Here is a 72,089-nt window from a genome sequence, read left to right as displayed (position 1 = left end):
ATTTGGATAATGCTAACAACAAAATATTAGGTATAGAGGAAATTAAGCGGACAAAAGTTCATGTGATCAGGATTAAGAAAAATGAGAGAAATTGCTCAAAAATCTGAATATTTCAAGATTATTCTCAAGCAGAATTTAGAAAAAGATTCTGCAAGATTTGTCTACAGGTCTTTTAGAGCCTGGGTAAACATACTTCTTTCTTATCCAACTTTATAGATTGAAAACCATATCTATTCACAGAGTCGAGAAGTCGTTGTATATCCTCTCTTGATGGAAATCACCTGAGCTGAAATAAGTTTACTTATCATCTCCAAACTCCAGAATACAAGCCATGAGTATAATATTGTTCTCCCTAAATTCTCTGATGTTTTTGTGGCTTTTGACTGACTCCTTGAGCTATTTTCTTCTCCCTTCCTTCCATCCTTCCTTCTCTTTATGGACTTCTGGGATGCTGATGTCTGTCTGATTAGAATGTCTGATTCCCCTCATCTAAATTCTTTTTTACAACCCTAGAGCTCTCCTGCAGTGCTGTGTCCTCTAGGATGACTAGTTTATTTCTGTTCTCTAAAATGCTATGTTCAGCCTCTCAGATGTGCCTTTTTTCTTGTTCCTTTGAAATACTAAATACTTAAATTGAAAACTGACTTTGTGAACGTTCTTAATATATGTAAATTATCCAATCAAATTCTTATAGCAGAAAACAGGATATTGTCATGCCCACATATAGAAGGGTAATTTAAAATTTAAAAAATATATATTTTCAAGCCTCACATATTTAGAAGATAGCAGGGTAGGATAGGCTTCACAAATGTGTGCCTCCAAGGAGGTCTGACATACCTCTGTTGCTTCTCCTTTCCTTTTGGCTTAAAGCCTGCATCTTATCAGGACCTGCAAAGGTTGATGTTATTAAGATTACCATGTGGGCAGGTAAGGCCATCAAGCACATAGTTCTAATATTTACAGATTAAAATTTCCTCTATACCCTGAATTCCAGAGAGTTGCATTTTTTTTTTTTTGGCAATTAAAAAAATAAATCATAGTATGAGTTCCATGGTGCCTCAGTGGGCTAAGGATCTGGCATTGTCACTGCTGTGGCTCAGGTTGTGGTTGTGTGGTGGGTTCAATCCCTGGCCCAGGAACTTCTTTGTGCCTTGGGCATGGCCAAACCAAAAAAAAAAAAAAATCGGAGTTTGTGTCAGATGTTAGAGATTTATTCCATGTGAATGTATGCGTTGTCAGTATTTCCTTAAAAACTAATACTATAAAATAATATTTTAAGAAGTATATTTGGTGGGTCTTGTTCTGTAAATGAAAATTTTGCCACTCTGTATTCATATAAATTTATAAAATCAAGAAGTAAATAAAGTCAAAATTGGCTATATAGCATATAGTACAATGGCAATGACAGACTTCTAATTCCTTCACAACAGAAGTTGGAATTATTGTCAGCATTAATATATCCTTTCTGGCAATGTGTAGTATTTCTGATATCAACATAAAATGATAAACACAAGAAAAACAATAGAATACATACCAAAAAACCCCCACAATACTATAAAACTCTCTCATATGTATTTATGGAGTAACAGCACAATCATCTGTTTGTAGGTTTCTAGTTCAACATTTTCTTTTATTCTATACCTAAAAATTATTTAAAATATTTAAAAATCATCAAGACAACCAAACAGTTCAGTAATTCAAAACATGTTTTCCATTTCTGCGATTGACCTTAGTTGCCACTTTTGGACCGTTTTGACTGTGAAAATATGGGTTTAAAGCTGCTAACTAAAGATCCAAGGCTCAGCTGTGTTGAGCACCACAAACTGAGCACTCATTACACCTGAAGATGAAAGCAGTTGGTCCAGATACTTGGTTGACATATGCAGGACGAATAACTGGTTGGATTTTCCCTCCACCAGTTGACTTTGTATCACATTAACATAATGTTAGATCTCTGTTGTTTCAGCTGTAGGGATTTGAACTGTGATTCCTCAGTTGCTTTTCTATTTTGGTTACTTTACCTAGTATGTATTTTACATATGTTGGGCAAGTTGCATGTATTGTTTATTCTTGTTTCTAATAGAGATGAGAACTCACAATTTTCACCTAACAAAAACACAAGGAAAAGTACAAAAACAGTTGTCTTAATTATGTATTTGAATACATACTTTGTTTTCATTGTGTTTGGTAGGTATAGAAGGAGTGTGTTTTAACCACGAATAATGTTTTACTATCAGATTTACATTGCAAACACAAAGGCCTTATAATCAAGAGAAATACACTCTGTTTTCTATAAATTATTGTATCTTATAAAATATTATTTAAATTTGATAGCCCATAGTAGAAAAGTCTATTTAAGTAAAATATAGCCATTACATTTGTTGAGGCTTTTATTCAAGTATTTTAAAAACATTTGTAATTTTGAAAATTTTTAAACATTTAGGAAGTTGAAAGAGTAATACAGTAGTATAACTTTCACCTAGATTCACAAATTGTTAGCATCTTACTACATTTCCTTTATCATCTTATCTCTCTCTCCATATTTATGTAGGTATCTACTATCCATATATTTCCCTATCTATCATGTATTCTTCTGAATCATTGAAAGTAAGTTGTGACACCATGACACTTCATTCCTGAATACTTAAGCTTTCATCTCCTATAAATAAGGATATTTCTCCTACATAATCCTAATCCATTGACACACCTGAGATGATTAACAATAATTCAGTAGTATCTAACATTGTATTTGCGGGGGTTTTTTGTTTGTTTGCTTTTTACGGCCGCACCAGTGGCATATGGAAGTTCCCAGGCTAGGGGTCGAATCAGAGCTACAGCTGCCAGCCTACACCACAACAACAGTAACGCGGGATCCTCAACCCACTAAGCAAGGCCAGGGATCAAACCCACATCCTCATGGATACTAGTCAGATTTGTTTCCACTAAGCTGTGATGGGAACTCCTGGATTTGTGTTTTAACAGATGAGAATTGAAGCCTTTCGAAACAAAGTAATGCTTCCTTGTCCTCTGAGATAGTATTTCAGCTCTAAAGAACTGTGTTAGTGTAATTCTTTTTGTGTTATCTTGTCCATGCTACTAGGGCAAATGTGCTGCTGTAGGGTACCATGGATGTAAATTGATATGCTTTGTCATTTATTGCTCATCCTTGTGAGCTGGAACTGGAAACTCCATAAGGTAATCTTAGTTACTGTATAACGTATACAGCTAGTCCTCACTCATGTGGAGTACTGTTAAAATTTTTGTCAATTGCTTGCACAGTGGGAATCATGATTTGTATGTAAATCCTAGGTAATTTTTATTGCAGTCTAATTTGTATAATAATACTATGGATTTCCAGGTTTGTTTGGCAAAGCTTTGCAAAACAAAACCTAACAAAATACCTCCCTTAACCCACCACAGAGAATATGAGATGTCTAACTAAGCAAGGTGCAGACATAAAGCAAATTCGGGACACATTTTTAAATAGACGGTGGTTATCTTTGGCACCTCTCATTTTATGCTTTCCCTTAGTGCCAAGTGCCCCTCATAAAGTGAGAGATTTTAAGCTCATACAGACCATTTAGAAGACTGTGTCTTGGTTTGGCTTGTCTTCCAAAAGCTGTGTCTTTCGTTCATTCACTCATTCATTCATTCATGTTTTTCATTATCACATTCTGAGCAGCACAGGGATTATTATGCTTGATACCCTTTGATTCTAAAATTAACACTTCTCTGTAGGCAGGAGCCAGGAGCCAATTAATATCATCCACATAATGGTGTTAATATTTAGAAAAAGACATACTATGTTCACAAGCTTTTTATTTTAAATTTTAAAATAGAGATTGAAGAAATGAATCAATAATGGTGATATTTCTGCCACAGTAAAAATGGAAGTTTTAAAACAATTTTAAAAGCACTTTATGAGATGTAATTAACAAAGAAAAAGCTATGCATATTTAATGTATATGACAATGTGTTTGGAGATAAGTGGGCCTATGTGAAACCATCATAACAATTTATGCCATAAACATATCTATAACCACCAAAAGTTTGCTCCTACCCTCTATATTATTATTGTGATTTTTTTTGTTTGTTTGTGATAATAATACTTAAGATCTATGCTCGTAACCAATTTTTTTTTGTCTTTTTAAGTCTGCACCTGTGAGCCTCATCTGCGACCTACACCACACATTTCACTGCAATGCCACATCCTTAATCCACTGGGCGAGGCCAGGGGTTGAACATGCGTCCTCATGGATACTATTTGGGTTTGTTACCACTCTGCTATGAGGGAACTCCCTTAACCAAATTTTAAGTATACAATACAGCATTACTAACTGTAGTCATTATGCTGCATAGTAGCTCTCTAGGACTTACTAATGTTGCATAACTAACTTTTTACCATTTGACTAATCCCTCCATGTTTCCCCTTCTTCCCAGACCCTGGCAACCCCATTTTAATCTCTGGTTCTATTATTTTAGATATTTTAGACTCCTCATATAAGTAGTATCATGTAGTATTTTTCCTTCTCTGCTTGGCTTATTTCACTTAACATACAGTTAGTCCTCTAGGTTCATCCATGTTGTTGCAGATGGTAGGATTTCCTTTTCTTAAAGCTAAATCATATTCTACTAGATTTATTTATTGAATTTTTCTTTATCTATTAATCTGTTGGTGGACCCTTAGATTGCTACCATGTCTTGGCTACTTGGGAATAATATTGCAATGAATATGGGAATGCAGATATGTCTTCAAGATCTAGATTTCATGGGTTCCCTGGCAGCTCAGTGGGTTAAGGATCCTGCTGTGGCTCTGGTTACTGCCGTGGTGCAGGTTCAATCCCAGGCCTGGAAACTTCCAAAACAAAACAAAACAAAACACCCCAAAGATCTAGATTTCAGTTCCTTTGAAAATATACCCAAATGATTGCGGATTATATGGTTGCTCTATTTTTAATTTTGTGAGCAACTTCATAGTATTTTCCTAAGTGACTACCAATTTATATTCCTACCAGCAGCATGCCAGGGTTCCCCTTTTTCCATGGCTTTGTCAACAATTATTTATTGTTTTTCTCATAGTAGCCATCCTAACTGGTGTGAGGTGATACCTCTTTTCTTGTACCTATTGGCCAATTGTACGTCTTCTTTGAAAAAATGTCTATGCAGATTCTTTGCCCATTTTGTTAAAAATCAGATGTTGATGATGGTGATTTGCTCATGAGTAATTATATTCCTTATATATGTTGGATATTAACCCTTTAACAGATCTATGGTTTGCTTATATTTTCTCCCATTCCTTAGATTGTCTTTTCAGCTTGTTGATTTTTTTTTCCTTTGCTGTACAGAGCTTTTTAGTTTTGATAGTCTTACTTGTCTATTTCTGTTATTTCCTGTGTCGTATTTGGGAAAACTCTGCCAAGACCAAAAACAAGATTTCCTGCTGTTTTCTTTGAGTAGTATTACAGTTTCAGGTCTTATATTTAAACTTTTAATCCACTTTGAGTAATTTTTGTGTATGGTATAAAATAAGAATCCAGTTTCATTATTTTTTATGTGGATATCTAATTGTATTGATGCCATTTATTGAAGAGACTATCCTTTGCCCATTGTGTACTCTTGGCACTCTTGTTGGAGGTAACTGACTTTGATGCATGAGTTTATCTTTGGGCTCTCAGTTCTCTCCCATTGGTCTATTTTTTTTTCTGCCAGAACTGTACTGTTTTTAATATTGCAGCTTTGTAATATATTTTGAAATGAGGAAGTGTGATGCAAATAGCTTTGTTTTTGCTTAAAACTGCTTTAGCTATTTAGGGTATTTTGTGGTCCCATATGGATTTTAGGATTGTTGTGTTTCTGTGAAAAATGCCACTTGTATTTTGAAAGGGATTGCATTGAACCTGCAGATAATTTTGGTTAACAGGAACATTTAAAAAATATTAATTCTTCCAACCCACTTAAATAGAATATCTTTCTGTTTAACTGTGTCCTCAGTTTCTTTCATCAAACTCTTGTTTTCAACATAAAGATCTTTCATCTCCTTGGTTAAATTTATTACTAGGTGTTCTGTTCTATTTGGTGCTATTATAAATGGGATTATTCTCCTAATTTCTTTTTCAAATAGTTTGTTGTTTGTGTATAGAAGTGCAATGTTTTTCTATATTTATTTTCTATCCTGCAACCTTACTGAATTCATTTATTAGTTCTAACAGTTTTTTGGTGTTCTTAGGGCTTTCTGTATATAAAATTGTATTATTGGAGTTTCCATTGTGGCTCAGTGGGTTAAGGACCCAGTGTTTTCTCTGTGAAGATGAGGGTTCAATACCTGGCCTTTGTTATTGGGTTAAGGATCCAGCATTGCCACAAGCTGTGGCATGGGTCACATATGTGGCTTGAATCTGCTGTTGCTATGGCTGTGGTGTAGGCTGGCAGCTGCAGCTCCATTTCGGCCCCTGGCCCAGGAATTTACATATGTCACAGGTGCAGCCATAAAAAGAATTTTAAAAAAAGATTGTATTATCTAGCAATAGAGACAATTTAAATTATTTCTTTCCATTTTTGATGCCTTTTCTTTTTCTTATCTAACTGCTCTGTCTAGGGCTTCTCATACTATGTTGAGTAAGGGTGGCAAGAGAGGGTGTCAAGTGTTCCTGATCTTAGAGGGTTAGCTTTCAGTTTTTCACCATTAAGTTTGATGTTAGCTATGGGTTTTTCATATATAGCCTTTATTACTTTGAGGTATGTTCCCTTCAAACTTGGTTGAGAATTTTATCATAAAAGAATGCTGAATTTTATCAAATGCTCTTTCTGCATCTATTTAGATTATCATGTGGTTTTTATCCTTTATCTTGTTAATGTGGTTGATTTGTATATATTGAACCATCCATGCACCCCAGGAATAAATCCTACTTGATCCTGGTATATAATCCTTTGAGTGTTGTTAAATTCAGTTGCTAATATTTTGTTGAAGATATTTATATCCATGCTCATCAGGGACATTGGCCTATAGTTTTCTTTTCTTGTGTTAACTTTGTTTGGCTTTGGAATCAGGGTAATTCTGGACTTATAAACTGAATTTTTAAGTATCCTCTCTTCTATTATTTGGAAGAGTTTAAGAAAGATTGGTACTAATTCTTCTTTAAATGTTTGGTAGAATTTGCCAGTGAAGCTATCCTACCCTGGACTTTTCTCTGTTGGGAGGTTTTAGATTGCTGTTGCAATCTCCATATTTGTTATTGGCCTGTTCATACTTTTTATTTCTTCTTGATTCTTGGTAGGTTATATGTTTCTGGGAAATTATACATCTCTTCTATGTTGTATACTTCATTGGCACATAATTATTGGTAATAGTTTCTTATTTTTCTGGTATCAGTTATAATGTCCTTTCTTTCATTTATGGTTCTATTATCTCTTTTCTTTCTCACTTAGTCTAGCTAACAGCTGACTTTTATATTTTTCAAGGAAACAGCTCTTATTTTGTTGATTTATATCTTTCTATTCTGTATTTAATTTATTTCCATCTACTCTTTAGTATATCCTTCATCTGTTGATTTTAGACGTAGTTTTTCTTATTTTTAATTCCTTTAAGTGTAAAATTAGGTTGTTGGTGATCTTTCATTTTTTAAAAAGATGTAGGCAATTATCACTATAAACTTCCCTCTGAATACTGCTTTTGTTATATTCCTTAAGTTTTGGTGTGTTATGTCTTTGTTTTTGTTTATATTGATATATTTTCTAGTTTCCCTTTTAATTTCTTCTTTAATTCATTGATTGTCAAGAGCGTGTTGTTTAATTTCCAGGTATTTTTGAGTTTTGCTACTTCCCTTTTGTTATTGATATCTACTTTCATACCATTGTGAATGAAAAAATACTTGATACGATTTCAATCCTCTTATATTTGTTAAGATGTTTTAACATATGATCATATGTTCTAACATATGATCTATCCTGGGTAATGTTTTATATGTGCTTGAGAAGGATGCCTAGTCTATTGCTTTTGGATGGGATATTATTTATATATCTGTTAGGTTCAGTTCTATTTCCTCATTTTCTGTATGGATGATGTATCCATTATTGAAAATAGATTATCAAAGCCTCATACTATTATTCTTTTGCTATCTGTTACTTCCTTCAGGTCTGTCAATTTTTGCTTTATAAATCTATATTATCTGATGTTGTATTTATAATTATTATATCTCTCTATGCATTGTCTCCATTCTTATTATGTAATCACCTCTTGTCCCTTCTGACAGTTTTTTACTAAAAACTATTTTTTTTGATACAAGTATAGCTATCCCTGCTCTCTTTTGATTGCCATTTGTTTGGAATATCTTTTCCCATCACTTCATTTTCGTCCTGTAAGTGCCCTTTAAGCTAAAGTGTGTCTCATGTAAACAGCATATAGTTTAATTTTTTTGTTTTTGTTAATCCATTCAGCCACTCCATATCTTCCTACTGGAATGTTTAATCCATTTAAATTTAAAATAATTACTAACAGGTAAGGACTGTTGCAATTTTATTCATTGTTTTCTGTCTGTTGTGAAATTCTTTTGTTCCTTTCTTCTCTTTTGTCTTTGTTTTTGATTTGATGGGTTTTTGATATGCTTTGATTCTTTTCTCTTTATTTTTTTGGCATCTACTGTAAGTTTTTTCTTTGTGGGTAACATGAGGCTTATAGAAAATCTCTTCTACTTATAATGATCTATTTAAAGCTGATAACAACCTAATTTTGATAATGTACAGAAACTTCACTTTTAATTCTTTTACTTCAAACTTTTTACTGATGTCAGAATTTACTTTTTGCATTGTGTGTTTATTAACAAATTTTTGTGGTCATCATTATTTTTAACTTTGAGGAATAATTTAAAATATATATATATATTTAAAGTGTACAGCATGATAATTTGATACATATACATTGGATCAAGATAATTAATTCCATTACCTAATATAGTAAGCATAGATAACTGTGTGTGTGTGTCTACACAGCAGGAATGCGTAAGATCTACTCTCAACAGCTTTCAGTTATACAATACCATGTTCATTATTCTTAGTACTTTTATCTTTTAACTGTTATGCTGCAGTCAAAAGTGATTTATGTACCACCATTATAGAATCACATTGTTCTGTGATTGTTTATATATTCATTTTATCTATGAAATTAATAATTTCATATGCTCTCATGTTGCTGTTTAGCATTCCTTTGTTTCAACTCAATGAAATTCCTTTAGTACTTCTTGTAAGGCAGTTTTAGTAGTGATGAATTTCCCCATTTTTGTTTGTCTGGGAAAGTCTTTATCTCTCATTTTTAAAGGATATTTTTGCCACTTAAAATGTTCTTGATAGGCAGATTTTTTCTTAAGTACTTTGAAATATCCTCCTCCTCTTTTCCATTTTGCAAAGACACTGCCAAGAAGTCTGCTGACAGTTTTTATGGGGATTCCCTTTTATGTGATGAGTTGATTTTCTCTCACTGCATTCAAAATTCTCTTTGATTTTGACATTTGATTATAATATGTCTCAGTGTAGACCTCTTTGGATTTAACCTTTTTGAAATTCATTGTGCATCATAAATCTGAATGTCCATTTCTTTCCTCAGATTTGGGCATTTTCAACTTTATTTCTTTAAATAATATTTATGCCCTATTTTTTTCTCTTCTAGTGGGACACACTTAAAATGCTTTGATGTGCATGATTGAGTCTCATATGTCCCTTAGACTTTCTTTACTATTTTTCATTATTCTTTCTTTTTATTCCTCTTATTGGATAATTTAGTTTGATCTGTTTTCAAGTTCACAGTTTCTTTTTTCTACTTGGTTGAGTCTACTGTTAAAGCTCTTTATTTTTCAGTTAGTAATTGTATTCTTCAGTTTCAAAAAATTCTGTTTGATTCTTTTTTATAGTTTCTGTCTCTTTTAATATCAAACTTCTCATTTTGTTCATCTATAATTTTCCTGATTTTGTTCTCTATGTTCTCTTGAGGTTTGCTGAATTATTTTGAATTTGCTGTCATTTCATACATTTCTTTTTTTAAATTGTTATTTCCCCAATACAATTTTTTTCTACTGTACAGTATGGTGACCCAGTTATACATACATGTATACATTCTATTTTCTCACATTATCATCCTGCATTGTAAGAGACTAGACATAGTTCCCAGTGCTACACAGCAGGATCTCATTGATAATCCATTCCAAAGGCAATAGTTTGCAACTATTAACCCCAAGCTCTCAATCCATCCTACTCCCTCCCCCTCCCCTTGACAATGACAAGTCTTCTCAAAGTCCGTGATTTTCTCATCTGTGGAAAGGTTCATTTGTGCTGTATATTAGATTCCAGATATAAGTGATATCATATGGTATTTGATATGGTATTTGTCTTTCTCTTTTTGACTTACTTCACTCAGTATGAGAGTCTGTAGTTCTGCCCATGTTGCTGCAAATGGCATTATTTTGTTCTTTTTTATGGCTGAGTAGCATTCCATTGTGTATATATACTACATCTTCCTAATCCAATTGAGGACATTTAGGTTGTTTCCATGTCTTGGCTATTGTGAATAGTGCTGAATGAACATGCAGGTGCATTTGTCTTTTTCAAGGAGAGTTTTAAGCCATTTTGAGTTTTAAGCCATTTTGAGTTTATTTTTGTGCATGGTTTGAGGATATGTTCTAGTTTCATTGATCTGGATACAGCTGTCCAGGGTTCCTAGCAATATTTGCTGAAAAGATTGTTTTTTCCCATTTTATGTTCTTGCCTCCTTCATCAAAGATTAATTAACCATAGGTGTATGGGTTTATTTCTGGGTTCTCTATTCTGTTCCATTGGTTTATATGTCTGTTTTGGTCAGAGTACCACACTGTGTTAATTACTTTAGCTTTGTAATATTGCCTGAAAACTGGGAGAGAGATGCCTCCTGCTTGGTTTTTGTTCCTCAGGATTGCTCTGGCAATTCTGGGTCTTTTGTGGTTCCATATAAATTTTTGGATTGTTTGTTCTAGTTCTGTGAAAAATGTCGTGGGTAATTTGATAGGAATGGCATTGAATCTGTAGATTGCTTTGGGTAGTATCGCCATTTTTTATAGTATTAATTTTTACAGCCCAGGAGCATGGAATAGCTTTCCATTTCTTTACATCCTCTTTAATTTCCTTGATTAATGTTTTATAGTTCTCGGCATATAAGTCTTTTACCTCCTTGGTCAGGTGTATTCCCAGTTATTTGATTTTTTGTAGGCAATTTTAAAGGGTATTGTATTTTTGTATTGCTTTTCTAATATTTCCTTGTTAGTATACAGAAGTGAGACTGATTTCTGAATGTTAATCTTATATCTTATTACTTTCCTGAATTTTTTGATCAGTTTGAGTAGTTTTTGGGTTGAGTCCTTAGGGTTTTATATATATAGCATCATGTTGTGTGCATACAGTGACAGTTTCAACTCTTCTCTTCCACTTTGAATACCTTTTATTCCTTTTGTTTGTCTGATTGCTGTGTCTAGGACTTGCAGTACTAAATTGAATAACAGTGGTGAGAGTGGGCACCCTTGTCTTCTTCCGGATTTTAGTGGGAAGGCTTTCAGCTTTTCTCCATTGAGTATTATATTTGCTGTGGGTTTGTCATAAGTGGCTTTCATTATGTTAAGGAATGTTCCCTCTGTACCCATTTTGGTAAGAGTTTTGATCATGAATGGATGTTGGACTTAGTCAAATGCTTCTTTTTGCATCTTTTCAGATGATCATGTGGGTTTTGACTTTTCTTTTGTTAATGTGGTGTATGACGTTGATTGATTTGCGTATGTTGAACCATCCTTGTGCATCTGGGATGAATCCCACCTGGTTGTGGTGTATGATTTTTTTTTATATGTTCTTGGATTAGTTTGGCTACACTTCTGTTGAGAATTTTTGCATCTATATTCATCAAAGATATTGGCCTATAGTTTTCTTTTTTGGTGGTATCTTTGTCTGGTTTTGGAATTAGGGTGATGGTGGCATCATAGAATGTCTTTGGTAGTTTTCCTTCTTCTTCAACCTTTTGAAAAAGTTTAAGGAGGATGGATGTAAGTTCCTCTTTGCATGTTTGGTAGAATTCGCCTGTGAAGCCATCTGGTCCTGGACTTTTATTTGTAGGGAGTGTTTTTATGACATATTCAATTTCATTTCCAGTGATTGGTCTATTCAGTTGATCTATTTTTCTTGATTCAGTTTTGGCAGTCTGTAAGTCTCTAGAAAGTTGTCCATTTTTTCTAGGTTGTCAAATTTTCATAGATTTCTATTTCTTAGGATCAGTTACTGAATTATCATTTTGTTCTTTGTTGGTGCCATGTTTCCCTGACTTCCTGATCCTTGCAACCTTGTATTGCTGCAGTAATAGTCATCTCCTTGAGTCACCCTGAATAAGGAGTCACCTCCTTGAATCTTTATACTTCAGCTTCAGCAAGGAAACTTCTTTACCAGTCAGACTGGCCTGAGATCTGTGTGAGCTGGTTGGTAGGGACCATAAGCAGGAAGCATGTTGCTAGGCTTCATGAGCAGGTAGGCTTGGTGCCACATCTGAAGATGGGCTTGCCCAGTGCTAAAGTCTGTAGGTGGGTAGGCTTGATGCCAGAGTCCACAGGCAGGCCTGCTCTAGGGGGTTGTGGTTTGACCCGGTTTCAGGAAACATTAGTAAACAGGCCTGGTGCTGGGATCCATTGGCAGGTAAACCTAGTGCTAGTATCAACAAGTATACTTGCTCTCTTTCCCTCCTAGAAGAACTCATAATCAAAGGTGTCTTTTGTGCCTTCTCTGTGCTGAGTTGGTGAGAGGCTTGACATGGGTAAAATGAAACTTTTTATTCCTTGCCCTTTCAAATGTATCTTTTCTCATTTCTTTGTTCCACCAGTGTCCTATAACCTCTTACTTGGATTCCAGATCTTTCATAAAGGTATTTTTGTCCATACACGGTTGTTAAATTGGTTTTTCTTTGGGAGTATGTGGCCTGGGACATTCTAGTCCACCATCTTGCTCATATCACTCCTTAATTTTACTTGAAAAGGATTGCTCTGTGAATCCCTAAATAACTTTAAAGAAAAAAAAAAAGCTTGCTATAAAGTCAAACCTCTAGCACTGACTTTTATCACAGTGGTCATTTCTATACAAAATATTGCCTTGACCCAAAGTTGGGATTTCTCTACAATTTTTGGAATCTCTGGCTCTAATTGGTTGAACGATGTTTGTTGGTGCCCAAGAGGAATGGATTTTATGTGTGTGTGCTGGCCCTGACATCATACAGTACAGGCCTCACCCCTGACTACTGTGAGCACTTACTTAGGTTCCCTTCCAGGTTTCAGTGCTCTGGGGTGATCTCAAGATGAGCACTGGGGGAGTTCCTGGTCGTAGTGCAGCAGAAATGAATCTGACTAGGCACCATGAGATTGCAGGTTTGATCCCTGGCCTTGCACAGTGGGTTAAGGATCCAGTGTTGCCGTGAGCTGTGGTGTAGATAGCAGACATGGCTTGGATCTGGCATTGCTGTGGTGTGGTGTAGGCTGGCAGCTACAGCTCTGATGTTACCCCTAGCCTGGGAACCTCCATGTGCTGCAGGTGCAGCCCTAAAAAAGACAAAAAAAAATGATGAGCACTGGGAACCCTCATCCACAGTGTTGCTATAGACAAAGAGTGAAAGAGGTAGAATTTAATAAGTTAGCTCCTTTATCCTGATGCTGGATTACTGTAAATAAATGTCCAGATACTATCTACAATTTATCATTTTACATTGTTAATATTGTATCCATCATAAGTGTTAATTTTAATATGATTTTATGTTTCTTCCCTATAGCAGTATTCTCAGTGTTGACTTCAGCAGCTAAGCAGTTTTATCATTTACTGGGTCTGAAAATACTGTTGCCGCAAACCAGTGTACCACTAACTGAGAATTCAGGTAATTGGATTATGTTCCTCACCTGAGCTGGGTCATTCAGCTATTTAGTCAATGAATGGATAAAAGGATAGGTTTCTGGGTCTTCAATGATGAACTAAATGAACCAGTGTTGAACTAGGACATAAAAGCCCAGGAGAGGCCTCTAGATTGAGGCAAGAGGATTGAATAGCTATATTGAGACCCAGGTGAAGTCTAGAATATCAAGACAGTATGGGAATATATATACAAGTATTAAAGTATGAGGATAGAGTTTATGTAACTATGGGGAACATTAAACCTTGCTGTCATGGCTTAAACAGGTGTGATGACTACATCTTTTGGTGGATATATATGTTTTTAGGGTGTATCTACCCAGAGAATTTTTCAGGGAACAGCTGTTACAGGGAACAGCTTCTCACAACTCATTGTAGTCACAGCATTGCCTAGAAAATCCTAATTAAAAATACTCCTGAGCATGTTAATCTAGGCTACCAGGGTTTTTTTTTAATTTATTATAATTGTATTAATAAATTTCAAAATTAAATGAAAACATGCGATTAAATAAAATTAAATTTAAAACAAGAAAAATCCAAAGCAATCTAATTCCATATCCAGTCTTTGCATTATTTCATGTCTTATTGTCTGCCTATTCACTAATGGCTTCTTACACTTCACCTTGGCCTCTATTTCCATGGTTGCACACTTAATTCTATCATTATCAATGCCTTTATAATTTCTTGTGTGCATATGGACATGCTCATATACATACACATGCATGACCAATAAACTCATTTACACTTTATTGAAGACAAATGGAAGCAATTAAATAGAAATTCCCTTAATTTCTTGCATTCTTGACATAGAATAGACAAAGTACCTCTAGGCCTACTTAAGTCCTTTGCATCTAGATTTAATATGCTCTCTCCATTCTTCAAGTAATTCACTCCTGAAATTTTTTTCTCCACCCTCCTCTCATGTCAGAAAACTTTTCTTTTGAAAAGTATCACTCTGGACCACTCAAAAATACTCTAGCACCCCAAAAGATTTTAATCAAAAATAATAATATGGTTGATTTAAAATATCAGTGGTATGATGAACCAGGAAGTGAACTTTTAAATATCTGAATATGGATTGTGGGACAATAGTGAAAAAATATTTATGCAGAATGAGACCTAGGTGCTGAGGTAACTGAGAGACATTAAAGGGCTTTTGATGGATCTTACTTTTTTGTTTTCCAGAGAGAACACTTCTCTATATAGCAATGAAAAACTACAGTGCTATCAGTGAGTTTGTACTCCTTGGACTGTCTGTTGACCCCTATATTCAGGCTGTACTCTTCATGCTGTTCCTTCTGATTTACCTCCTCACTCTGATGGGAAATTTCTTGATGATGCTGATGATTAGGGCTGATTTTCACCTCCACACACCCATGTACTTCTTTTTGAGACAGCTGTCTTTTCTGGACCTCTGCCACTCATCCGTCACAGTTCCCAAGATGCTGGAGAATCTACTTTCTGAAAGTAAAACCATCTTTGTAGAGAGCTGCCTGGCTCAGGCCTTCTTTGTGTTTGCCACCGGGGGCACGGAAGCCTGTCTGTTGGCAGTGATGGCCTATGACCGCTATGTAGCCATCAGCTCCCCTCTGCTCTATGGCCAGGTGATGAGCAACCAGCTCTGTGTGGGGCTGGTGTGGGGCTCCTGGGGCCTGGCCTTTGTTGATGCTCTCATCAATATCCTCCTGGCTGTCAATTTAGACTACTGTGACGACCACACTATTCCCCACTTCAGCTGTGAGCTGTCTTCTCTCTTCCCTCTGTCTTGCTCTGATACCGCCACCAATTTCACACTCCTGCTCTGCTCTTCTGTCTTGCATTTCTTTGGCACCTTCATTATGATTGTTTCCTCCTATGCCCGCATTGTCTCCACCATTCTGAGCATCAGCTCTACTTCGGGCAGAAGCAAGGCCTTCTCCACCTGCTCTTCTCACCTCACTACCGTGATCTTGTTCTATGGCTCAGGCTTCCTCAGCTACCTTTTTCCAGCCTCAGGTTCCCCCCTGGAGATGGTCTTCTCCTTGCAGTACAGTGTAGTCACACCCATGCTGAATCCCCTCATCTACAGCCTGCAGAACAAGGAGGTGAAGGCAGCTATGGGAAGAATGTTTAGAAAATATTTTCATTCTCTCTTTTAGGGGACACAAAGTGATAATAAAAGAGAAAAACTGATTATGCTACATGATTAGACAATGGACTTTAAGGAGAGTTTCTTGATTTCCCATGATGACAGATGTTACCGGGAACATAGTGGTATTTACTTTCTTGGAAATGCTTCTGAAAAGGACAGAAAACTCTTATTTTAGGTAGGTTCAGATTCTTATTCAGAAAAGGAGAAATGATTCAGATAATCCTCTTTTTTCAAGGGATCATTTTGTGGATAGCTGTTGCCATTATAGCTCATTATTTCTTCACACTTCTTCAGATAATTATGCTCCAGATCCCTAGGAAAACTGATTCTCTCAAATTTACATCATATGGTGAGATGATTCTATACCTCAGGGGTAACCATTATACCCCTTTCTCTTGACAGTTTATTGAGGCCAGGAGTGAAACAAAGACCCAGGTGAGGTTATTTAGAATCGTTTCTCTAGAAAATTCAAATATGGAGTAGGAACAAGAAGAAGAGCATTCAGAAGAAAAGCAATCTGACTATAGTTCCTGAAGAGACTGTGAAACTCTGTTCTCCTGGCCATTGTCCTTTCTGAGGTCATATTTTTAATAGATATAATGGAACTTGTGAATTTGTTCTGTGGCAAAAGGGACCAGGCAGAGGAAGAAGGCAAATAGACCTTAAAAGAGGAAGAGTAGCATAGGTTTTCCAGGTGGGCTCAATGTAATCACAGGACTCCTTAAAAGCAGGGAAACTTCTCCAGCTGTAGGCAGGAATGATGAGGCAGAAGGGGGAAGGTCAGAGATAATATAAGCATGAGGAAGACTCAACCCATCATTGCTGGCATGGGTCCATGAGCCAGAGAGTGTGAGTGGCCTGCAGAAGCTGAGAACCACCACCAGCAAAGAAATAGGAACCTTGGGGCATAGAATTCATGGAACCGAATTTGGCCTTCAACCTGAACAGCATCTTCCCCAAATCCTGCAGGTAAGGCCTGCTGACTTGATTTTTGGCCTTGTGTGATGACCCAGAGTAGTAAAATTGGTTGAACCCACCCATAAAATCATATTTCTGACCTAAAAAACTGTCAGAAAATATATTTGTTGTCATTGGAAGCCATTAAGTTTGTGGTCGTTTGTTACGGCATCAATAGAAAATGAATGTAGTTCCGAAGTTTTATTTTCCTGCTTAATTATCTCAACAGATATGAGACAGAGTTATTATTAGTTTTCATTTACTGATGAGGAAATGAGACTCTGGGTGTCTGTACACCTGTCCAGTGATTAACATCAAGGAAATGGTGGAGCTGGAATTTTAACCGCATGCAATTTGAATCAAGCACACATTCTCAAGCACTGACGTGGCCCTTCCATTAAATCTTTGAGGCTCTCAAGTCTTTTCTATAATGATATTTACTATTGGATTCACTTGCGTACAACCAAAGCATGGTAACTATTATGGGTATCAATGGTGAAGTTCAAGCAACAGAACTTTGGTGAAATGCCAAGTATTTAGAATTAGATATTTGGTTAAGATTTGGGAAAATACAGCAATCACTATGCTTCCCTTTCTCTTCTATTTTGTGAACTATCCTTCCCCCAGCCCCCAAAGACTTATTTTCTCCCTTCAATCAGGTTATCTATAGTCAGTTTCTGTTTCTTTCAAAGATAACTGGTTGGTTTTGAAATTGGAACTAGATTGATTTGTAGGCAACAACACTCAAGGACGTGAGGATATGCAGAATTCGTGGTTGTGGTAAGAGGTGCACAGTGAAGTGAGTCAGCAGTTCATCGTTACTGCTAATGATATGTAATTGCCACTCCTATTTTAAGACCCAGTACCTGATACCATGGATACCGTGCTAAGCCTTTCAACAAGGAAAAGTTGGTAAAATGAAGCAAGTACAAGAAAAACAGGAATGCCAATACCACAGGGTCATCTGTTTCAAGATAATTGTTTCATTTCTTAACTTGCGATTTTTTTTATTTTATATAATTTTAAAGTTGCTTTCCATTTGCAGTTATTACAAAATATTAGCTATATTCCCCATGTTGTACAATACATCCTTAAGCCTATCTTATACCCATTAATTGGTACCTCCCAGTCCTCACCCTTCTATTTCCCCTTCTCCCCTACCCACTAGTAAGCACTAGTTTGTTCTCTACATCTGAGATTGCTTCTCTTTTGCTATATTGACAAATTTGTGGTATTTTTGTAGATTCCTCATATAAGTGATATCATACAGTATTTGTCTTCATCCAACTTATTTCACTTAGCATAATGCCTTCCAAATCCATCCATGCTGCTACAAATGGCAAATTTTTTTTCTTTTTTATGGCTAAGTAGAAGTCCATCGAAGAGACTTAAATTCAGTCATTTCACTAGCACAGCAGTTTGCGTATGGGAGAAATGGATGTTGACCAGGAAATTATATCACCTCAGCATCATGGAATAGTAGAATAGTGATATCATGAAGAATTTTGAGGACTTGGAGAACAATGAACCTTTAGCCTGTCTAAAATCACCATGTTTCTTGTGTCTCAGCATACTGTGACTTACTAATAGATAAAAGCTAGTTACTCTGTGAGTCCCGTGTGCTTCCATGTTGCCCTGTTTAGGTCCAGGATTCAAAATCAACATGGCCTAAAAGGTGAGATCTGAATTAGAAGGGAATGGATTACATTGAAAAAATACAGTTAAAGATGAATTTTTAATCTCTAATAATCTAGAGAATATTTCTGGGAATAAATTTTATTTTTTCTTAACTATGGAGAGTAAATTTAATATCTATATAGTGTTTTTTGAACCATATTTACATATCTTTTTTAAGTGAATTTTATATTTATAATTGCACAACCATTATCACAATGTAATTTAGAACGTTCCATCCCCAAACCCCAGCCCATCCCTCCCTCCCAATCTGTCTCCTTTGGTAACCATAAGTTTTCCAAAGTCTGTGAGTCTGTTTCTTTTGTGAAAATAAGTTCATTGTATCCTTTTTTAAGATTCCACATATAAGTGATAGCCGATAATGTTTGTGTCTCACTGTCTAACTTCACTTAGCATAATAATTTCTAGGTCCATCCATGTTGCTGCAGATGACATTATTTCATTCCTTTTACAGCTAATATTCCATTGTGTATATGTACCACATCTTCTTTATCCAATCCTCTGTCAGTGGACATTTAGGTTCTTCCATGTCTTGGCTATTGTATATAGTGTTGCAGTGAAAATTGGGGTACATATATCTTTTCAAGTCATGGTTTTCTCTGGGTAGATGCCCAGGAGTGGAATTGCTGGATCATATGGTAACTCTATTTTTAGTTTTTTGAGGAATTTCCATATTGTTTTCCATAGTGGTTGCACCAATTTACATTCCCACCAACAGTGTAAGAGGTTTCCCTTTTCTCCACACCTTTTCTAGCATTTATTGTTTGTAGACTTTTTGATGGTGGCCATTCTGGCTGGTGTAAGGTGGTACGTCATAGTAGTTTTGATTTGCATTTCTCTAATAATGAGTGATGTTGAGCATCTTTTCATGTGTTTTTTAGTCATCTGTATGTCTTCTTTGGAGAATTGTCTGTTTAGATCTCCTTGCCCACTTTTTTATGGGGTTGTTTGTGAGTTTTTTTGGTATTGAGCTGCAGGAGGTGTTTATATATTTTGGTGATTAAGGCCTTGTCAGTCACTTCATTTGCAGATATTTTCTCCCATTCTGTGGGTTGTCTTTTCATTTGGTTTGGGGTTTCCTTTGCTGTGTAAAAACTTTTATGTTTAATTAGTGCCATTTATTTATTTTTGTTTTATTGTCATTACTCTAGGCGGTAGATCTGAGAAGATAGTGCTGTGGTTTGCGTAGAGGGTGTTGTCCTTACTCTTAAGAGTTTTACAGTATCTGGTTGTATATTTAGGTCTTTAATCCATTTTGAGTTTATTTTTATGTATAGCATTAGGGAGTATTCTAATTTCATTCTTTTACATGTAGCTATCCAGTTGAACCAGTACCACTTATCGAACGGACTCTTTTCTCCCATGTATTTTCTTGTCTCCTTTGTCATAGATCAATTGACCATAGGTGTGTGGGTTTAATTCTGGACTTTCTATCCTGTTTCACTGATCTATATTTCTGTTGTTACTTCTCCTTTTTCATTTCTAATTTTACTGATTTAAGTCCTCTCTGATTTTTTTCTTGAGTCTGGCTAAGGGTTTATTAATTTTGTTGATGTTTTCAAAGAACCAACTTTTAGTTTCACTGATCTTTTCTATGGTTTTCTTTGTTTCTATTTCATTTATTTCTGCTCCAATTTTGATGATTTCTTTCCTTCTGCTACTTTTAGGTTTTGTCTCTTATTCTTCCTCTAGTTTCCTTAGGTATAAAGTTAGGTTGTTTATTTGATATTTTTCTTGTTTCCTGAGGTAGGCTTGTATTTCTATAAACTTTCCTGCTAAAATGCCTTTGCTGAATCCCATAGGTTTGGGATTGTTGTATCTTCATTGTCATTTGCCTCTCGGTATTTTTTAATTACCTCTTTGATTTCTTCAGTGATCCATTCGTTGTTTAGTAGCATATTGTTTAGTTTCCACGAGTTTGTGTTTTTTGCTGTTTTTTTTTCCTCGTAGTTGATTTCTAGTCTCATACCATTGTGATCAGAGAAAATGCTTGAGGTAATTTCAATTTTTAAAAATTTACCAAGTCTTGATCTATGGCCCAAGATGTGATCTATCCTGAAGAATGTTCCATGTGCACTTGAGGAGAAAGTATATTCTGCTGATTTGTGGTGAAAAGTTGTATAGATATCAGTTAAGTCTATTTGGTCTAGTTATCATTTAAGGCCTGTTGATTTTCTGTCTGGATGATCTATCCATTGCTGTAAGTGGGGTGTTAAAGTCCCCTACTGTTATTGCATTATTGTAAATTTCTCCTTTTAAGGTTGTTAGCAGTTGTAAATTTCTCCTTTTAAGGTTGTTAGCAGTTGCCTTGTATATTGAGGTGATCTTGTGTTGCCTGCATATATATTTACAATTGTTATGTATTCTTCTTGGATTGATCCTTTGATCATTATATAATGTCATTCTTTGTCTCTTAAAATATTCTTTATTTTAAGGTCTATTTTGTCTGATATGAGTATTGCTACTCCAGCTTTCTTTTAATTTCCATTTGCATGGAATATTTTCTTCCATCCTCTCACTTTCACTTAGTATATTTCCCTAGAACTGAAGTCGGTCTCTTGAAGACAACATATATACACGTTTTGTTTTTGCATCCATTCAGCCATTTTATGTCTTTTGGTTGGGGCATTTAGTCCATTAACATTTAAGGTAATTATTGATATGTATGTTATTGCCATTTAATTGTTTTGGATTTGTTTTTGATGGTCTTCTTTTCTTCCCTTCTCTTGTGGTTTGATGACTATCTTTACTGTTGTGTTTGGGTTGCTTTTTCTTATTTGTGTGTGTATCTATTGTAGATTTTTGGTTTGCAGTTATCATTAAGTTTTGATACAGGAATGTATATATGAGATTGTTTTTAAGTTGTTGGTGTCTTAATTGCAAATGTGTTTCCAGTACCCTGAATTTGTATCCTTCTCTTCCCATGATTTCCGGTTTTGATAGCATATTTGTGTGTGGATGATTTCCTACCTTTACTATGTGTATGACTTTACTGGTGAGCCTTGTCATGTATAATGCTTTTGTTTCCAGTTGTGGCCTTTTATTTTCCACCTAGGGAAGTTCCTTTTGTATTTGTTGTGAATCTGGTTTAGTGGTGCTGAATTCTCTTAGCTTTTGCTTGTCTGTAAAGCTTTCAATTTCTCCTATAAATCTGAATGAGAGCCTTGCTAGGTAAAGTAATCTTGGCTGGAGGTTTTTTTCATCACTTTAAGTATCTTGTGCCACTCTCTTCTGGCCTGCAGGGGTTTTGCTGAAAACATCTGCTGATAACCTTACTGGGGTTCCATTGTATAAAAGGTTATTTGTCTCTTTTCCTTAGCTGCTTTCATTATTTTCACTTTGTCTTTAATTTTGTTCAGATCAATTAATGTGTCTTATGGTATTCCTCCTTGAGTTTATTTTATATGGTACTCGTTGTGCTTCCTGGATTTGAGTAATTCATTCCCCATGTTAAGTAATTTTTTGGCTATTATATCTTCAAATATTTTCTCTGGTTCTCTCTCTCTCTTATCCTTCTGGCACCCCTATAATATGGATGTTGGTGCATTTAAAGTTGTCCCAGAGTTCTCTTAGACTGTCTTCACTTATTTTCAATCTTTTTTCTCTTTTCTGTTCTCTGTCAGTGATTTCTACCAGTCTGTCTTCCACCTCACTTATTTGTTTTTCTGCCACTTGTATATTGCTGTTGGTTCCTTCTAGTGATTTTTTTATTTCAGTTATTGTGTTTTACCTCTCTGCTTGCTTAATCTTTATATCTTCTATTTCTTTATTCAGTGTTTCTTATAATTTATCAATCTTTGCCTCCAGTATATTTCCAAGATCTTGATTTCTCTTTATTATCATTAGTTTAAAGTCTTTTTCATGGAGGTTGGCAACCTCCAGATCACTTAGCTATTTTTCTGTGTTTTATTCTTTTTCCTTTATCTGAGTCATTATTCTCTGCCTTTTCATTTCATAATAGGTTTTTAGTATAGTCTCCTTTTTGCAGACAGTAGGCTTGTAGCCTCTCTTGTTTCTGATGTCTGCCCTCGTTGCTGAAGTTGGTATGAGGGCTTGCTGCAGGCTTCCTGATGGAAGGGACTATTGCCTGCCCACTGGTAGATAGAGCCGATTCCTATCCCTCTCATGGGTGGGGCTTTGTCTCTGGGTATTATTAGAGGTGCTCTCTGCCTGGGTGTTCCTTAGGCTACTTGTTTGCTGTTGGATGGGGCTATGTTCCCACCTGGTTTGTTTTTTGACCTGGGGCTTCTCAGCCCTGATGGGTGGGGCCAGATTTTTCTAAAAATGTCCACTTATAGAGGAGGTCATGTGATGATTATTCCTGAGAACTTTCCCTCCAATGTCCTTCCTCCTCAATGAGCCACAGTCACCCAGTTTTCCTAGGAGATCCTCCAAAAAACACAGGAAGGTCTGACCCAGATTCCTATGAAGTCTCTACTTTGCCCTGGGACCCATAACAAACAAGAGCCTATGTGTGCCTTTCAATCGTGGAGTCTCTGTTTCCCCTAGTCCTGTGGCACTCCTGCATACAAGCCACAATGGCCTTCAACGCTAAATCTCCAGAGGCTTTTTTTCCCAATGCCAGATCCCCAGGCTTGGGAACCTGACGTGGGGCTCAGAGCTCTCACTCCTGTGGAGAAGCTTCTGTGATTCTGTGATGTAGTTACTTTCCAGTCTGTTGGAAACCCACCTGGGAGGTATGGGGTTGCTTATATCATGTAATCTCCCCTTCTACCATCTTGATGTGGCCTCCTCTTTGTTTTTTGGAGTAGGATATCTTTTTTAGTAGTTTCCAGTCTATTTTGTGGAAGGTTGTTCAGAAGTTGATTGTAATTTTGTTGTTTTCATGAGAGAAGGTGCACTCCAGTCCTTGTACTCCACCATCTTAATCCTGTCCCCCAGTTTTACATACTTATATTGATTTATTCAGACATCATTTTTCAAAAACATCTAAATGGGGTCCCATCATACAATTTATTTGTTGGTGATTTTTTTTGGCTTGCCAATATTTCCACGTTTTTTCATATTTATTCCCCACTCAAGGTAACCCATGTTAACCACAGAGTGTATATATCTATATCTACATCTATATCTTACTTTCTCTGGGTATATAGTCATGCTCAAACTTCTGTGTGTGTATATATATATATATATATATCTGTTTGTTTAAAAACTATATACAATGTACACATTTTTATTCTGTTTGCTAGGCTTCATGAGCAGGTAGGCTTGGTGCCACATCTGAAGATGGGCTTGCCCAGTGCTAAAGTCTGTAGGTGGGTAGGCTTGATGCCAGAGTCCACAGGCAGGCCTGCTCTAGGGGGTTGTGGTTTGACCCGGTTTCAGGAAACATTAGTAAACAGGCCTGGTGCTGGGATCCATTGGCAGGTAAACCTAGTGCTAGTATCAACAAGTATACTTGCTCTCTTTCCCTCCTAGAAGAACTCATAATCAAAGGTGTCTTTTGTGCCTTCTCTGTGCTGAGTTGGTGAGAGGCTTGACATGGGTAAAATGAAACTTTTTATTCCTTGCCCTTTCAAATGTATCTTTTCTCATTTCTTTGTTCCACCAGTGTCCTATAACCTCTTACTTGGATTCCAGATCTTTCATAAAGGTATTTTTGTCCATACACGGTTGTTAAATTGGTTTTTCTTTGGGAGTATGTGGCCTGGGACATTCTAGTCCACCATCTTGCTCATATCACTCCTTAATTTTACTTGAAAAGGATTGCTCTGTGAATCCCTAAATAACTTTAAAGAAAAAAAAAAGCTTGCTATAAAATCAAACCTCTAGCACTGACTTTTATCACAGTGGTCATTTCTATACAAAATATTGCCTTGACCCAAAGTTGGGATTTCTCTACAATTTTTGGAATCTCTGGCTCTAATTGGTTGAACGATGTTTGTTGGTGCCCAAGAGGAATGGATTTTATGTGTGTGTGCTGGCCCTGACATCATACAGTACAGGCCTCACCCCTGACTACTGTGAGCACTTACTTAGGTTCCCTTCCAGGTTTCAGTGCTCTGGGGTGATCTCAAGATGAGCACTGGGGGGGGGGGGGGTTCCCGTGGTGGTGCAGCAGAAACGAATCTGACTAGGCACCATGAGATTGCAGGTTTGATCCCTGGCCTTGCACAGTGGGTTAAGGATCCAGTGTTGCCATGAGCTGTGGTGTAGATAGCAGACATGGCTTGGATCTGGCATTGCTGTAGCTGTGGCATAGGCCAGTGGCTACAGCTCCAAATTAGACCCCAGATTCCTTGACTGTCTGCATCAGTGGCAGCAGCTTTTCCTATATGGCAAAGGAGAGGTTCTAAAGGATGGGTGCATTGTTAACTAGGAGATCATCCTTATGCCTGCTCCTCTAGCCCTTCTTGATGATATTTGTAAGCCCTCATTCCTGTATCAAATTTCTTTCTGTGATTGCAGCTGAACCCAGATGATGCAATAAGCCACAGTTCCAAAATCTTATTAACTCTGTGTTTTCCTTTTACTATAATTGCTTAAGTTTCTAGATATGCAATTATATAACCAAAAGGAAAACAAGAGATACTTTATAGGCTTCTTTTTCAATATCCATATAGTAATTTCATTTCTCTGTTTGTATTTTGTGAAAACTTCTAAAATAATATTTAATAATTGTATCAATGAGCATCCCTGGCCTATTCTTGAATTTAACTGTTTTTTTTTTTTTAGTGTTTAACATTTGCAATAATAACCTCCTGTAGTTGTTATTTATAATTTATTTTATTTTAGTAGTTTCTTTCTATCCCTATTTATTAGCAATAGATGCTAAACTTTACAAATTACATTTCAGCATCTGAATGCCACACAATGTTACTTCTTTGATACTTACTGTTGTCAAAGCAAAAATTGCACTAAATAAAATACAGAAGCAAAGAAGGCTGTATTGAAGGCCATTGCAATAGGGAATAGAGACCAGAACTGAGTCTGAACTCAGCTCCACTGAAACAAAAGGCGGTAGGATTTTAAGAACTGGGGTGAGGGGGAGATCCTAGGCCATCTGTTCTTCCTTTGGCTTTACCCAAGGGAAAAGTAAACTTTTTTGTATCTTCATGAAGGAAATTGATTTACACCTTTAGAAGTCAGGCTCCTCCCTCCCACAGGAATGGGGAAATAGTTGCTTATCTTTCTTTCTTTTTCTTTTTTTCACTTTTAAAAGTTTTATTGAGCTTGTCTTTCTTGATGACTGCATTTCAGAGATGGTTTCCAGGTCTTTCAGAAAGACATTCCTGGGTTGTAAAATTAGCAGGACACCTTTCAAAAGATTCACATCTCAAAGGGATAGAGAAGTGATTCTTAATGACAAGTCTTCTAAAGTAAAATGTCTAAGAAAAGGGAGATAAAGGGAGTTCATCAGGCAGGAAGAACCTCATCTAAAGATTAAGGCTGTCTTCATCAATGTAATGTTTTTGGTAGTAGACTTACTGATATTGAACCATCCTTACATTTTGGTATTAATCCTTGTTTAGTCTTATTGAATTTTAATTTGGTACATTGCTATGTTCCTTTTGCTAATAGTTTACTCAGAATTTTTGCATAATATTAATAATAGATATTATTCTATGGTCTTCTGGTTATCTTTTTGCATTTTATATTAACAGTATGCACTGTATGTGGTAGAAATTGCTTGTTGTTGCCAAATATCTGTTATCCTTTTTTGCCTCATCACAGAATTATTAAAGTTCTTTATCTAGGCACAGGTGTTTATGCGGAATAATTCTTTAGCCAGTCTTTCTTGGAGCTATGTGTGACAATGTATTTAAAATCATACTAGTGAGGTACACTGAAAGTTTCAAGGAGTCATCCTTGAAAGAGTGCTGTCTATTGCTCTTTTCCATTTTCTTATTCCTTTCTCCTTATTGTTGCTAGACAGCATTTGTAATGCAGAAGCTGGAATACCCATGTTGTCCACTACATGACTTTGGAAATGGGGGTCATTCATATCAATACACATATGAATTGGTGAGATGCTGAAGATTTGGGGCAGTAGAGCCATCATACCCACCCTGTATTAATTGCAACGTCTAGACTTTAACATAACTAAAATAAATTCTATATTGTTTAAGCTATTATCATTTGAGTCTCAGAGACTTGTAAATGAATTTTAGTCTAAGTAATATAGAATTTGATTCCAGGGAGTGCTCAAACGTATAACAAATTTATTCCAGGGAGTGTAACAAAACGTATAATATGTGTCTTCAGTTTGGCACAAGCAGTTAAGCAACAAGAAATAAATATTTTGAGACTGCAGACCAGAAAGTACAGCATCCTGGTTAAGCTATAGTAAATTATTTGATCAAAGTTTCATCCATGGAAGCTTGAAGCGCAGTCCACATGCTGACTGATGACAAGCATTAGAGAAAACAGTAGAAAAATATAAGATATTTCTGGGGGTTGACTGCCTTCTGCAAATTTTAACAAAGTCCTATAAAAAAATATGTTCTGGCTAGAAATCCTGCCTGCAAACATAAATGGAAGGAAATGAAATTTACCAAGTTAATTTGTGCCTGCAGTTAATCTATATTAACTGAGAGTTGTATAATTTAGAGTCTTGCAGGAGTGAAATGTTGATTTCTGTATCTGAAACTGATACAGTTATAAGCATTGAGGGTTTTTGTTTGTTTGTTTTTGTTTTGTTGTTGTTTTGGTTGTGCCTGAAGTGTGTGGAAGTTCCTGGGCCAGGGATCAAACCCATGCCACAGCAGCAAGCTGAGTTGCTGCAGTGACAATGCCAGGATGTTTAACCCACTGCGCCACGAGGAACCTCCTAAGTATTGGTTTTGATGCAACAGCCATAGTAGGAGATAAGACTAAATTCCTTCCATACAATATGACAAAAAACTACTGACAAAACAAGATTTTGAGTGTTAATTTCTCACTTAAACCCATTGATTCAGATGGCTTCGAGGCAGCCCAACTAATAAGGGTGGGTGGAGGTGATGCAAAACATGCTTGCCTTTAATAAAATTAAGGCTCTTCAGATTTAAAATCAAGTCTATTCAAAATTTAGAGCTATGTTTACCTACATAGGGATAGGAAGCTTGCCTTAAAAAAACCAGTATTAGATCAATCCATAAAGAAAATTCCAGGTATTGAAGCACTAGGCATCAATAAAAAGCAGGCAGTGAAATTTAAAGTTCTGCAGCTGCTAAAAACAGCTCAGATGTGGCCTTGCAGGATAATGGACAAGGAATATTCCTGAGAACAGAATAAGATGCTAGAGAAGGTCATGGACTCAGGAAATCCTACTAAAGAGGAGAATCAGGGCTGTCAATACCTGCTACCAAAAGTTTACTTCGCTACTAAAGCAGGAGTCTTCACATTCTTTTTTATGTTCTTTTCCCTTGTGGCCTATCCCAGGAAATGGGATATAGTTCCCTGTGCTATACAGTAGGACCTTGTTGCTTATCCATTTTAAATGTAATAGTTTGCATATACTAACCCCAAACTCCCAGTCAATCCCTTCACTCCCCCTCCCCTTTGGCAGCCACAAGTTTGTTCTCTACATCTGAGTCTGTTTCTGTTTTGTAGATAAGTTAATTCATGCCATATTTTAGATTCCACATATAAGTGATATCATATGGTATTTATCATTCTCTTTCTGACTTACTTCACTTAGTATGATAATCTCTAGTTGCATCCATGTTGCTGCAAATGGGATTATTTCATTCTTTCTTATGGCTGAGTAGTATTCCATTGTATATATGTACCACCTCTTCTTAATCCATTCATCTGCCAAAGGACATTTAAGTCTTTCTATGTCTTTGGCTATTGTGACTAATGCTGCTATGAACATAGGGGTGCATGTGTCTTTTTGAATTACAGTTTTGTCTGGATATATACCCAGGAGTGGGATTGCTGGATCATATGAGATTCTATTTTTATTTTTCTGTGGAACCTCCAAACTGTTTTCTATAGTGGTTGCACTAACTTACATTTCCACCAAAAATGTAGGAGGTTCCCTTTTTTCTACATTCTCTTCAGCATTTGTCATTTATAGACTTATCAATGTTGGCCATTCTGACTTGTATGAGTTGGTACCATATTGTAGTTTTCATTTGCATTTCTCTAATAATTAGCAATGTTGAGCATCTTTTCAGGTGCCTGTTGGCCATCTGTATATCTTCTTTGGAAAAATGTGTATTTAAGTCTTCTGTCTATTTTTGGATTGGGTTTTTAGTTTTTGCTGTTGTTGCCTTGTATACGTTGTTTGTATATCTTGGCGACTAAGCCCTTGTTGGTTGCATCATTTGCAAATATTTTCTCCCAAAGAAAAGGTTGTCTTTTCTTTGCTGTGTAAAAGCTTCTAAGTTTGATTAGGTGCCATTTGTTCATTTTTGTTTTTAACTCTATTGCCTTGGAAGACTGACCTAATAAAACATTTGTACAGTTGATGTCAGAGATTATTTTCCAAATGTTCTCTTCTAGGAGTTTTATGGTGTCATGTCTTATGTTTAAGTCTTTAAGCCATTTTGAGCCTTTTTTTGTGCATGGTGTGAGGGTGTTTTCTAATTTCATTAATTTACATGCAACTGGCCAACTTTCCCAGCACCACATGCTGAAAGAAGCATTGTATATTCTTGCTTCCTTTGTCAAAGATGAATTGACCATAGGTGTGTGGATTTATTTCTTGGCCCTCCATTCTGTTCCATTGATTTGCATGTTTGTTTTTGTACCAGTACCACACTGTTGTGATTACTGTAGTGTTGTAGTATTATCTGAAGTTTGGGAGAGTTATGCTTCCTGCCTTGTTTTTTTCCCTTGGGATTGCTTTGGCAATTCTGTGTCTTTTATGGTTCCATATTAATTTTTAGATTACTTTTTCTAGTTCTGTGAAAGATGTCATGGTTAATTTGATAGGAATCACATTAAATCTGTAGACTGCTTTGTGTAGTAGTGTCATTTTAACAATACTAATTCTTGGAGTTCCTGTTGCAGCTCAGCAGGTTAAGAACCTGTCTGGTATCCACGAGGATGTGGGTTCCATCCCTGGGTTAAGGATCTGGTATTGCTGCAAGCTGCAGTGTAGATTGCAGATGCATCTTGGATCTGGCATTGCTGTGGCTGTGGTGCAAGCCAGCAGCTGCAGCTCCAATTTGACCCCTAGCCTGGGAACTTCCATATGCCACAGGTGCCACCCTAAAAAGGAAAAAAAAAAAAAAAAACGCCAACAACAACAACAATACTAATTCTTCCAACCTAAGGGCATGGGATATCTTTCCATTTCTTTGAATCCTCTTTAATTTCCTTTATTAATGTTTCATAGTTCTTAGTATATAAGTCTATTACCTCCTTCGTCAGGTTTATTTCTAAGTATTTTCTTTTTGGGTATAGAATTTTAAAAAGTATTTTTTTTACATCCCCTTTCTGATATTTCATTGTTAGTATACAGAAATGCAACTAACTTCTGTATTTTAATTTTGTATTCTGCTACTTTGCTGAAATCATCGTTCAGATGTAGTAGCTTTTGTTTGGAGTACTTAGGCTTTTTATATATAGTATAATATCATCTGCATATAGTGACAGTTTTATCTCTTCCTTTCCAATTTGGGTTTCTTTTATTTTTCTTGTCTGATTGCTGTGTTAGGCAGACATGATAACCACTGCACTGTGGAAGCTCTGCCCTTGTCTGATTTCTGTGGCTAGGACTTTCAATACTCTGAAAGTGAACTGGTAGAATGGGCATTTTGTCTTGTTCCAGATTTTAGCAGGAAGGCTTTTGGCTTTTCTCCAAGGAGCATTGTATTGGCTGTGGGTTTGTCATAAATAGCTTTTGTTATGTTGAGATATGTTCCCTCTACATGCACTTTGGTAAGAGTTTTTATCATGAATGGATGTTGATTTTTTTGTCAAATGCTTTTTCTGGATCTATTGAGATGATCATGTGGTTTTTGACTTTTCTTTTGTTAATGTGCATTACATTGACTGATTTGCATATGTTGAACCACTTTTGTAAACTAGGAATGAATCCCACTTGATCATGGTATATTATATTTTTTATGTCATTGGATTCGGTTGGCCAAAATTTTGTTGAGAATTTTTGCATCTATATTTATCAAAGATATTGGACTATATTTTTCTTTTGGTGGTATCTTTGTCTAGGTTTTGGTACTAGGGTGAGAGTGGCTTCATAGAATATCTTTGCAAGTGTTCTCCCCTCTTCGATCTTTTAGAAGGATTCGAGAAGGATGAGTATAAGTTCTTCTTTGTATGTTTGGTAGAATTTGCCTGTGAAGCCATCTGGTTCTGGACTTTCGTTTGTAAGGAGGCTGTTTTTTTCTTTTTCTTTTTTTAACATTTTCTATTTCATTTCTAGTGATTGATCTGTTCAAATTTCTTCTTGGATTCAGTTTTTGTGGGCTGTATATTTCCAGGAAGTTGTTCATTTCTTCTAGATTGTCCAGTTGGTTGGCATATAATTGTTCATAGCATTTTCTTATGGATTTTTGTATTTCTGTGGTATCAGTTGAGATTTCTCCTTTTACTGGTTGGCCATAACCACAGCATGTGGAAGTTCCAGGGCCAGGGATCAAACAAGAGCTGTAGCAGTGACAACACAATGTAGCTTGGACAGAGGTTTGTTTATTTTGTTTACCCTTTCAAAGAACTAGCTCTTGGTTTTATTGACTTCTCTCTCTCTCTTTTTTTTTTTTTTTTTTTGCTTTTTAGGGCCACAGCCACAGCCATGTGGGATCCAAGCCACATCTGCAACATACACCACAGCTCACAGCAGTGCTGGATCCCCAACCCACTGAGCAAGGCCAGGTATCAAACCTGCATCCTCATGAATACTAGTCAGATTTGTTTCCACTGTACCACAACAGAAACTCCCATTTTTTTCCTCTATTTTTTAATCTCTATTTTATTTATTTCCTCCCACAATTTGCTTAGATATTTAAAAATCACTTATGATCATTCTCTGAAGCACTTATTTCATTAGAAGTTTCAAAATGATAATTTTCTGATTTTACTATTCTTTCTGCATTTATTAGCTGGAATTCATCTGAATAAAATTTAAGTGCTCAGAGTTTCCATAACTGGGGCAGCAGAAGTCAATACTTGGAGTTCTTGTCATGGCTCAGTAGTTAATGAATCCGACTAGGAACCACAAGGTTGCAGGTTTGATCCCTGGCCTCTCTCAGTGGGTTAAGGATCTGGCGTTGCCATGAGCTGTGATGTATGTTGCAGACACAGCTCGGATCCCACATTGCTGTGGCTCTGGCCTAGGCCGGTGGCTATAGCTCCAATTAGACCCCTAGCCTGGGAACCTCCATATGCCGTGGGCGCGGCCCTAGAAAAGGCAAAAGAAAAAAGACAAAAAAAGTCAGTATTTTATAACAAACTACGTTCAAAGCAGTATCACTTTCATCCTTGTTTCCTCTGCCCTGTTTATTTTCTCCATGCTCTTGTATGTAATCATTTTGTTTTTATTTTATACCTCCAATATTTCTTGTTTGAAAATTAAGCAGACTGTGTGTCTTGTACACACATGGGTATGTGCTTGCTACTCAGAATCAGCATATTATTCAGACTGCTCTACATTTTGCTTTCTTTGTATACTGGAGGTCATTCCATAGTAATACATAGCTTTCCCACTCCTTTCTACAGCTTAAAAGTATTCTATCATGTGTGTTCAATACTGTATTCAGCACATTAAAAAAAATGTCACGCTGGATTTCCTGCTGTGGCTCAGTGAGTTATGGACCCAACTTGTCTCTGTGAGGATGTAGGTTTGATCCATGGCCTGGCTCAGCTGTGATCTGTGGCATAGGTCACCGATGTGGCTCAGATCCAGTGTTGCTGTGGCAGTTGGATAGGCCTGCAGCTGCAGCTCTGATTCTATACCTGGTCCAGGAACTTCCATATGCTGCAGGTGTGGCCGTAAAAGAAAAAAAAAAGCCATTGCTGCTCCTGTGTTTCATGGGTCCAGCACCATTCTGGTTCCTATGGATATTTTCCCAGTTGCTGAGTATAGTTAGGCCAGGTATCTTCCCCACTATTGGCTCCCTGATCCATGAAGTAAGGTAAGAACAGGAGAGATCACAGAAAAGCTATTGAAACATGTTCTGTTTGTACACTTTATCATGACAATGTATTTCTTGTATGATAAAATGCTAATTTAAAAAATGACCTCACTTGATTAATAGTAACACTGATTAACATGAAATCCAGTTGAATTTCTCATACACACGTGAGAAGATTTTCTGGTTTAGCTCATTTCAGATCTCAAGTGAATTCTGCAAAGGTCCATGTGGTCTCTGTGTTCCTAAGGGAAATTTCTGTCTTCACAGGTTCCAAATTTCCTTCTTTCTTGCCTCTCTTCAGTTCCCAGAAGACTACGAGTTGAAGTTGATTGCTTCAGTTCACAAGTTGCAAAGGTCACACATGAGAAAAATCCCACATGTCTTTTTAAAAGTACGAGCTTCTTAGCAAATGAGTCTAGACTTTAGCTTCAAGCTGTAACTACTGGGAATATAGATTACTGAGCCAGTCCTCTGGGTTCCTTAGTCCAGCCTAAACCAACTGCTCTTTTGCTTGGCTAGATATCAGAATCATTTGTCTACATAATGCAATCAGCACCAAATTTAGAGGAAAACATGTGAACTAACATTCGTGTACTTATGCAGATCAAGCTTGAGACAGTATGAGACAAATTAGCACAACTTATCAAGAACTTGAAATTTTCAAGACATTTCTTGTTTTTTCTTCAAAGCCATGATGAGGTAAGAGTACAAATATGATTCTGAACAATTTCTCTGCAAGTAACATTCTTTTGAGCCTAAGCTAATGTATTTCCTACCCCCCCCTCCACACACACACCACCACTCAGCCTTCTAGAAAGAAAATTATGTCTATTCCCAGAGTTGGGAAGTTATAGTACATCTTATTATTTAATGAATATCACTTGATCCTTGATCTCTCTATCTACTGACCCAAAGCTCCAGGACCCAGAACACCAGGAGAAGCCAAGAGCATGGACATGTTCTACTGAATCCTCTGGTGCTTTATCTCCTCCTAACCTACTCTTTGAGGTACTTCCTTCCCCCCTATTCTCCCTTCCACTCCTCTTGCTTCCCAAGAGACTTAGCTTCCCTTTGAAGCCTCTTATCTCCTCAGTGTTCTCCAGTGTAAATAATCTCTCCAGATCTAGGGACAGCCCTTCTGCATTATGACTTTATATCATCTCCTTCCTAACATGCATACCCCTGAAGGGGTTCCTCCTCCTCCCTTCTTCTTCTTACTCTTTCTGGTCTGCAGTAACATTGACTATATATGAGCAATCCTATTTTCAGCTCCTCATGTATAGGCTAATTCAGCCACTTCACATGTAAAATAGATTATTTCCCCCAAGTTTACTGTTTACATATGGAAAATTATAATTTAAAAGATCAAACAATATCACAAAAGTTAAACATAGTAAATGACATAACTGGGTTATACCACACATAGATTTGTCTCTAAATTGCAGGATGTTGGCAACATTCTGCTGTACTTACTGAACCTGAGGCAGAAAGCCTGTGTTTTGTCCTAGAGAAGCTGGGTCCACCATCTGAGTAGCTCAGATAGGGATTGGTAGGATGGTAGGAGCATATACTATTCTTTACACCTTAAAAGGCCTCCTCATCAACCACAGTCTTATGAACTTCAGGGAGTTGCTTTATATACAATTAAAAATAATCTTGTAGGGCAGGATCATGGCACAATCTGAGCAAGATTATAAATACACTACACCCCTCTCTAATACCTGCTTAGCTCTGGTTTTAGAGTTTTTTCCCTTCATATCAGGCACCTCTTCATAAACCCAGGACTTGAAGCTCCTTCATGACCGGGTTTGTCTTCCCAAGTTGATAATGCGCTGAGCCACTTTCTCCTTTTCCTATTTGTTCATATACTTACTAATATTCTTTGCTAATACTTTCTGATCAACATTATTAAAGTCATATTTCATTTTGCAATGACCAGTTCTTAACTGCTTTTCCTTTGTACCAGATGCAGTGAATGCACTCCATCTAATAATGTTAATATCTGGCAACAAAACTACTATGTCATGCTTTCCAAAGTTTTTAATAATTTATGTTTAGAAACAGCAAAAGAAAGAAAGCACTAATGGTGACACTCTGGGCATTAGCCACAGTAAAAAAGAATTGTTTTTATTATTTTATTTATTTTAAGGGAATTCCTCTGACACTCTGCAAATTCCCTAAAAAGAAATCTGATGCAATGCTTATGTGAAGGCAAGCCCCATGGACAACATTTCTTCCTATCACTGAATTTTATGTGTGCAAATGTACTATGCATGCTCATCCCATCTTTCACCTTTTTGCAAGGATTAAATTCTTTCCATAATTCCCTGAATCTTTTGGAGATAATAAGTAGGGATATATTTGGAAGTGGGAGATAGGAAAAGAGGTTTTTCTTTGTATTGCCCTGAAATCACCTCACAGAGGCATGGTAGTCCCTCCCCTTCCACAAGTGGGTAATGTGTACCCTTTACCAGACAAAAGGGATTTCACATTTCATTTCTTTACTAGTTGCTTTGCCCTTATCCTCTGGAGATAATGTGCTGACAAGGTGCCCAAGTGGACACTATAATCAGATCTAAGTTAATGAGCAAAATATGAAAAATTTAGTGATTATTTTCATATTCTATTCCTCAAAAAAGAAATAAATATATAAGAAAAATGACATAAATAATTCATCCTTATTGCCAGCATAGTTCACCACAAATATTAATAGAATTCTATTTTCAATAGAATTCTTCCCAATTCTGCCCTAAGGCAGGATTCTCAACACTAGCTGCACAAGCTGAATAATTTTCCCTGGATATGAATAAAGTGTCACTGGATGTCAAAGTGTTGTTGCCACCACTTGGTGCTACTGGTCATTCAGACAGGTAATTGAATTTAGCCACCCAATGCGTGGTTAGCAGTCAAGGGAAGAGAAACCTAATTCTATGTGATCAGCTGTACATAGTTGTCTTGAGTCAGAAGGTGCCAGATTTGGACAGGATTATAGAATTGTTGAACCTATTTAGAACGTATATATGTAGAACTTCCTGAGTCTAAGGTTACAAGTCAAGGGTGTCAGAACAAAGCTGGAGAACACAGACAAGCCTTGGAGTGTGAAAATGTAGGTTGGGTTGGCATATGGACTTTCAGAACTGCCTGAGGCATTGGCAGGAGCAGAGCCTGGTTCTAAAAACTATTAGAAGGAGTTTATGCTAGGCATGGAATATGTGACCAGATACTACCTTGTTTCAGGGAACAAGCTTCTCTTTTCAAATGCAAAGAGGTGCTTCCTCCAATAGCACACTGTTATAACTCAAGTGATTTTGTTAAACTGAAGTATTTTTTCATTATATTTTATTTAAATTTTAAAACTGACCTCCAATGAAGGAAATGGAATAAAATTAAGAAACAAAAAAAACCCAAACGGAAAAAAATTCCTTACCAAACTAACTCAGCACTCTAGATTTTGTTCTCTACTGTGCCAGAGACTGAATCTTCTATCCTATCCTAGCCCCTGCTCCCATGAAAACAGCCATCACTTTCTTATCAATACTTATACCCACAAATCTGAATTTCAAGCATCCCTCTAACCACTATCTCCAATTCTTACAACTCATTTACCCAAGTGTCCCTACAGAAGCAATTCTTCAAACCCAAACCAATTATTTTATGATTTTTGCCCTCATCATAAACCTCTGTATGTCCCCCCATTTAATTCCTTGCCCAGCCTTGTTTCTGTGATTAATTCACTTCCTTACCTCTCCTTTTTTCTTTATCTTTTAATATGCCTGGAAAAAAACCAAACCCCATTTAAAACCAAGTATCTAAGCAGTTAAATATCTGAGACATTTGCATACTTGTTCAGTGTGGTCTCAGAATTTCAAATGGGCAAATATATTGCAAGTTTATCCTACTGTATGTCCTTATTAAATTAGCCTTCGACTTGATATACCTGAGTTGTGTGGTATAGGTTCATCAAAATCCCTCGCTGCCAACTCAACTAAAAACACATACCATATACACAGCGTAGATAGGTAGATAGGTAGATGGATAAACTCTGCTCATGGTCTCATCTCACAATTCTTCAAAAGCTTTGCAGCAATCAGTTAGAAAGTCTTTCATACTCCAGCCATAAAATCCTCTAAGCTAACTGCTCAGTCTTTACTCTCTTGACCTTTCATGCTATTTACAAAAAAGTAAAGGGCCCCTCCTTCTATCTATAGACAAAACTCTACCTGTGCTGTCTGGATCTCTTTCCTTTTCCCTTTCTCAAAGACTATACTTCTACTGTTAACATCCTATTCTGCTGCATCAATAAATTCTGTTTCCATCAAGTATACAAAATGCTCTTTGCATTAATACCCATCTTAAAAATAAAAGAAACCTCTGGAGGCATAAGACAAGGATCCACAAAATAACGTAGGGAGTTGATATGGGGGTGGTAGACTGCCATCCAGTATCAAAGTTAGCATGATGATTCGGAAGTTAGCCTAGAAGTATGTAATCATGGCTTCCAGTACATTTATGAAATGATGTATATGAATAAGAGGGCTAATGCGCTGGGGTAATCCGGAGGCACAAAAGCAGTTTTAATGTTTCTCTTTCTTGGATTCCCAGGGTAAATCTTTTTATCACCATGGGAAACCGCAGCATGTTCAGTGAGTTTATCCTTCTTGGGTTTTCTGCTGACCCTCAGACCCAGATTCTGCTCTTCGTGTTATTTCTGGTGATTTACCTCCTGACCCTCATGGGGAATCTGGTGATGCTGCTGGTTATCAGGATTGATCCCCACCTCCACACACCCATGTACTTCTTTTTGAGACAGCTGTCTTTTCTGGACCTCTGCCACTCATCCGTCACAGTTCCCAAGATGCTGGAGAATCTACTTTCTGAAAGTAAAACCATCTTTGTAGAGAGCTGCCTGGCTCAGGCCTTCTTTGTGTTTGCCACCGGGGGCACGGAGGCCTGTCTGTTGGCAGTGATGGCCTATGACCGCTATGTAGCCATCAGCTCCCCTCTGCTCTATGGCCAGGTGATGAGCAACCAGCTCTGTGTGGGGCTGGTGTGGGGCTCCCGGGGCCTGGCCTTTGTTGATGCTCTCATCAATAGCCTCCTGGCTGTCAATTTAGACTACTGTGACGACCACACTATTCCCCACTTCAGCTGTGAGCTGTCTTCTCTCTTCCCTCTGTCTTGCTCTGATACCGCCACCAATTTCACACTCCTGCTCTGCTCTTCTGTCTTGCATTTCTTTGGCACCTTCATTATGATTGTTTCCTCCTATGCCCGCATTGTCTCCACCATTCTGAGCATCAGCTCTACTTCGGGCAGAAGCAAGGCCTTCTCCACCTGCTCTTCTCACCTCACTACCGTGATCTTGTTCTATGGCTCAGGCTTCCTCAGCTACCTTTTTCCAGCCTCAGGTTCCCCCCTGGAGATGGTCTTCTCCTTGCAGTACAGTGTAGTCACACCCATGCTGAATCCCCTCATCTACAGCCTGCAGAACAAGGAGGTGAAGGCAGCTATGAGAAGAATGTTAAGAAGATATGTTAACATTTTCACATAGGGGACCAGAGAAACAGGACCATGGAGAAGCTAAACTATTCTATAAGAAGATAAACATGGAAATTAAGGTGTTTTGGGTTTTTTTTTTTTTAGCACTCTTAGAAACATTATTACTAGAGGTGTTCTTAAATCCTTCACTATATGCATTGCAGAATGAGGATCACTTCCATTTACTGATATAATACTGGTCTGAATGCAGCTTGCAAATAATGTTCTTAGAAACAAGGGATTATTTCTTGATTGACTATTTGCCAGATACAGAAAGATACGTATGTGTGAGCTTCTTAATGCATGTTTATGAAGGCAGCAAGCTCTATCATGGGATTACCATAGGATGTTTAATGGTCGGCTCTCTTCAGAGGCTGAGATATGGGTCAGGTAATTTTCCCAAGTATTGTTTATCTATGTATGTTGTCGAGAGCATGTTATTTTTGCCTGCTTAGCATACTTTCACCCTTCTTCCGGTAACTGCATGCCACTCTTGCTTAGGGAAATGAACACGTCCCCATTCTATGAAGCCCAGTGGAACTCTCCATGGTACCCTCTTTGTCCCCACTCACAAGACCATGTAACCTGCAAAAGGTCAGTCATTAGCCCTGCATCCTAACAAGAGACTGCCCAGGCCCTTCTGCTACTAAGATCTCCAGTGATTCCATGCCCACTGGGCTTCCTCCCAGGAGGCTTTTCAACAAGCAAGATAATAATAGCAAACTTTTAATAAAGACCTCTGCCTAAAGGGCTTTACACATATAATCCTCTTTAATTATCTCAGCAATCTTGTATGAACTAAGTACTATTATTCCTGTTTACAAATAAATAATCCAGAACCAGAAAAGTCGCTTATAGGTGAGGAGGACTAGAATTTCAAGCCAGTAAGTCTGAATCCAGAGTCTATTTTCACAAACCCTTTCTAGAGTCTGGTACTTTGGAAAACATCATTTTCTTTATTAGTGTGAACCAAATTCAAATTATGCTGATAGGGAGAGAAGTCAAAAGTACTCAAATTGGCATAAAAATTAAATTATGTCCTTCACTTGACCCCAAGTGGGATTTTTTTGATTAATATGCAAGGAGGTACAAAAGACAACAAATCTTCTATTTAGATTCTCTGATGGGAATGTACACACCATGATATTCAATGGCAAATGTATACTTACACCTCTGATCACCTAAAACCATGCACCACCCAGAATGAAACTATAGTGATTAAGAAGCTGCTGCCGTCATCCAATATGGTAGGGATAAAAATATTAAGAACTAAGATTAACGTCAAGCAAGACAAGTTCAAATCTGGAAATTTTGACCTTACTACTTGAGCCTAGAGATGACCTAAAGCCAAACTCAGAGGTTGATTCTCTGGCTTGCTGAATTACACCTCCATGAGAATGAACTATCATATTGGGCTACATATGGAATTAATCAAGATTGAACAGTAATACTTGGGAGTATTTGAGGACTCAGAATGCCAAACCTCCAAACAGCTCAAAACTACCTCCATTGTGTTCCCCTCACCCAAGCTCTTCCTTCCTTGATGGAAAAAGCAGATGATTCTTTTCATGCCTATCCTTTCATGTTACTATGCTAGTTTCCAGCATTCAAAATTAACATGACTTGTGCTGAAGTGAAGAATCAGAAAAGATATTAGGAGCTTTGAATTTAAAATAACAACAGCAGTCCATTAATTTCTATTTTAATACTATGGAGGTAATTTGTGGAAAATGATTTAAAGTATGTTCAACCAAGGAGTGTGGACCTGATGTTTTAAAATTAATTTTAAAATCTTTATACACATAAAGACATGAGTACAACTTTATGAGATCATTTCATGTATAGTGCTTCATGGTGATTCAGTCTTATTTTTTTTTACTTATTTACCCCCAACTTCTATTCTCCATCCAATCTCACTCATCACTTCCTTTTCCACAACCCCATGTTAACTGAAGATATTTTGTTTAATAATTTTCTCTATGCTCATATAATCATACATAAGTGTTCATATATACAGATATATTCATTTTTACATACACATGGATGTTCTGTTTCTAAAACTACCTTTCGATATGCAGGCTTTATCTTGTTTTTTTCACCAAACAATACTCTGGTAATATTAATCTAGGTCAAATGTAATTTAGTCTCTCAAACTGTCTAATATTCTGTGGTAAGGACGTGCCATAATTTATACAGATATCTTTTATTTGCGTATTACCTTTGCATCCAGACACAAAGAATAATATTTCAGTAAACATACTTGTATATAAATCCTTAAATTTTGGATGCTTTTGTTTATATAGGAATGATTCTCAAGAATGAGATTCTAAAATCAAAGTGAACATGTATTTTAATTTGAATATATGTTGTTAGATTGCCTTCTGGAATATTCATATTTCTCTGTGTACTCTCTAGATATAGTTGTTACAGATCATTTAAAACTTTCTGCCTTCTGGTGGGTACAAAGTGGTGTCTTTCTTTAGCTTATTCTACATTTTCCTTACTACCAGTGAGAGTTACTATTTTTCATGTGTTTATTAACCATTTGGATTTATTCTCCTGTAAGTTTCTCATTTATGTATTTTGCCTGTTTCTCTTTTGTGTTTGTCTTTTTCTTGTCCATTAGCAATATTTTGTATGTTAGCTATATGTGCAGTAGTTTGTAATGTATGTTGGAAATATTGATCCAGATTATTAACTTGTCTACATCTTTTGTCATAAGAAAGTTTAAATATTTACACAGTCAAGCATGTCTCCCTTTTCTCTGAAAGCATGCAGATGTCCTGTTTTGATTAAGACTTTCTACAACTACTCAATTGTACATATTATTTCTTAATTTTCTTGGTTTATATTATATTAAACTATTTAACCATTTGAAGTTTACTTATATTCTGGTATAATATGAATGTCTAAGTGTATTATTTTATGGATTTAAAGTCACTTAGACAACAATATTTATTAAATTCTACTTTCTTTCCCCTTGAATAGATGACATACATTAAATTGTGATCTTTATCTGATTTTTTTTTGCTGAGTCAATTATTTTTTTCCATTACATTTAACACTGATTAATCTGAAATATCATAGGCCATTTCATACATCTCTCATTTATCTTTTGTTAATAGCTTTATTGAAGTGTAATTTATATACTATACAATTCACTCCTTTTAAGTGTAAATTCCATGATCTTAGTACATTTACAGAGTTATGCAGCCATCACCACAGTCCAATTATAGAACATTTCTATAACCCCAAAGATCCTTTGTACTCTTTTGTAATTACTCCTTTCCATATGCAAACCCAGATACCATTTGCCTTTTCTGGACACTTCATTTAAATGGGACTGTGTAATATACGATTTGCATCTAGCTTCTTTTACTTAGGATCTGCTCATTTTTTGTTTTCATTTCTTATTTTCATCAACATATTCCTTTTTATTGAAGTATAATGGGTTTACAATATTATATTAATTTCAGGTGTACAACATAGTGATTTGATATATTTATAGATTCTACCCATGTGAAGTTATTATAAAATATAGGATATATTCCCTGTACTGTACATTATATTATATATTAATTTAGACCTAGTAGTTTGAACCTCTTAACCCCTTCCACTATATTCCCCCCACTCCTCCCACTCCCCCACTGGTGATCACTAATTTGTTCTCTATAGCTATGAGTCTGTTTATGTTTGGTTATATTCATTTGTTTGTTTTATTTTTTAGGTTCCACATATAAGTAAATATAAACAGTTTTTGTCCTTCTCTGTATGACTTGTTTCACTAAGTATAATGCCCTTCAGGTTCATCCATGTTGTTGCAAATAGCAAAAGTTCATTCTTTTTTATGGATAGGTAGCATTCCATTTTGTGTGTGTGTGTGTGTATATCAATCACATCTTCTTTATCCATTCATCTGTTGATGGACACTTAGGTTGCTCCCGTATCTTGGATACTGTAAATAATGGTGCTGTGGACATTGGGTACATGTATCTTTTTGATTAGTGTTTTCATTTACATTGGATATATACTGAGGAGTTGAATTGCTGGATCACATGGCAGTTCTCTTTCTAATTTGTTGAGGAACCTCAGTATTGTTTTCCACAGTGGCTACACCAATTTACATTCCTGCCAACAATGAACTAGGGTTCCCTTTACTCCATATCCTCACCAACATTTATTCTCTTTTTGATGATAGCCATTCTGACAGGTATAAGGTAATATCTCATGGTGGTTTTGATTTGCATTTTCTAGATGATTAATGATGTTGAGCATCTTTTCCTTTGTGTGTTACTCATCTGTATGTCTTCATTGGAAAATGCATATTCAGGTCTTCTGGCCATTTTTTAAAAAGGATTGTTTATTTTTTAATATTGCATTCTATAAGATCTTTATATGTTTTGGATATTAATCCCTTATCAGAGATGTCATTTGCAAATAGCTTCTGCCATTTAATAGGTTGTCTTTTAATTTTATTGATGGTTTCCTTTGCTGTGCAAAAGCTTTTAAGTTCAATTAAGTCCTATTTATTTCTCTCTGCTTTTGTCTCCATTGCCTGAGGAGACAGATACGAAAAATTTTTGCCAAGACAAGGAGTGTACCGCCTATGTTTTCTTTGGGGATATTTAGTTTCTAGTTCTACTTACAGGTCTTTAATACATTTTGAGTTTATTTTTGTATGTAGTGTAAGAAATTGTTCTGATTTCACTCATTCACATGTAGCTATCCAGTATTCCCAGCACCACTTATTTAAGAGACTATCTTTCTCCATTGTATATTCTTGCCTCCTTTGTTGTAGATTAATTGACCATAAATTTGCGAGTTTGTTTCTGGGCTCTCTATTCTGTTCCATTGATTTTTGTCTGTTTTGTGCCCACACCATACTGTTTTGATTACTGTAGCTTTGTGTAGTGTATTCTGAGGTCAGGAAGCATTTTATCTCCAGCTTTGTTCTTTTCTCAAAGGTTGCTTTTGCTATTGAGTCCTTTCTTGTGCTATAAAAATTTGAGGATTATTTGTTCTAGTTCTATGAGAAATGTCAGGGATATTCCTAATAGGGACTGCATTACATCTATAGGTTGCTGTGCATAGTATGGAGTTTTAACAATAGTAATTCCAATTCACAAACATGGGATCTTTCCATTTATTTGTATCATTAGTTTCTTCATCAGTGTCTTATAGTTTTCAGATTGTAGTTCTTTCACCTCCTTGGTCAAGTTTATTCTTAGGTATTTGTTTTAATATGATTATATATAGGATTGTTCTCTTTGTTGGAAGTTGATTACTGATTCAATGTCAATATCATTCTGTCCGGATTATCTATGTCTTCCTGATTCAATCTCAGAGGATTATATGTTTCTAGTAATTTATCCATTTTTTCTAGGTTGCCGAATCTTTTGGCATATAACTATTCATAGTATTTCCCTTATGATTGTTCATATTTCTTAATGTCTGTCTAAAGGCTTATCAATTTTATCTGTTCAAAGAAAGAACCAGCTCTTTCTTTAGTTGATCTTTTCTATTTTTTTCCCTATTTTATTATTTCCTCTCTGATCTTTATATTTCCTTCTTTCTGCTGACTTTGGGCCTTGTTCTTCTTTTTCTAGTTTCTTTACATGGTAAGTTAAGCTGTATATTTGAGATTTTTCTTTTCTTTTTCAGCTGCATCAGTGGCATATGGAAGTTCCTGGGCCAGAGGTCAAATCCAAGCCTCAGCTGTACCACAGCTGAGGGATAGGGATAAAACCCATGCCTCAGCAGCAACTGAGCCACCACAGAGACAATGCTGGATCCTTAACCTGTGGCACCACAGCAGGATCTCCTGGCATTTTTCTTGGTTTTTTTTTTGGGGGGGGGGATAATTTACTCTTTTTTATTTTTTATTTGAGCTATAGTTGATGTACAATATTATATAACTTTCAGGTGTACAACATAGTGATTGACTATTTTTAAAGGTTGTATTCCATTAATAGTTATTCTAAAATACTGCCAGCATTCTGTTTGTGCTATATATCCTTGCAGCTTATTTTATATATAGTACTTTGTACCTCATAATCCCCTACTCTTATCTTGCCCTTTCCCCTACCCTCTCCCCACTGGTAAGCACTAGTTTGTTCTTTATATATGTGAGTCTGTTTATTTTTTGTTACATTGACTAGCTTGTTGTATACATTCCACATGTAAGTAATATCATACAATACTTCCTTCTCTCATTTATTTTACTTAGCGTACTACCCTCCAGGTCCACTCATGTTACTGCAAATGGCAAGATTTAATTATTTTTATGGCTGAATAGTATTCCATTGTATATACCTGCCACATTCTTATCTATCCATTTATCTGTTGGTAGACACTTAGAATGTCTCCATGTCTTGGCAACTAAAAATAATGCTGCTACGAACACTGGGGTTGATGTATCTTTTCCAATTAGCTTGTTTGGTTTTTTATTTTTTAGATAAATACTCAGGAGTGGAATTGATAGCTCATATGGTAGTTCTATTTTTAGTTTTTTGAGAAACCTCCATACTGTTTTCCATAGTGACTGCACCAATTTATATTCCCATCAACAGTGTATGAGGATTTTCTTTTCTCCACATCCTCACCAACATTCTTTTTGATGATAGCCATTCTGACAGGTGTAAGCAGATACCTCACTGTGGTGGTTTTTGTTTTTTTTTGTCTTTCATCTTCTGTCTTTTGTCCTTTTATGGCTGCACCTGCGGCATATGGAGGTTCCCAGGCTAGGGGTCTAATCAGAACTGTAGCTGCTGGCCTGTGCCACAGCCACAGCAATGCCAGATCTGAGCCACATCTGCAACCTATACCACAGCTCATGGCAACGTCAGATCCTTAACCCACTGAGCGAGGCCAGGGATCGAACCCACCACCTCATGGTTCCTAGTCGGATTTGTTTCCACTGCACCACGATGGGAACTCTCCTCACTGTGGTTTTAATTTGCATTTCTCTGATGATTAGCAATGTTGAGCATTTTTTCATGTACCTACTGGCAATCTGTATATCTTCTTCAGAAATATGTCTATTCAGTTCTCCTGACCTTTTTTAAAAACTGGGTTGTTTGGTGTTTTGGGATATATTATTGTCTGAGCTATTCATATATTTTGGATATTAACTCCTTATCATATAATTTTCAAATATTTTCTCCCGTTCAGTAAGCTTGTCTTTTTATTTTGTCAGTGGTTCCCTTGCTATGCAAAAAGCTTTAAATTTAATTAGATTCCCACTTACTTATTTTGGCTTTTATTTCCTTTGTTTTAGGAGATAGATAGAAAAATATTGCTGCGATTTATATCAGAATGTTCTTCCTATGTTTTCCTCCTGGAGTTCTATGGTTTCTGGTCTTACATTTAGGTCTTTAATCTATTTTTAGTTTATTTTGGTATATGGTGTTAGAGAATGGTATATAGTGTATTCTTGCCTCCTTTATCATAGATTAGGACATCTAAACAAAAATTAACCAACCATAAAGGCATGGGTCTATTTCTGGACTCTCCATTCTGTTCCATACTGTTTTGATGCCTGTAGCTTTGTAGTATAGTCTGGGGTCAAGGTACACGATGCTTCTCGTTTTTTCTCAAGATTGTTTTGGCTATTTGGGATCTTATGTGTTTCTATACAAATTGTAATATTATTTATTCTAGTCTGTGGGAAAATGTCCTTGGTATTGATAGGGATTGCACAGAATCTATAGGTTGCTTTGGGTAGTTTTATAATTTTAAGATAAACTCTTCTTTCTTTTTTTTTTTTTAACCACTCAACTCAAACTTTATTAAATGCCTTTTTTTTTTTTTTTGACTGCCCTCACAGAATGTGTAAGTTATTGAGCCAGGAATCAAACCCACACCACGGCAGTGTCAATGGAAAATCTTTAACCCGCTGAGCCACCAGCAAACTTCGTAAATGCTTTTTTAATAAGCAAAGGCAGTTACCTTGTGATTTATAAAGGAGTTGTCTTCCCCCAGGCTTAACTTGGTTGGTTATTTCTTATTGTAGTCTTTTTTACATAATACTTCTCATAAGGTTGGTTTCATATTGATAAACTCTTTTAGTTTTTGCTTGTCTAAGAAACTCTTTACCTCTCTTTCAGTTTTGAATGTTAACCTTCCTGGGTAGAATATCCTACATTGTAGATTTTTTTTCCATTTAGCATTTTAAATGTATCATGCCATTCCCTTCTGGCCTGCACAGTTTCTCCTGAAAAATCAGCTGGTAGCCTTATGGGGATTCCTTTATATGTGACTCTTTTCTCCTGCTGCTTTTAAAATTCTGTCTTTAACTTCTGCTGTTTTAATTATAATATCACTTGGTGTAGGTCTCTTTGAGTTCATCTTGTTTGGGACACTACGTGTTTCCTATACCTTGATATCTATTTTCTTCATTAGATCCAGGAAGTTTTCATTCATATGTTGATGAAATATATTTTCTACCCCTTTCTTCTCCTTCTGGGATCCCTAACATGAATGTTAGTATGCTTGATGTCCTGGAGGTCCTTTCAACTATTCTCTTTTTTTAATTTTGTTTTTCTTTTTGCTACTCTGATTGGGTGATTTCTATTAGCATATGCTTTTGAGAATCACCCATGCATGGAATATATCAGTATTTCTAGTCCTTTTTTTTTTGCTTTTTTTTGGCTGCACCTGTGGCATCTGGAAGTTCCCAGGCTAGCTATAGCTGCCAGCCTGCACCACAGCTCATGGCAATGCTGGATTCTTAACCCACCAAAGGCCAGGATGGAGTCCACATCCTCCTGGATCCTACTTGGATTCATTTCTACTGTACCACAGTAGGAACTCTAGTACTTCTAGTCCTTATATTGTTACTGTTTTAGGTATATCTTTCCCCACCTTTTAATTTTCAATCTGTGTCTAATGTGTTTCTTTTTTAGACAGCATATACCAGACCTATTTTTCAATCCAGTCTGGCCGTATCAGACTTTTGATTACACTGCTTTATCAATTCACATTTAATATAATTATCAACATGGTTAGACTTAAGTCTGTCATTTTGCCATTTGTTTTCTAAACCTCATGCCTTTTTTGTTCCCCTTTTCCTCTTTTACCACCTTCTTTTGTCTTAGTTAGATATTTTCTAGTTTCCCACCTTGTTTCTTTTGTTGATACCTCTGACATATTTCAAACTTTTTTCTCAGTTGTTGCTCTAGGGTAGTATTTCTCAAAATTCTTCCGCTAAGGGGACACTTGACAGTGTCTTAAGATGAAATACAGAGTTTTTCAAACATAGGAAAGCTGAAAAAATTGTCAGTAGAACTGACTACAGGATGTTAAAGTAAAATTTTCAAGTAGGATATAAATGATAGCAGATGGAAACCTCGATATACACAAAATTTCCCAAAATGACAAATATTAAAGGCATTTATCTCATTTATTAATCTTCCTAAAGCCTAGATAAGGAGTTCCAATTTTGGCTCAGCAGGTTAAGAATCTGACAGTGTCCATGAGGATGTGGGTTCAATCCCCGACCTTGCTCAATGGGTTAAGGATCCAGCATGACCACAAGCAGATGTGGCTCAGATCCAGTGTTGCCATTGCTGTGGTGCAGGCCTTCAGCTGCAGCTCTGATTCAACCCCTAGCCTGGGAACTTCTATATGCTGTGGTGTTGTGTAAAAAGAAAAAAAAAGTAGTTGGCTGCTTAAAGCAAATATGGTAATTATGTATTTGGGGGGCATATAATTTATGTAGAATTAAAATGTATGACAAAAATAGCATATAAGACAAAAAGAGGGAAATGAAAGTGTGGTATTGTATAATACACCATACTTCCATTAGTACAGTACTACTTCTGAATTTGTATAATATTATTTATAATAAGTTAAAGACACTGCTAGCATCATAATGCTGAGAAACTCAAAGTAGTCCCACTAAGATCAGGTACAAGGCAAGAATGTCCTCTCCCCTCACCACTCCTTTTCCACATCATACTGAAAGTCATAGCTAATATAATAAGAAAAAGAAATAAAAGGTATACAGATTGGGGAGGAAGAAATAAAACTGTCTTTGATCATCTATGTAGAAAATCCAAAACAATTGACAATAGTAGTCCTGGAACTAATAGGCATTTACATCAGAGTTGTAAGATACAAGGTTAATATGCAAAAGTTAAATTGCTTTTTTTAAAAAGAAAAAGCTATGAAAAATTGAAATTTGAAATTAAAATACTATGCCATTTAAATTGATACCAAAAACTGAAATGCTTAGGTATAAATCTACTAAAATATATGTAAGATCTGTATGATAGAAATGATAAAACTCTGATGAACACAGTCAAACAAGTAAATAAATTCAGTGATATTCCATGTTCATGGATAGGAAGACTCAATATTGCCAAAATGTCAGTACTTCGTAATTTGATATATAGATTCCGTGCAATCCTACCCAAAATTCCAGAAAGTTATTTTGTAGATATTGACAAACTGATTCTAAAGTTGGCATGGAAAGGCAAAGACCCAGAATAACAAACAAGATACTAAGAGAGAAGAACAAAATTGGAGTACTGACACTTGTTTCAAGACTTACTATAAAGCAATAATAAATACAGTGTGGTATTGGTGAAATAGACAAATCAATCAATGGGATAGAATAAAGAGCTCAGAAACAGACATATATATGATAACTGATCTTTGCAAAGGAGCAAAGGCAATAGAGTGGAGCAAAGATACTCTTTTCAGCAAATGGCACTGAAATAACTGGATATCCACGTGCAAAAAAAAAAAAAAAGAATCTAAACACTGACCTTACACCTTCACAAAAATTAATTCAAAATAGATCACAGAACTGAATGTAAAATGCAAATTATAAACATCTTGGAAGTTAACATAGTAGAAAACTTCTAAGAGCTTGGTTATGCCTATGACTTTTTTGATGCAACACCAAAGACAGTATTAATGAGAGAAATAATTGATAACCAGACTTCACTGAAATTAAAAACATCTCTGTGAACAATGTCAAGAGTGAGAAGACAGGTCACAGATTATTTGCAAAAGGCATATCAGATAAAGGACTGTTATCCAAAATAAACAAAGAATCCCTGAAACTAAACAATTAAAAAAAAAAAAACTAATTTAACAATGAGCCAGGAGTTCCTGTTGTGGCTCAGCAGGGTAAGCATCGAAATAGTATCCACGAGGATGCAGGTTTGATCCCTGACCTCACTCAGTGGCTTAAGGATCTGGCATTGTTGCAAGCTGTGGCATAGGTCACAGATGTGGCCTGGATCAGATCTAGCATTGCTGTGGCTATAGTATAAGCTGATAGCTACAACTCTAATTCTATCGCTAATCTGGAAACTTCCATATGCCTCAAGCATGGCTATAAAAAGTAAGTAAATAGGAATTCCCATCATGGCTCAGAGAAAAACAAATCTGACTGGCATCCACAAGGATGTAGGTTCAATCCCTGGGAAACGTAATTTAAAAGATAAAAGATGATATAGTTAATCAAGAGCACAAGTGATAAAGAAGGTGTTGTCAGTGTCTCACTCACAACTCCTCAGGTTTTACCTTCTTACCATTGAAGTAAGGCCATCCTGATAGAGTCCACATTTGATCTAACATGCGGTGTCAGAAACAAAGCCTATAACAAAATGGAAATTAACATATTTGAATTCCCTGAAAGGCAAAGAAAGTACCTTTCCTCAAAAACCATCCCAGGGACTGGGGCTTCCACTATTGCAAATGTTTACACTTTCTAAGAAAGTGGTACCTTAAATACCACTTTCTGAGAGATTCATCCTTAGGTGTATATGGCTTTGCCCTAACAAATATGGGAAAACATATGGCCAAAATGACTTCTTAAGAGATTTTTCCCATTTGTGTTTTAGTTAATAAGACATGTCTTTCAGGTAGTTAGCAAAGAGTGACTGCTATCCTGGTTACACTAAAACCAAAATTTTCTCTGTCTGCTTCCCTTCCCTCATGCCCCTGTATGTCTCTGCTATGACATATGGTCTCTGACAATGGTGACGTAGTTCTAACCAAACAAAAATTGAGTTTATTCAGTTTGCTTGAAATAACTTATGCTAGAATGATTGTTTCTTCTATTAATATTTTAGGTGTTTGGCTGATGCTCTGATAATCCTATGGGTCCTATTAACTCTTTACAGTATTCAACAGTGGAGCCAATGGGAGATTAAGTCAACTCGTCAAGTTCAGAAATCCCAGTGGATTTCACTTTAGAATACAGCTGTTAGACTTTACCTGAAACCACCTTCTTATACAGATCCTTCCCTACACTGGATATAATGGATTCCGTCACTAACTTACTGATCTCTCTCCAGAGCATTCTCCTTTAAATTATACACATGTGAACACCTCTCTCAAGTCTCTGGTTCTCTGGAACCCAAGCTGATACTACCTAACCCTCAGTCACACATTCCAAACCTACCAGAGGGCAAGTTGCTACCTGACTGGTGAGTTAGGGAAAAGCAGCATTGCTCAATCCCACCTTTCTTCTCTTTCCCATCTGCCCGTAGAGAAGGTACATGCTAGTTTATTCATGTGGCCATGGGATAAAATTAGTAGAGCAAGTCTTGCTCTGTTGAGACATGTCTGTTAACCTGTGCTATCTATAATGGGATGTATAAATAAACCTAATTCAGGGGGAATTTTAGCTACTTGTGACTCAGTAGAGCCATGTGTGTGAGTGTGTGTGTATGTGTGTATCTGTGTGTGCACATGACTTACGGGTTAGGCCATCTGTATTTACTAACTGTTGTCCATATAAATTAGACTCCTGTCCTCCCACAGAGATTGAGAGACAGGATTGCTGCCTCCTTCAATGTTTGCTTTTCAAAGAGATAATTCCCAGGTCCTTGAGAAAGACAGGCAAGAGGCTGTGAGATTTACATCCATTTTAATGAGGTAGAGAAAGAATTTACAATTTGACTTTTTTTTTTTTTTAAAGCAAATACTCTAAGAAAAGAGAGATCAGGGATTTATACTCAGGAAAAGACCTGTTTAAAAGTTTAGTCAAACCAGGAATGTTAGTACTACATTTCTCAATACACACATACATGCATATAAGGAAACTTCTAAGATAATGAGGTCAAAATTTGCTTCTGGCTGAATTCGAAGGAATTCAAGGAATCAGCTCAGCTGTGTCCTGGGCTTGTAAGCTCAGCTGCCACCCATTGGCTATTTAAATCTAGGAGCTTTTCTGAATGGTTAGATCTGAGAAGACTTTATTTGCATAAAGTCCTTGGAAAAATGTTTAGAGCAGTAAAATAGTGAAAACCAGCTGTATAATTGGGTTTGAAATCGTTTGAGTAGTTGCTTAAAATTTTATATGCTGAATATCAGAATTTTTCAAATTGTACTTTTTTTGGATTCAGAACAACCTAAGTTTATAAGAATCTAGGAAAGGATTTTGAAACCCTAACCAGAAGGCTGCTGGCCCATGAGCTAATACAATTTCTTCTTTTACTACTGGCATGTAGATAGACAAAGGTGTTTCCTTTGAGAAAACTGTTGCTCTTTTCTTCCTGTATGGTTTATTGAGACAATCAGTTACAGGTCAGAGCATGTAGAGGCCTCTCCCTATTAAAGAAGAGGAGAGCTAAGTCTGCTTTGATAGCTCCTGGGCCACATATCATTTCTCTTTATCCCTTCCTCTCTGTGTTTCTTTTGCTCTGTACTTTGTCTTTTTTTTTTTTTTTTTACTGCACCTACAATACATGGAAGTTCTGAGGCTAGGGATCAGAACTGAGCCACAGCAGTGACAATGCAGAGTCCTTAACCCTAGGCCACTAGGGAACTCCTATACTTTGTCTTTGAGCTTTCCTGAAACCCTGCCCTTACAGTGAGATCCTCCTGCCCCCATCCATCTCCATCTCTCCCTCCTTGATGTGTGTGTGTGTGTGTGTGTCTAGGGCCACACTTGCAGCATATGGAAGTTCCCCGGCTAGGGTTCAAATTAGGGCTGCAGCTGCTGGCCTGTGCCACAGCAACTTGGGATCCGAGCTGCATCTGCAACCTACACCACAGCTCCCAGCAATGCTGGATCCTTAACTCACTGAGTGAGGCCAGGGATCGAACCTGCATCCTCATGGATACTAGTCAGATTCTTACCTGCTGAGCCACAGCGGGAACTCTCTGGTTTTTATTTCTCTGTTTACTAATATGTTCTGATCTGCCCTCAGAATTAACTCTTCTCCTCTCCTTGAGAACAGTGAGGGATTAAATTAAGGCAATGAATTACATAGATGTTTAATCAGAACCATTGTATGCTGAGCACTGCACATAAGTTTTATAACTAACTTCGTTAAAACCATATAAGAGAAGTATTACTATATACCATTTTATGGATCAGAAAATTGAGATAAGGCTTAAAAAAATTTCCAAAGATCCTACAACTAGTAGGAAATAGGACTAGGCCTTCATTACTTGACCTTAAATATGTCTCAGGCCATGGAAAAGACACAGGAAAGGCTCAGGAAAACAAAATCACAGTACTCACAGGTACCGGAAACAGCAGGCATGGTGGGCCATATAGTGCCATGTGGGGAAGCACCAGCATTGGTGAAGAGACAGAAGGGAAGGAGAGAGAGAGCATGGCCCAGAGCCTTTACTGGGATTCTCACTGGAAGGGCAAGGCAGAGGAAACAGTTTGGAACTGGCTGGTTTGGTGGGGTTTTTTTTGTTGTTGTTGTGTTTTGTTTTGTTTTTTGTTTTTAGGGCTGCACCGGCGGCATATGGAGGTTCCCAGGCTAGGGGTCGATTTGGAGCTGTTGCTGTCAGCCTACAGCACACCCACAGCAAGCAACTCTAGTTCCGAGCCACCTCTGCGACCTACACCACAGCTCAGGGAAAACACCAGATCCTTAACCCACTGAGCAAGGCCGAGGATGGAACCCGCAACCTTATGGTTTCTAGTCGGATTTGTTTCCACTGTGCCACAATGGGAACTCTGGAACTGGCTAGTTTAAATAATTTCAGCAGGCTCTACATTCTAGGGGTGGTCCCTAGTTGTCTCGTACCTGGATCTGGGATGATTAAGGCAGAGGAATATCATTTCCTGGGGTATAATGGCCACATAGAAGAGATATGGCTTGGAATTGGCTAGTGTGATACTAAAGGCATTCCTCCTGCTACTCATTTGCTGTATCTAAGAACTGGCTACTCCTGGTGAGAGGCAGCTTCTCCCAAGCCGGCCAGTTTTTTAAGACGTCAAAACATCACATTATACAGAAAACAAAAAAATATAAACAGTACACTGAGCCAACTCTTGCCTGGCAGTTCTCAATGCAGATTTTACAAGCCAATTAAACATCATCACTGGATCTGAATGAATTCTGCCAGCTTGTCTACTGATTGCTTCATTGGCTTATGTTTACAGGTTAATTTGGACCTGGTATAGAAAAAGGGCTTGATTGCTGTGTAAAGAAACAATAGGAGAATCTCAGTCTTCCTTAAGTAATTAATTGTGCCAGCAACAAGACAGAGGAGGCCAGAATGAACCAGCTGAGCCAACAATTTTGAAGTGATCTCTTTTTTTTGAGAAAAGAGAACTTTAATACAATTAAAACCTTATTATAAGAAATTTGTTAGAATGTTACTGTTAAACATATCATTGCAGTTACATTAGTATATCGATATTTCCATTTTCCTGTTTATATAGTTGTCAGCATACACGTGGGCTATAATAAAATAATTTTTTCCTACCATTTTTGGTATGGGAAGAATAATTATACTTAATGGACTTGATATAAATTGGAGTTACAAGATATGTATGAGTGAGGAAGGATGCTTTGAAGATATAATAATTATTATTTTATTTTAGAAATGGGCATAATTTCTATGTCTCTACTTACTGGTTTTAATTACTATGTTCTCTTTTTTTATAGTGATTTTTATTTTTTCCATTATAGTTGATTTACAGTGTTCTGTCAATTTTATACTGCACAGCAAGGTGACCTAGTCACACATACATGTATATATATTTTTTTCTCACATTATCATGCTCCATCACAAGCAGACACAGTTCCCAGTGCCATACAGCAGGATCCCATTGCTAATCCATTCCAAAGGCAACAGTTTGCATCTATTAACCCCAAATTCCCACTCCCTCCCACTCCCTCTTGGTAACAACCTTTCCACAGAAAAGAAAATCATGGACTTGGAGAACAGACTTGTGAGTAGTGATCTTGAGGCTGAGTTTGTGTCTCTGAGTTTCAGGTCAGGGCAGGAGAACTTGGGCAAGTTCTGGGTTAGCATAAGTTAGCTAATCAGGTATGAGAACACAGAAAGCAGCAAGGTCTGAATGTAACCCTATGAAATAGAGCTTAGTTATGGATCTATAGAGGGGAAGAAGTAATCATGACCCACTGAGACAGATCCCTTCCCACAGAGGAACATCTCTGGGCTACCTTCCTGTGCTCTGCTTTTTAAATTTTAAAACTTTAACATATTTTAAAAGGTTTTGGAGGTCCCACCATGGCACAGTGGGTTAAAAATCCTACTGCAGTGGCTTCGGTCACTGCAGAGGTACAGGTTTGATCCCTGGCCCAGCACAGTAACTTAAAGGACCCAGCGTCGCCACAACTGTGGTGTAGGTCTCAGTTGTGGCTCAGATTCAATCCCTGGCCTGGGAACTTCTGTATGCCACAGGTGCAGCCATAAAATAATTACTTAAAAATGTTTTAACATCAAGTGACTTCTAGAAGGGGAAAAAATGAACAACTGAAAAATTTTTCATCTCAATTAAAATACCAGGGCTCTGGTTTCCTTATGTCCCTCCTTCCAAGGATGTTTTCCTTCACACATTCAGCCAGGATCTTCGGAAACCTCAATTTCAAATACTCTTCTACCACAGTTACCTCTCTATCTGATTCATTCAATTTACTGTTCCTAAACCAACTGTTTTTCACATGCATTGAAAACACTAATCCTTATGTTGACTACATTTTCATTCTTATGCCACTCTTATCCTTACTGCTGTCATTACCCAGGCAAGATTTGTTCATTTAATCACATGGGAAATGTCTTAACTCCATAAGCTGTCTCTGCTCTTACTATTTCACATGTCTGACGTAAATGCAGTGATTTACTCTCCACATATACCAAACAGGAGGAAATCACATAAGAGTGATCGCTGGACTCAGGTTTATAACCAAAAGGCTTGACTAGATTTCACCACTGCAGCTTAAACAAAGTAGTTATCTCAGACACCAGCCTCCCCTCTGCACACTCCCAGTGATTACTTTAACTTTCATCTTATCGATGACATAGAAGGAATAAATAGGAAACTCCCTTCCCTTCCAGATGATGATCTCCCTGTATCTTTCCCAACACCCTTGGCTTTCCTTCCTCTTACAATGGATTAAGCATCCCTGTTCCCAAGGGAAACTGTTCCATTCATTCTCCACATCTCATTAACATTCCCCTTTGCAATAAACTCAGCCCTTCAACCTGCAATAGCAGTTTCTTCCTGCATCAGCAAATACTGTAATCTATCTTCTATCTAAATATTTTATTAAAGACTGAACAGCATCAGATTGATCTAAAGTTGAGGGTATAGAATATAAGAAAGTCAAAGATATTATTGAGTCTGAAGAGTTAGTGGCAGTGGTTCAAAACTTGGATCCCAGGTTCAAGAAACTGTATATAGTGAAAGGATTTAAGGCCTAGAGGCAATAGGCAAAAATGAGGTTTGATACACTAATTTTATTCCAAGGGAAAGTTTCCCTTTTTGACTGTGGAGAAACACAGCACCATTGCCAAGTTCAGGCTCTCTGCTGACCCCCACATCCAGACTCTGCTCTTTGTGCTCTTCCTTGGGGTTTATTTCCTAACCCTGATGAGGAATCTGGTGCTGTTGCTGGTGATCAGTGCTGATTTCCATTTCCATGCACCTCTGTACCTCTTCCTAGGATGACTCTTCTTTCTACATATCTGCCACTTCTGTCTCAGTGCCAAAGTTGCTGGAAAAACTCTTGTCTGAAAAGAAAACAACCTCAATAGCAGGATGCATGGCCCATGTCTTTTTTGTATTTCCCCCTGGGGGCATCAACTCCTTCCTGCTTCTAGCAATGGCCCATGACCCCTATGTTGCCATTTGTCATTCTCTGTTATTCAGTCAGGTGATGGGAAACCAACTGTGTGTGGGACTAGCGTCTGCCTTGTGGGCCTGGGCTTTCTGGATGACCACATCGATATCTTTGGAGCGGTCAATTTAGAGTTCTTTGAGACCCAAAGTATATCCCATTTCAGTTCCAAGCTGCCCTCTCTCTTCCCTCTGGTCTGCTCTGATGTCTCCATCACACTTACTCTCCTGGCCTGGTCTATGTCACACATAGCCTTGGAACTGCCCTCCTCATTTTCCTCTCCTATGCCTGCATTGTGTCCACCATTCTGAGAATCTACTGCACCACAGGCAGAAGCAAGGATTTCTCCATCTGTTCCTCCTACCTCACTGTAGTGCTCTTGAGTATGCCTTAGATTTTCACTCGAGCAACTGGGTAGATGGTGGTGTCATTTGCTAAAATTAACATGATTGGGGAAATGCATTAGGAGGGTGAAAGGTTAGGATTTGACTTTTGTTAGTTTGGCTGGTTGGTTAGCTGCATTTTGGCTAAACTGTTTAAGATGCTCATTAGACATCCGAGTGGGGTGTCAAGTGTCCAGCTGTATGTGTTATTTTGAAGTTCTGGGGTGAGGACAGAGATAATACTTAGGATATAGGAAACAGGAACCAGTAGCCACTGAGCAAGAAAATCTGGAAATTTTTGTATCACAAAATCCAAGGAAAAGAGAATGCCACAAGGAGGATATAGAGGTCAGATGTGTTGAATGCCACTGAAAATTCAAATAAGAAGAAAACAGAAAAGTTACTGTTGGATTTTGGAACACTGGTTTTGGAAGTGGTTGAAAATATTGACGAGAGAAGTCTCAGCTAGCTGGAATAAAATGAGAGAATGGCAAATGAAAAAGTATAAAGAGCAACCTGATAACTTTATGAAAAGTTGCTGTGAAGGAGATTGAGAAAATGGAGCAGTACGTTTAAGGAAAATCAAGGGAGTTTTTGTTTTTGCTTCTTGCTTTTGATTTTGTTTTTGAGAGGAGAAATACTAAAGCTTGTTCAGGTGTTTGCAGAAATGGTCATATAAGTAATAAGATATCAAGATTTGGGGCAGGATGGAGGCAAACAAACTTTAAATCAGTTCCACAATAGCTATATGGGGCTCCTTCATCAGATTGGAGATTGAAATGAAATGATCCATGTGATCCTTTATGCTCCATACACTCCTGTGATTCTAAAAGTCTGGCTTACCTGTTTGCATCAATGTGAGAGAGTGTGGATAGGAGTATGTGTGCATGTAAGCATACATTGAGGGTGGAGTTTTGTCACACCTGAGGAAGACCACACTGCTCTCCGGCTAACAGAAGAGTTTATAGAACCCCACTCCCCACCCCCCCCATATGCTCCTCTTTCCCCATTCCACAATAGTGGCAGGAGTTTGTGGGGGTTCAGATAACTGCTGCTGTTTCTTCGTGAATACAGATAACTGCCCAGATCCCTGAGGCCCTCGTTACTCACTCTCAGTCTTTAAGACCCTGCCTGGCATATGGGTACCAAGCAGAGAAAGACTAGAAAAAATGATAAGAAATCACACTTACTGGCCAGGAACCCTCATTAGAACCAAAAGAGATAAGGGAAGAAGAAAAGGAATATGGCCAAAGCTTCTTAAAGGTACTGACTCAAACCAGAGCCCATGCATACCAACACTTTAGGCCTTATTCAAACTCAACCCCAGGTGACTATTTAACTGCCTTAAGCACAAAGTTTTCAACTGGTTGGGAAAGAAAACCAGCTTTTCCTGAGACCTGAGTTCTTTGAGCATTCCACATCATTCACTCTCAATGTGACACGGAAGGCAATGACTCAGGTCTCCAGGCTACAGGTAGACTCAACAATCCTTCTCAGTGCTTCCCATCCACCAGATGTGAGGAATATTATTAGGCAACTGTTCATACCTTTCATGGCACAGTAGAGGGAACTGAGCTTAAAAAGAAGCAACAAAAAGTACCTTGCCAAACTCACAAAAGTAGGTTATGACAGAGCTGGGAGGAGATATTTATGAGGTTGAGCAGTTTGCCAGTTTATTAATTTATAATCTGTCCTTTCCCTTCATTTATAAAACAAAGCTTAAAAGTCCTTTGGGATTGAATGGAGTGAGGGAGCTACAACTCCTGGATGGGCAGCTGAATGGAGCATTTCTGAATTATGGGTAACAGTGAATTTGGAGTATTCCATGGTGGGAGAGTTCCTTGCTAAATGCTAGGATCTTAAACTGAAAGTAATGTGAAAGGTCATTTAGTTCAGGACCCCCCATCTCCAAGCAAGACCACATCTGTAGAAAGTAGAGCCTAGTTGTGCAGCTCCTTAGAATTTTTCAGAGATAAATTCCTTAGAATTTTTCAGAGATAAATCAAAATCTCTAATTTTCCTTTACGTTCTTGTCAGAAAACAAGATTTTTTGAAAGTTATCATTATCTAAAAGCATAAACACCTTGTGTCTACAAAGACTTACTGAGGGAGACCACGAAGTCTGCAACTGGGGTAAGAAATGGAGAAGAATGAACCCCTTTCATACCTCTTTGTTCCGACTCCACAAGAGCATAGATAGCATCCTTCATTTCAAGACTGTTTCTTCCCTTAAAACACTTCCTGTCCTTCCTTACCAGGGGCCTTTCAATGCAGAGAAACCCTAGCCTCCAACCTGTCCAGTGGCCTCAGGACCACATCTTCCAGTCACATTTCCTAGACCACAAATCTGAGATTAAAGAGCTAGTAGACAAAAGGCAGAATTAACTAACAGAAAAGTCAAATTACTTGAGCCATATCCATTCTCAGCTGAGCATCCAAGACTCCTTCTTGAAGAAATGGCTGCTCAGATCAAGTTCCGTTTTATTAGAGTATAGACAGCAGAAAGAGAATAGGAAGAGAAAGTGGTTACAGGTATTTTGCTGGAACTTAATTAATTGCTGAGTTTGAAGCAAAAGGGTAGAATGTGGATTCCATATTACTTCCCCCATAAAGATATTTTTCAATGAAAGTAAAACAAGACAATTGTCTATTCTGTTCTTATCCTAACAACACGGCTGTTTATTTTTTCATTGTTAATTCCACATAAGCCCTTATTGTGTGCATATTTTTACATAATTAATGAATTTATACTAATCATGTATTCTGATCTTTTTTACTAGGTATCATGAATATTTTATGTTTCTGTCTCTCCTCTATAATTATCATTTTCATCATTAGATAATATTCTGTCATGTATTTCTATAAAAAATATAGTAGGTGTTGCCCAGTGATTAGATCTTTTAGGTTGATCCTTGTGTTGCTGTCTTTTAAAAAACCCTGGAATATATATTTTCACACACAAGCTTTTTCTCTTCTTTTGAATCATTTATTTATTTAAGATAAAGTCCTAAGAGAGAGCTTAGATTTCATATTGCCGAAATTATTATACCAAATATAATGCTTCTAACAATGTATAGGTTCATGTAAGACTAACCAAATCTCACCAGCACTGTGTATTACAATTTAAAAAATATTAATTTCCATATAAATTAACAAATATAAAACAGTATCATCATCTGACTTTAATTTGCAAATAAAGTGGAGATCTCACATATATATTTCTAGTATTTTCATAGGAGTTTAGAATAGTCATGCATTCACTACTTTAATTTTGCCCCAGGAATTGCAGCAGAGAGAAACTGAATACAGACAGGCCACATAAAACTTCTGGAATCAATGCTAGATGATGAATCCGAAAGGAATTCATACAGTAAATACTGTAAATATTGTAGAAAGTCAGGAAAGAGGGAAATTTTTAAATATTGAGGAGACAATTAAAAGAGTAACAGAAATACGTTAGGTGGAACCTGGGGAGACTGCCCTGTGCCCCGCATCATGTTTAGACTAAACCTAGAAAAATCAATTGACTTGTTAAAGATCATGGCTGGTTAAGCTTGTTCTTAGCAGAAATAGAGTTCATATATAATAAATTACTTTTGTTTTTCAGTCATTTTTACTCCATTAAGGAAATGTTGTTATCTCTATTTTTTCTAGCAGTGTAACCAATCCTAAGGTAAACTGACAAGTCCAAGGTTCCCAATCTAAGCCAACTGGGGTTGTGGTTAGAACCAGAAACCAGACTTCAAGGCCTGTCGTTATATAGTTTGTCTTGTAAATCTGGGAGATCACTCTAGTGAGAAAACGTTAAGATTCAAATTTGCTCCTCGACCAAAGTCTGACTGCCCCGAGAGTAGGTGAGGCTCACATCAAGTCCTCTGTCTCTTTGTACAGCCCCTTATCATCAATTAAAGACTGCGACAGAGACCTCAAGCTGCCCTTTCTTTACAAGAGGACACAGGCCATAGAGTGTATGTGACATTTCCCTTCCCAAGGGAGCTTATGGTCTCACTAATGCGGTTGCCTAGGAATCATATAATTATTTATTTTTTTCATTCTTTTACATATTTGATAATTAAAAAATATTTTATGATCACCTATGTGTGGTACATTAAAAATAGAATAGGCCTGTGTGAAAGCTAGCCTTGTGGTGCTTTTATACATTTATTTTATAAACTTATACTAAGTACCTACTAAGTGCCAGGCACTGTTGCTACCTTCTGAGGAGATGATGAAAATACTGACATAGTCTGTCTTCGTGGAACTTACTCAAAAATCAGACAGACATGAAACAAATTCATTTGGTCACTCAACAAATACCTACTGAGCACTTTTTACATGCCAAGCACTCTTCTAAGTGCTAGAGATATAGTAATGATCAAAAGAGACAAAAATCTTAAATAAATGTGTTAAGTATCAGATGCTGTTAAATACTATGAAGACAAAGCAGGGTAATAGGATAGAGGTTGTCTACAGGGGATGGATACAGGTGGAGGGAGGCTGGGGAAAACTTTCTTATATACTCTAAAAAGTGGGTTTTTAATTTTCTTTAAGGGTGGTGCTATTTTTGATTCCAAATTAAAGTTGGCAGGAAATAAAGTATCATTAAAATTAACAATTCGAATATAAATGTTTTCATCAGTCATGTTGCTCATTTAAGTCAACTCACAAGTCACCTTCCAGGACCTGAGAGTGGGCTCTTGTCTAACACTGAGAAATGCATTGTCCGAGGAGATAAACGTGCTGACAAGGCAAAAGACTTTACCAGGAAGGAGTGCCTGGGTGGAGAGCAAGGAGCAGGGTGAGGGAACCCAGGAGAACTGTTCTGCCTTGTGGTTGGCAATTTCAGATTTTATGGGAATGGGATTAGTTTCTGGGTTGTCTCTGGCCACTTGTCTTACTCAGCCCATACTTGGTCTGGCTCAGGGTCTTTTTGGTGGTGCGCATCTCTTACCCCTGTTTTTTTGTTGTTGTTGTTTTGTTTTTTGTTTTGTTTTAATAATTATAACAAGCAAAATAAAAGAGAAACAAGTATACCAAAAGAAAATTACCATGTCAGGATGGAGAGCAAGGGTTTCCCCCATGTCTTGAGCTGAGACATGACAGTTGCTAACAGGATAGGCAGAAAAAGAGAAATGCAGTTGATGGATGGGTTGGTAAGTGCTCGAAGAAGGAGTTACAAGTCATGTCTCCCTCACTGGGCCTCAGTCTCCTCACCTGTAAATACAGAACATTGGGCTCCATGACCTCCAGTGGCCCTTCAGATCAGAGAGGCATAGGTCTGTGATTGGCCATGCTGAATGAGTGCAGGGGTCCTTTGTGAATTTCTGTTTCTCTCTTTTCATTAGATTTTTATGTTCTTTGAAACTGTCCTAGACCATCTTCAGTTAGAAGTCAGCTCTTTCTGGGTAAGCTTGTTGATGATTTTTTTATCTCACATATTCAGCCCAAAATTTTCCTGAGCTTCAAGGATCCAAGCTGCAAGTGCCTCTTGGATATCCCATCACTGTCTCAAAGGCTTATCAAACGCAACAGATTCAAAACTGAATTTATCATCTTTCCCTCAAACATGCTCATTTTCCTGGGTCACCTATTTTAATGAATGGGAACACTTAGTCACTAAAGACAGAAAATTTAGAATCATTTTTTATTCACTTTCTTTCACTCTAACATCTAACTAGTGATGAAATCCTTTTGAATACAACTAATAATATCTTTCAAATCTGTCCCTCTAATCTTCCCTCACTGCTACAGCCTCTGTTAGCCCCTCACCATCTCTGACCAGGGATACTGCAGTGCTTTCCCAGTTCTCTTTCCACAGATGTTTTTATGGATTACGACTTCACTTCCTTCAAATTTTTGTACAAATGACACTTGGGAAGTTCTGCTAGTCCCTCTCTGACCTCTCTATTTTAAACTGAAAACCTCATGGCCTTCCTCTATCTCCACATTAATAGTCTTTCTTTCCCTGATCTATTATTTTAAATAGCACATAGCATCTCCTAACACATCACAGTTTTGTCTTTAATTTTTCACCTGTCTTTCCCAACTAGAATGTAAACTATATGAAGACAAAGATTTTTGTCTGATGTGTTCAATGGTGCATCCTAGAATTCTGTAACTATGCTTGTCACATAGAAGATACTCGGTAAATGTCTACTAAATGAATGAATTCATTGCCTCCAGCTCACCTTCTACATGTCCAGTGGGTGAATGTTTCTAAATTACCAACCTGACCACATGGCTCTCATGCTTGGCACCACATGCCCCCTTTTATTACCCCATACCCACCCATACTAAACTGATGAAGTCCTCAGAGAGGTGCTATTATCACGTCTCCCTGTATTTGATGACACCATTTCCTCTGCCTGGAATGCCATCTTGCACTTTGTCTATTTAGTGGGGTGAGTATTAGTCAGGCTTAAGCATTTTGCATCTCTAAATGTTTACTAGGTCATTCAGAGGTAACGATTCACATTTGCACCATCACTGTATCTTGTGTATTATGTTATTATAGCCTTTATTTTGCTTCTTTATGTATCTATCTGCACCTGTCACGTTCTAAGCCCTTTAAGGGCAGAAGTCATGTTTCATGCAATTTTGTATCCTCAGGATCTAGTACAGTGCCCAGTACCTAGATGCTTTTTAAATATTTCCTGAATAAATGGGTATTAAAGGTGAAAGAACCAATTATGGAGGAGGGACTTTGGAATGCTGCATGCCTCCAGAGTTGAAGTAGTGATAGGGGTGATGGGTGTGACACAGAGGGAAACTCCTTGGCTTCGTAGTTTTTATATTTATACTTTTAAGCTGGAAGTCACATTTTTTTCATAAGAGGCAGTACTTTTCATCTGGAATGAATCAACTGAATTTTATTTCTTTTTAGGGCCAGTATCACTAATCATGAAAAAATCTCACCATCATTATTGAGATTGTCCTCATGGGATTTTCTAGAAATCTCAGATCCAGAGTATGCTTTTTACATTGTTCCTGGTGATATAGTTCTTGACCCTGATGGGGAACCTGATGATGATCCTGATTAGAACAGATTCTCACCGTAAAACACCCATGTACTTCTTCCCAAGTCACCTGTCATTTCTGGAACGCTCCCTTTCTTCAGTAACCATGCCAAAGATGCTGCAGAACTTATTAACTCAAAAGAAAACCATCTCTTCATGGGGCTGCATGACTCAAGAGTTTTTCTCATATTCTCTGGGAGCACGGAGGCCTGCCTACTTTCTGCCATGGCCTATGGCCACTATGCTGCCATCTGCCACCCTCTTCTCTACACTGTAGTTAAGAACAGACCTCTCTGTGTAGGGATGGTGATTGCATCGTAGGCAATAGGGCTCTTAAACTCGTTACCAAACAGTCTTTTCACTTACAACTGAAATTTCTGAGGCCCCAGTGTCATCCCTCACTTCTGCTGTGAGCTGCCTTCACTCTTCCCTCTGTCCTGCACAGATCCTACTGGCAATGAGGCCCTTCTTGCTGGGCCATGTGCACAGTTAGGATTTGTAACACTTCCCCTGATCCTCTTCTCTTATTCTAGAATCATCTCTGCCATTGTCAGCATCCATTCTTCTGTGGGCCAAGTCAAAGCCTTCTCCACATGTTCTTCCCCCCTCATGGTGGTGCTCTTGTTCTATGGGACAGCTCTACTTAGGTACATGACCCCTCTCTCGGGCTTCATGTTGGAGCGAGTGGTCTCCATTCAATCAGTTGTGATCACATCCTTGCTCAATCCCCTCATTTAAAGGCAGCTCTGTATAGAATATTGAAGCAATAAATGTGCCCCTCTGTGTATGGAGGATTCATGTTGTCTTTGGTCTGAAGACAATGAGAAAACATGGTCAGGGGATGTAGAACATTAATGATTAACTTGATCACTTTAAAAAATTTGCCATTTGGTGAATATAAACTCTTAGGTCTGGGTAACAGAAGTTTAAGTGTTTCCTTATTTTATTGTATTTGGTAAGAAAATAAAATAAAGAAAAATAAAGTGAAGACTAAGAAAATAGGTATACTGGGATAGAATAGTATAGATAGAGTCCAAATCTGTTTGCCTTGTTTTCCAAGTAGTGTGGAGCTCTAAGCTCTAAAAGAAAGAAAACAAAACAAAAAGGGAGTTCCTGTTGTGGCTCAGCGGAAACGAATCTGACTAGTATCCAAGAGGAGGCAGGTTCGATCCCTGGCCTCGCTCAGTGGGTTAAGGATGAGGCATTACCATGAGCTGTGGTGTAGGTTGCAGACGTGGCTCAGATCCCATATTGCTGTGGCTGTGGCATAGGCCAGCAGGTAGAGCTCTGATTGGACCCCTAGCCTGGGAACCTCTATATGCTGTGGGTGCGGTCCTAAAAAGACAAAGGAAAGAAGGAAAAGATGGGAGTATGAAAGTCACTTCAAAGTGAGAACTAGTTACTAATTGAAGATGGATTGAATGAGAGTTGCTTCAGTCACCTCACCCAGAGAAACCTAAAATGTTGATGTGCCTGAATAGAGTTACTAACTTTCTAGTTGCCAAAAGGCAAACACAGCAGTTGGCAGGGACTGCCCTAACCCAAAGGAGTAAGAACTGTGTCACGCGTGTTGGTGGTAACATTTTGAGTGTTTGGGAAGGGATCTAGCTGTTTTGCAACTAGATTGGAGATATCCGTAGAGGAGTCCCTGTTGTGACTCAGTGAGTAAGAACCTGACCAGTATCCATGAGGATTCAAGTTCAATCCCTGGCCTCGCTCAGTGGGTTAAGGATCTGGTATTGCTACAAGCTGAAGCTCAGATACAGTGTGGCTTGTGGCTGTGAAGTAGGCTGGCAACCACAGCTCTAAAAAGCCACCAAAAAAAAAAGAGAGAGAGAGAGAGAGATCCTTGGAAAACAAAGTAGCGAATGTCTGTGCTGCTTCAAAACCATGTTTTCATTCAACCCAAGAATACCAAATCAATTAATCCACTTGGTGTCTGATGGTCCAAGTCAGCCAAACCCATCTTGAGCCCATTGCCCATTATTGCTTTGACAATTAATATCATTTGATACTCAATCAAATAAATTAGTTTCTTGTCACAAAAGTTTCATGGGTGAGGGGACAATAAGCTCAAAACCCAGGCTGGCTCATATGACTCCTTTAATGAAATAAAATGCATCACTGTGTTTACCCTTGTAAGCATTAAACAAAAGTAAGATTTTTTTTCCATTAGCATCTTCTTAATTTCTTAAAACTCAGTAAATATTGTTGGTTTGCTTTTTGTTTTTATCATGAACTTTTAATCTTAAACATATAATAAATTCTATAAAATTAGTAGGGGGGTGTATAGTGGATGAACAAGAGAAGTACTTTTAAAATCCTAATTTCAGAAAAATGTATTTCATTTTTAAGTATACTTCTGAAATATGGATAATGGTGATGTATCAATAGTAATTACCTCTCAGGTCAGTTATTCTAAGGATTAATGTCATCTGATTTTTGTCAATAAAAAGGAGTTTTTATACAGATTATAGCCAGTACCTCAAGTGAAGCATCTGGTTCTCCCTTAAGTGATCTGATTTCAAGATATAGTTAGGAGAGAGAATTAACATGACTTAGTGACTCCTCAAATAAAGGAAAAGTTACTAATAACATCATTGTGCTTCCCCTCCTTTTAAAAAATATTCTTAAGAGAAGGTCTCCAAAGTGGACCTATTTAGGTATTTAGGTATAGTTTATGGACATAATGGGAAGGGCATTCTTCCCCAGACCAAACCCTAATAAAGGATATGAAGTCACTTAAACTGGCATCAATAGTATATCATCTGCATCTTGCAACCATTCCGTTCCTCATCTGCACCTTTGAGAGATGGGTCCAAGGACTAATCTATACTTAATCTCCCCTCACTTAGGAGACTGAGACAGTTATTGGCACAAGTTTCTGTGTGTGCTTGCCATCTGCTTCTTTATTTTCAATTCCTCCTATAGGTCTCTATACAATAAGATCCCTCACCAGCCACTCACATATGCATTATGAATTAGGTTGGCAAGCACATGGCTTACACTCAAACTGTGAACCCTTATCTTGTTACTCTCAGTCTCCCTCCTATCTTTCCATTGTAAGTATTTTATAATCTTGATTTATATTGCCAATTAGCTTGCATAAATATTGGTATTAATTCACAGTCCAACCAGCAGTATATTAGAGGGCTTGACAGTATATCTGCCAGGCCTGAGAATAATTTTTAAGTCATGTTTAATATTTATCAATTTGAAAAGTTTAAGATGCTAATTATTTCGTGTATTTGCATTTATTTTTCATCATAAATAATATTTAATATTTCTCAAATGTCTATTAAATATTGATATTTCCTCTTTTATTATTAGCATGCCATTTTCCTATTTTCTTACTGCATTCATAGTATTTTTTATTTGATGTGTTTAAGAAGGATATTAATTTTTGATATAAGTTGTTGCAAACCTTTTCAAAGTTTGTTCTACATACTTTACTTTTTAAATTGTGTTATGCAGTCATTTGTGTTATGTAGTCATATCTATTTACCTTTCCTTTAGTGTAATTTTCTCTGCTTTTAAGCTTAAAAGTCCTTTGCCATCTGTGTCCAAAACTTTTCTTCTAGCTTTTAGGTGTGCTTTTTTCCATTTAATTTATCTGGAATTTCTCTTGCCCATTCCAAACAAACAATTGGTTCAGGGTGGCAAGGCTAGACACAGAAATGAATGAGGAACCAAGAAGAGGCATCCAAGAGCTAAATACACTACTTGATTTCTCTACAGCAGGTTTGCAAATAGAATTAGGAAAAGGCTGCTTAAATAGATCTGAAACATAACTTCTGAATTATTCCCTTGACTTATGTAAGGGTAGGGAGGAAAAAGTTATGTTTTGATCTACTCCTAGGTCTTAAACTATCAACTATAATCTTAAGATTCCCCCAAACTATAATTCTTTTTTTTCCTTTTTTAAAAAATTTATTTTTATTACTCAATGAATTTATTACATTGATAGTTGTACAATGATTAGCACAATTCAGTTTTATAGGATTTCCATCCCACACCCCCGGCGCATCCCCCCACACCACAACCTCTCTCCTTTGAAACCATAATTTTTTCAAAGTCTGTGAGTCTCTGTCTGTTCTAAAAAGAAGTTCATTGTGTCCTTTTTTCAGATTCCACATGTCAGTGAAAGCATTTGATGTTGGTGTCTCATTGTTTGTCTGACTTCACTTAGCAGGATAATTTCTAGGTCCATCCATGTTGCTAAAAATGCCATTGTTTCGTTACTTTTAATGGCTGAGTAATATTCCATTGTGTATATGTACCAAATCTTCTTGATCTACTCCCTTGTCAATGGACATTTAGGTTGTTTCCATGTCTTGGCTATTTAAAATAGTGCTTCAAAGAACAGAGGATTACATGTGACTTTTCAACTCATGGCTTTCTCTGGATAGATGCCCAGGAGTGGGATTGCTGGATCAAATGGTAGTCCTATTTTTAGTTTTCTGAGGAATCTCCATACTGTTTTTCCCCAGTGGTTGCACCAATTTATAATCCCACCAACAGTGTATTAGGGTTCCTTTTTCTCCACACCCTCTCCAGCAGTTATTGTTTGTAGACTTTTTGATGATGGCCATTCTGGCTAGAGTAAGGTGGTACCTCGTAGTGGTTTTGATTTGCATTTCTCAAATAATGAGTGATGTTGAACATCTTTTAATGTGTTTTTTGGCCATCCATATGTCTCCTTTGGAGAACTGTCTGTTTAGATCTTGTGCCCACTTTTTGATGGGGTTGTTTGTTTTTTTGGTATTGAGCGGTAGGAGGTGTTTAAAAATTTTGGAGGTTAATCACTTGTCAGTCACTTCGTTTGCGAAGATTTTCTCCCATTCTGTGGGTAGTCTTTTCATTTTGCTTAGAGTTTCCTTTGCTGTGCAGAATCTTTTAAATTTAATTAAGTCCCATTTGTTTATTTTTGTTTTTTATTGTCATTACTCTAAGGGATCAATCTGAGAAGATGTTGCTGTTGTTTTATGTGGGATAGTGTTTGGCCTATGTTTTCCTCTAGGAGTTTTATAGCATCTGGTTTTATATCTAGATCCTTAATACATTTTGAGTTTACTTTTGTGTATGGTGTTAGGGAGTGTTCTAATTTCATTCTTTTACATGTGGCTGTCCTGTTTTCCCAACACCACTTATTGAACAGGCTGCTTTTCTCCATTGTATATTCTTGCCTCCTTTGTCATAGATGAGTTGACTGTAGGTGTGTGGGTTTAATTCTGGGCTTTCTATCCTGTTCCACTGATCTATATTTCTATATTTGTGCCAGTACCATATGGTTTTGATATCTGTTGTTTTGTAGTATAGTCTAAACTCAGGGAGCATGATTCCTCCCACTCCATTTTTCTTTCTCAGGATGGCTTTGGCTATTCTGGGTCTTTTGTGCTTCCAAACAAACTTTAAAATATTTTGTTCAAGTTGATAGGGATTGCATTGAATCTGCAGATTGCCTTGGGTAGTATAGTCATTTTGATAATATTGACTCTTCCAGTCCAAGAGCATGGTATGTCTTTCCATCTGTTTGTGTCATTTTTGATTTCTTTCATCAGCATCTTACAGTTTTCAGAGTACAGGTCTTTTCCTCTTTAGGTAGGTTAATTCCTAAGTATTTTATTCTTTTGGATGTGATGGTAAACGGGATTGTTTCCCCAATTTCTCTTTCTGATCTTTCATTTTTAGTAGATAGAAATTCAGTTGATTTCTGTGTATTAATTTTGTATCCTGCGACTTTGCCAAATTCATGGATGAGCTCTAACAGTTTTCTGGTAGAGGCTTTAGGATTCTCTAGGTGCAGTATCATGTCATCTGCAAATAGTGATAGTTTGACTTCTTCCTTTCCAGTTTGGATTCCTTTTATCTCTTTTACTTCTCTGATTGCTATGGCTAGGACTTCCAAAACTATGTTGAATGGTAGTGGTGAGAGCAGACATCCTTGTCTTGTTCCTGATCTCAGTGGGAATTCTTTCAGCTTTTCACCATTGAGAATGATGTTCACTGTGGGTTTGTCATATATGGCCTTTATTATGTTGATGTGTTCCCTCTATGCCCACTTTCTGAAGGGTTTTTTATCAGAAATGGGTGTTGGATTTTGTCAACAGCTTTTTCTGCATCTATTGAGAGGGTCGTATGGTTTCTATTCTTAGGTTGCTAATGTGGTGTATCCACTGAGGGATTTGTGGATATTGAAGAATCCTTGCATCCCTGGGATAAATCCCACTTGATTATGATGTACAACCCTTTTAATGTATTGTTGAATTAGGTTTGCTAGTATTTTGTTGAGGATTTTTGCATCTATGTTCATCAGTGAAATGGGCCTGTAGTTTTTCTTTTTTTTTTGTGGTATCTTTGTCTGGTTTTGGTATCAGGGTGATGGTGGCCTCATAGAATGAGTTTGGAAGTGTCCCTTCCTCTGCAATTTTTTTGGAATAGTTTCAGAAGAGGAGGTGTTAGCTCTTCTGTAAATGTTTGATAGAACTCACCTGTGAAGCCATCTGGTCCTGGACTTTTGTTGTTGGAAGTTTTTTAATCACAGTTTCCATTTCAGTTCTTGTGATTGGTCTGTTCATCTTTTCTATTTCATCTTGGTTTAGTCTTGGAAGATTATACTTTTCTACGAATTTGTCCATTTCTTCTAGGTTTTCCATTTTATTGGTATATAGTTGCGTATAGTAGTCTCTTATGATCCTTGGTATTTCTGTGATAACCATTGTTACTTCTCTTTTTTCATTTCTAATTTTATTGATATGAGTCCTCTCTCTTTTTCTCTTGGTGAGTCTGGCTAAGGGTGTATCAATTTTGTTGATCGTTTCAAAGAACCAGCTTTTCGTTTCATTGATCTTTTCTTTGGTTTTCTTCGTTTTTATTACATTGATTGCTGCTCTGATCTTAATGATTACTTTCCTTCTGATAACTAGATCTTGTCTGTTCTTCTCTCTCTAGCTGCTTTAGATGTAAAATTAGGTTGTTTATTTGAGCTCTTTTCTTGTTTCCTGAGGTAGGCTTGTATTGCAATAAACTTTCCACTTAGAACGGCTTTTGCTGCATCCCATAGGTTTTGGAGTGTCGTATTTTTATTGTCATTTGCCTCTAGGTATTTTTCAACTTCATCTTTGATTTCTTCAGTGATCCATTGGTTGTTTAGTAGCATGTTGCTTAGTCTCCACGTGTTTGTGTTTTTTGCAGTTTTTTTCTTGTTGTTGATTCCCAGCCATATAGCATTGTTGTCGGAAATGTTGCTTGATATGATTTCAATTTTCTTAAAGTTACTGAGGCTTGATTTGTAGCCCAAGATGTGATCAATCTCAGAGTTCCGTGTGCACTTGAGAAGAATGTGTATTCTGTTGCTTTTGGATGGAATGTCCTATAAATAACTATTAAGTCCATCTGGTCTAGTGCTTCATTCAGGGCCTGTGTTTCCTTATTGATTTTGTGTCTGGATGATCTGTCCATTGCTGTAAGTGGGCTGTAAAGTCCCCCAGTATTATTGTGTTATTGTTGATTTTTTCTTTTAAGGTTGTTAGCAACTGCCTTGTATATTGTGGTGACCCTATGTTGGGTGCATAGATGTTTAAAATTGTTATATCTTCTTGATCATTATGTAGTGTCCTTCCTTGTCTCTTAAAATATTCTTCATTTTAAGGTCTATTTTGTCTGATATGAGTATTGCTACTCCAGCTCTCTTTTGATTCCTGTTTGCATGGAATATTTTCTTCCATCCTCTCACTTTGAATTTGGATGTGTCCCTAGAAGTGAACAGGGTCTCTTGAAGACAGCATATATAGGGGTCTTGTTTTTGTATCCATTCAGCCAGTCTGTGTCTTTTGGTTGGGGCGTTTAGTCCCTTAACATTTAAGGTAATTATTCATATGTATGTTCTTATTGCCATTTTATTAATTGCTTTGGATTTGGTTTTGTTGCTCTTTTTTCTTCCCTTCTTCTCTTGTTCTCCCCTCTTGAGGTTTGATGACTTTCTTTAGTGTTGTATTTGAGTTGATTTTTCTTATTTGTCTGTGTATCAGTTGCAGAGTTTTGATTTGGAGTTGCCCTGAAGTTTTGACATAGGAGTCTCTCTCTCTCTCTATATATATATATGTATATATATATGTGTATATATATATGTATATATATATGTGTGTGTGTGTGTGTGTGTATATATATATATACATGAGATTGTTTTAAGTTGTTGGTCTCTTAACTGCAAGTGCATCTCCAGTGTCCTGCATTTGTACCTTCCTCTTCTCACGATTTCTGATTTTGGTAGCATAATTGTGGGTGTATGATTTCATATCTTTACT

The 72,089-nt window shown here is 37.1% G+C and overlaps 2 protein-coding genes and 2 pseudogenes across 2 annotated transcripts; all 4 read left to right on the top strand.

Annotated features, from left to right (window-relative positions):
* The first annotated feature begins 15,149 nt into the window (after nucleotides 1–15,149).
* Nucleotides 15,150–16,079, top strand: LOC125130443 (olfactory receptor 8S1-like). The gene has a single exon (XM_047785781.1). The coding sequence runs from the start codon at nucleotides 15,150–15,152 to the stop codon at nucleotides 16,077–16,079; it is 930 nt and encodes a 309-aa protein (XP_047641737.1).
* A 21,314-nt stretch (nucleotides 16,080–37,393) lies between these two features.
* Nucleotides 37,394–38,323, top strand: LOC125130442 (olfactory receptor 8S1-like). The gene has a single exon (XM_047785780.1). It carries the CDS (start codon nucleotides 37,394–37,396, stop codon nucleotides 38,321–38,323), a length of 930 nt encoding a protein of 309 aa, XP_047641736.1.
* Nucleotides 38,324–38,609: 286 nt separating this feature from the next.
* On the top strand, nucleotides 38,610–56,778 carry LOC125130441 (olfactory receptor 8S1-like; annotated as a pseudogene).
* Nucleotides 56,779–63,674: 6,896 nt separating this feature from the next.
* Nucleotides 63,675–64,521, top strand: LOC125130440 (olfactory receptor 8S1-like; annotated as a pseudogene).
* The last annotated feature ends 7,568 nt before the right edge of the window (nucleotides 64,522–72,089 follow it).

Source organism: Phacochoerus africanus, chromosome 7 (genome assembly GCF_016906955.1).
Source record: "Phacochoerus africanus isolate WHEZ1 chromosome 7, ROS_Pafr_v1, whole genome shotgun sequence".
Lineage (NCBI taxonomy): Eukaryota > Metazoa > Chordata > Mammalia > Artiodactyla > Suidae > Phacochoerus > Phacochoerus africanus.
This window is presented reverse-complemented; position numbering and strand designations above follow the sequence as displayed.

Bases quoted from the DNA above. Each gene is read 5' to 3' on its own strand.
- LOC125130443 (XM_047785781.1), top strand. From the start codon at position 15,150: ATGAAAAACTACAGTGCTATCAGTGAGTTTGTACTCCTTGGACTGTCT.
- LOC125130442 (XM_047785780.1), top strand. From the start codon at position 37,394: ATGGGAAACCGCAGCATGTTCAGTGAGTTTATCCTTCTTGGGTTTTCT.